At 39.8% G+C, this 65,159-nt stretch overlaps 1 protein-coding gene across 1 annotated transcript; it reads left to right on the plus strand.

Annotated features, from left to right (window-relative positions):
- Nucleotides 1-19,546: 19,546 nt before the first annotated feature.
- On the plus strand, nucleotides 19,547-47,424 carry LOC112448581 (potassium channel subfamily K member 16-like). Its single transcript, XM_059890880.1, has 6 exons — nucleotides 19,547-20,583; nucleotides 22,336-22,532; nucleotides 32,652-32,766; nucleotides 34,464-34,630; nucleotides 40,629-40,797; nucleotides 46,880-47,424. The coding sequence occupies exons 1-6, from the start codon at nucleotides 20,526-20,528 to the stop codon at nucleotides 47,074-47,076; spliced, it is 903 nt and encodes a 300-aa protein (XP_059746863.1). The 5' UTR covers nucleotides 19,547-20,525; the 3' UTR covers nucleotides 47,077-47,424.
- The last annotated feature ends 17,735 nt before the right edge of the window (nucleotides 47,425-65,159 follow it).

Below are 65,159 nucleotides of genomic sequence, written 5' to 3' on the forward strand. Positions count from 1 at the left end.
GTATATGCCCAGTACTGGGATTGCTGGGTCATAAGTGTTTTTATTCCTAGTTTTTTAAGGAATCTCCATACTGTTCTCCATAGTGTTCTCCCACCAAAGTGAAAGAGGGTTCCTTTTTTCCACACCCTCTCCAGCATTTTTTGTTTGTAGATTTTTTGATGACTGCCATTCTACCTGGTGTGAGGTGACACCTCATTATAGTTTTGATTTGCATTTCTCTATTAATGAGCATCTTTTCCTGTGTTTGTTGGTCATCTGTGTGTCTTCTTTGGAGAAATGTCTGTTTAGGTCTTCCTCCCTAGCAAAGGCAAAAGTAAGATGGATATAGGTTGCTGAGCTGTGACTGAGGAGTATTTTGTTAAAGAAGAGTGTTTGAACAGTATAATGACTGTAACTATAGAAATTTCTTGAAGCTGATTTTTTAAAAATCTTGTTTTGTATTCATATTGAACTTCTAGACTTCTGAGCAGAGTAAAGAGGAATTCTTCTAGTTCTTGAGATAAAGGAGAGGTCTCTGCCTCCACTGTTTGGACAGCTGGAGTCTTCTCTCCTTAATCTCCCGGAAGAGAAGGGATGACAACCCCTAGTCCCTAGAAATCTTGTGTCTCCTCCCACTCCAAGATTGAGAAACATGTGAGGAGAGGCTTCTATTTGAGTTTTTTTAGAAGTTAGAATGACCACAAGGAGCAAAGATGCTGAATTTGGAGACTACACAAATGAAGTAACCTGGGATTTTTTTTAAAAATCAGCTGTGTTTCTGAATTGAGAAGAAATTCTTCAGGTGTCTGTTTAATCAGTAGAATAGGCTGTGTTTCAAGGCTTACACTCATTTACTCATTCATTCACTTGCTAAATAGTTATTAAAAGCAAACTATATGCTTAGTACCAAGCTTGATGCTCAAACCAGAAAGATGAACAAAAGAAGCAAGGTTCTTGAGAGATGGAAACTGCACCCCAGTGTCTGAATCCTCTTTCTTCCTACTAGCCCTTACTTATCCAAAGTGGAGTACTATGCTCCTATAGTCCCCAAGCTTACCATGTAATACCAATGCTACTTAAATCTTCTTTTGGCTTCTGTTTTCTCTCAGTGAAGAATGAGCTTCAGAGTGGATCACATAGAACAAATAGAGCTTTCACTGAGTCTCCAGATAGATGAAGTGATCCTGAAATTTTATTCCAAAACTCATTACTTTTTTCATTGTATCACTAAATGAATGGACCATGGGAATGTCAAAAATGTTTAAAAGACACCAAAAATGTCAATGGATTGGGGGCAGGAGGAGAAGGGGACGACACAGGATGAGATGGCTAGATGGCATCACCAACTCGATGGATGTGAGTTTGAGTGAACTCCGGGAGTTGGTGATGGACAGGGAGGCCTGGTGTGCTGCCTGGCATGCTGCAATTCATGGGGTCGCAAAGAGTCGGACACAACTGAGCGACTGAACTGAACAGAACTGAAAAATGTTAAAAAGGCACCAAAGTCAGTCACTTGATGTACTGACTTCATCAAGGTATTTGACAAATTTTGTCATGACATCCATGTAAATAAGCCCCAAAAGTTGGATAATTAAGTGGCAAAAATGCATCTCAAGAATACTGATAAATTAATCAATGCTAATCTGGACCAGTATTTCTCAGACTTGAGTAACACATAGATCCCTTTTAAGGGAAATATATGCTCATAGACCTCCACAATATGGATTTAAAATTTTATTATGATATTTTTCAAACATATAAGCCTGAATCTAGAAATAAGTTGTTCACACTTGCAGGCCTTATTCAATCATAAATATTTAAAAATCAAGACGAATATACAAATCAAATAAAGACACTGTGTAAGTTAACAGTATTCATTTAACATGACAGATAATGTCATTTGCCAACAGTAAAATCACTGATGTTGAATTTAAATTAACACAATGAGGCTTCATGTCAGCCTCCATAACTTTCAGCATTTTGGCTTCACTGTTTCCAATGCAGAAGAGATTTACTTGCATAAATATTCTGTACAAGATGAAATTTAAAATTTAAATTTTAAATGAAAATTAAAATTCCAAGGATTTGTTTGATAGTTCAGGTTAGTCAGACCTCATAATTTATCAAAATTTTTACAGTAAGAAATTCTTACATGCCAGTCTTAATTAATTGCTAAAGATTAGCACTAAGGTTAATATTTTTAGGGAATTAAAATCTTCAATAAATGGGAATTTGATCCATTTATTTCTGGAAGTGGAAACAATTTCTTTATACTTATATAACATCTCTTGCAAAATTAGTATTCTGGAAGAAAAGTTAAATATTATTTTCAAAACTAAGTATTTAGTCAACAACAAGCATTTATTGAGCAGATTTCTCAAACTACTATGAGCCCTATGAACACAGATCTGTCATTTCATTTCTCTATTTGAACTGCCAGAAACTTCTCTCACTGTGGCATGCCACAGAATTATTTGGCTTTCACAAAGGCAGGCATTAATGCAAGCTTGAACACTAAAATGAAGTGGCAGTACTCAGTGTTAGGACAATCACCAGATGATGAAGAATATGTTCATATTATTTTTTTTAAATCATCATTCAGAGTAAATTCACATTTAAAATTCTGGTTTGAAATTCATGCTTCAAAGTGAATGTGTTTTTCTTTTTTTTTGGCAAATTTTAGCTTAATGCTTAGAACTGGTGAACAAATAATAAGCATTTTACTATTGGTGTTGCTGATTATTTGTTTAAAACATTGGTTGGCAACATGGCCCAAAGAAAAGGGACTGACACCAGAACAATGATTCTGAGTCTTTTTCATTCCCACACTGACTAGCCAACTCATCATGGATATCTCTGTATTTGAAGTTTCCTATCCATTAATGAAGTTGAAACTTTCTAGAATTGTTGGGAAGATCACATGAGTTTAAAATTTAATTCAACTGATATATATTATGCAAAAGCCCCAAAGTAAGTCATATGGCATCATATGCCAGTGCTCTGAAAATCAAACAGTGCTGAATGCATCTTAGATATTCTTTTAATAGAAATGAGCCAATTTGCAGAAAATAAATTTCTCAACAGAAAAAGAAAAAATACTAAAGAAGAGAGCAGCGAATCATTGCCCCGGACTACTTTTTGGCTCTTCTTGTTCAGGGGCCAAGTCGTGTTCGACTTTTTGCGATCCAAAAGACTATAGAAAGCCAGGCATCCCTGTCCTTCACTATCTCCCACAGTTTGCTCAAACTCACGTTCACTGAGACAGTGATGCCATCCAACAGTCTCATCCTCTGTAGCCTCCTTCTCCTCTTGCCCTCTTTCCCAGCATCAGGGTCTTTTCCAATGAGTTAGTTCTTTGCATCAGGTGGCCAAATTATTGGAGCTTCAGCCTCAGCATCAGTCCTTCCAATGATGATTCAGGACTGATTTCCTTTAGGATGGACTAGTTTGATCTCCATCCTGTCCAGGGACTCTCAGGAGTCCAGTACCAGTACCATATTTTGAAAGCATCAATTCTTCAGTGCTCAGCCTTCTTTATGGTCCAACTCTCACATTCATACATGACTACTGGAAAAACCATAGCCTTGACCATACAGACCTTTGTCAGCAAAGTGATGTCTCTGCTTTTAAATACACTATGTTTGTCATAGCTTTTCTTCCAAAGAGCAGTCTTTTAATTTCATGCCTGTGGTCACCATCTGCAGTGATTTTGGAGTCCATGAAAATAAGGTCTCTAACTCTTTCCATTGTTTTCCCATCTATTTGCCTTGAAGAGATGGAACTGGATGCTATCTTAGTTTTTTGAATGTTGAGTTTTAAGCCAGCTTTTTCACTCTTCTCTTTCACCTTCATCAAGAGACTCTTTAGTTCCTCTTTGCTTTCTGCCATTAGAGTGGTATCATATGCATACCTGAGGTTGTTGCTATTTCTGTCACCATCCTTGATTTCAAATATCCACCCTGGCATTTTGCATGGTTCACTCTGCATGTAAGTTAAATAAACAGGGTGAGAATATACAGCCTGACGTACTCCTCTCCCAATTCTGAGCCAGTCCGTTGTTCCGTGTCCGGTTCTAACTGTTGCGTCTTGTCCTGCAAACAGGTTTCTCATGAGACAGGTAGGTGGTCTGGTATTCCCATCTCTTTAAGAATTTTCCACAGTTTCTTGTGATCCACACAGTCAAAGGCTTTATAGCATAGTCAGTGAAGCAAAAGTAGATGTTTTTCTGGAATTCTCTTGCTTTCTCTATGATCCAACGGGTGTTGGCAATTTGATCTCTGGTTCTTCTGCCTTTTCTAACTCCAGCTTGTATATCAATGGTCGTGAGTTTGAGCAAACTTCAGGAGATAGTGAATGATAGGGAAGGCTGGCATGATGCAGTCCATGGAGTCACAAAGAGTTGGACACAACTGAGCGACTAAACAACAACAACAACATCTGGAAGTTCTCGGTTCACATACTGTTGAAGACTAGCTTGAAGGATTTTGAGCATTACCTTGCTAGCATGTGAAATGAGTGCAATTGTACAGTAGTTTGAACGTTCTTTGGCATTGTCTTTCTTTGGGATTGGGATGAAAATGGACCTTTTCCAGTCCTATGGCCATTGCTGAGTTTCCCAAATTTGCTGGTGTATGGAGTGCAGCACTTTCACAGCATCATTTTTTTTTTTTTTTTAAGGATTTGAAATAGTTCAAATTCATCAAATTCCACCACCTCCACTAGCTTTGTTCATAGTGATGCTTCCAAAGGCCCACTTGACTTCACATTCTAAGATGTCTGGCTCTAGGTGAGTGACCACACCATCATGGTTATCCAGGTCATTAAAAACTTTTTTGTATAGTTCTTTTGTGTATTCTTTCCCCCTCTTCCTTGCCTCTTCTGCTTCTTTTAAGTCCTTGCCATTTCTGTCCCTTTGTTGTGCCCATCTTTGTATGATATGTTCCCTTGGTATCTCCAATTTTCTTGAATAGATCTCTAGTCTTTCCCATTTTATTATTTTCCTCTATTTCTTTGCATTGATCACTTAAGAAGGCTTTCTCAATTTCAGGGAATAACATTTGATTTCTCCTAAGGGATTCTTGCCCACAGTAGTAGATATAATGGTCATCTGAATTAAATTTGCCCGTTCTCATCCATTTTAGTTCATTGATTTCTAAAATCTCAATGTTAATTCTTGGCATCTCCTGCTTGACCACATCCAATTTACCTTGATTCTTGGGCCTAACATTCCAGGCTCCTGTGCAGTAAGGTTCTTTACAGCACTGGACTTTATGTTCACCACCAGACACATCCACAGTTAAACATCACTTCTACTTTGGCCCAGCTATTTCTCCACTCTTCCCCAGAAGCATGTTAGACACCTACCGACCTGGGGGGCTCATCTTCTGGTGTCACATCTTTTTGCCTTTTCATACTGTTCATGGGGTTCTTGAGGCAAGAATACTGGAGTGATTTGCCATTCCCTTCTCCATTGGACCATGTTTTGACAGAACTCTCCAGCATGACTTGTCTGTCTTGGGTGGGCCTGCAGGCCATGGCTCATAGCTTCATTGTGTTACACAAGGCTGTGATCCATGTGATCATTTTGGTTAGCTTTCTGTGATTGTGGTTTTCGTTCTGGAGGCTGAGGGATTCTAGTTCTTGCTTCTTCTGTCTGCTTTCTGATGAATGAGGATAAGAGTCTTATGCAAGCTTCCTGATGGGAAGGACTGGTGGTGAGGAAAACTGAGTCTTGCTTTAGTGGGCAGAGCCCTGCTCAGTAAATCTTTAATCCAGTTGTCTGCTGATGAGTAGGGCTGTGCTCTCCCCTCCCTCCCCTAACCACCCCCCACCCTTCACCCACCATTTGTTGTTTGGCCTGAGGCAACCCAGTTTTAGAGTCTGCAGGCTCTATGGTAGGGCTACTGGCAACCTCCAAGAGGACTTATGCCAACCCATACTTATGCCAACCCAACTCTGCAGGAGATCTTCAAACACTCACAGGCAGGTCTGGCTCAGTCTCTTGTGGGTCACTGCTCCTTTCCCCTGGGTTCTGGTGCACACATTTTGTTTTTGCCCTCCAATAGTCTCTGTTTCCCCCAGGCCTGTGGAAGTTCTGTAATCAAATCCTGCTGTCCTACAAAGTCAGTTTCCCTGGGGATTCCAAGTCCCTTTGCCAGATCCCCGGGTCAGGAAGACTGATGGGGCCCTAGAGCCTTCGCAAGAGTATGAGAACTTCTTTGGTATTACTGTTCTCCAGTTTGTGGGTCACCCACCTGCTGGGAGTGGGATTGAATTCTAAGTGTGATTTTTGCACCCTTCCTACTATCTAGTTACAGCGTCCCCTTTGTCCTTGGACATGGGATATCTTCTTTTGCTGGATTCCAGTGTCCTCCTGTCAGTGGTCATTCAGCAGCCAGTTGTGACTTTGGTGTTCTCACAGAAAAAGATGAGCGCACATCCTTCTACTCTGCCATCTTGACCTTGCCCCCTTGGTTACTCTAAGACCACACTGTTGGGATTATTTTCACATCTTTCTGAAGCTGAGAAATATTCAGCGAATGGATTGTTTACCTGAAATTCATGGATAGGCTTCAGGGAAAGTAAGTTTCTGGAATGTATCCAATTTGGGGTGTGTGTGTGTGTGTGTGTGTGTGTGTGTGTGTGCACGCATGTGCGAGTTCCTGTATATATGTGCATGTGTGTCCATGTGCTTATATCTGAAGGAGAAGGTTTATATCTCAGCAGATTTACAAATGTCTCTAAGAACATAAATGTACAAGAACCACTGTTTTGGAATAAGATCTTTCATAACCCTTAGTATCACTTGAGAATTAACATTTCAATTTGACCTGAAACTAGGATGTTTTTATGGAATAATTTTTTCTAGGAATAATACTACAGTATTAGTCCTAGCCATAATTGTGATACAAAGTCTTAATCAATTTAATAAGGATAGTTACATCATTTTTATCTTGATCAAAAATAAATTAGGACTACAGATTCAACAGCAGCACATATTGCAACCATTGAGCTGATGCCACTGGGCTGTGTTATTTGATTTGGAATTACAGTATTAACTGGCCCAAAGTAGACGGTGCTCTGTAAACATGAGCCTGATGTTTACATATGAAACCCATTGAAATTGTAGGGCATCTTTTTAGTTAAGTGAATGTGAATCAATATTTATCTGGGAATTAATCTATTTATCAGATTCAACCTGGTCTAGCCTTCAGGTATTTTATGGAGGCATGTATGGTTAGATCACAGATCCTAAGGGTACAGTCTGGTTGTGACACATGCTTACACCTGTAAAGCTCACACCTTTGTCAAGTTGCAGAGCATCATTATTACTCTGAAAATTTCCCTGTTCCCCTTCTCAGGCATTCTCCTCTCTAGCGACTGATTCAGTTTCTCCTAGTTTTTAACTTAGAAAGTCAATTGTCAGATTGGCATAGGCCATTGTTTTTATACTCTATTTTCTACAGCCTTAAAGATCCATGAAGGTGGCCTGGGAGCCACTATCCGAAGACTGGAGGGTGGGCTAAAGGAGCTCTCAAAGAGATCTGGACATTTCCCCAACTCCTATTTCAGCTGGAACAGCTTCTCTTTGAATTTTTTCACAAATTGCAATTCCATGTGAGGACTAGTTTTAAAGGGGGTTCTGCTTTTTCACAAAAAATGATCTGGCGTAGGCTACTGTGCCAAAAATAACTGTAGTGTTTAAATCAAACCATTATGGAATCTAACTCTTAACATGACAATTAAGACTTTGTAAGACCCAAGAGAGAAAGCAAAAGTCAGAAGTTGTGCAGAATGAAGGCTGACGAAACACGCTGGCCCCAGGGTGAAGCTAGTCCACAGGGCTGGGGAGAGCAGCGCCTCAGTGGGTAGCCTTCCTGAGCACTCTTTCCAGGTTATGTGGAAGAGTTCCTTGATTTCAGAATGAGGCTCTTCCATTTTAGGCCATGTTCTCTCTAGTAAGGTGACTGTTTTGACTGCTTAAGGTCAGTCTTGTGCCTTAAAATCAACTGGACTCAGAGACTGGCCAGAGTCACTTGTGATGGTATCTAAAAAGACATTGTCCTGTTTTCTCCCTAAAAGTCCAAAATCATTGCTTTATGAATTTCAACCTAATGTCTTTTTGTGTTTGGAGGTTTGTTTTAATTTAATGGAATAAACCATCCATTGTATACAGTACAAATGTTCTCATATTTATGATACATAACTAGGGGAATGGAGAAGGCAATGGCACCCCACTCCAGTACTCTTGCCTGGAAAATCCCACAGATGGAGGAGCCTGGTGGGCTGCAGTCCATGGGGTTGCTAAGAGTTGGACATGACTGAGCGACTTCACTTTCACTTTTCACTTTCATTCACTGGAGAAGGAAATGGCAACCCACTCCAGTATTCTTGCCTGGAGAATCCCAGGGATGGCAGAGCCTGGTGGGCTGCCGTCTCTGGGGTCGCACAGAGTCGGACACGACTGAAGTGACTTAGCAAATAGGGGAAGCTATCTTTAGAATAAAATTTATTTTTATGACTTATCAGTTCCCAGATGCTTATGTGTGCTTAATACTTATAAAGGACCTATTTGAAAGCATCTTTGTTGGTTGGCTGTGTTAATGTTGTTTTCCTTTTAATTTTATTTTAAAAGAAGATAGAATACAAATAATAGTGCTTTATATTTGTATCTTGATTTAAATGTGTAAAAATAACACATTGGTTTGTTATAACAATCCAGAAAAGTATGTATTATTACCTCCATTTTAAAGATGAATAAACTGAGGCAGTGATGAGTCAAGTGACCTGCTCACAGAGATAGAGAATACTCATTTTAATCACTAGATCACTGTACAGTGTCATTTATCCAGTAGCTTGCATTGTTTTTAGTACTAGCTGAGAGACAGTGAATTAAATAACTGTTCTTAATGCAGTATCTTGATGTCACTCCATTTATTAGCTCACTTTTAATGTTGGTTTTATCTTTTAATGAAATTTAGCATTTTCAATTGTAAATAGTTTTAAATTTTACTTTTTTATATTGAAGGGTAATTGCTTTACAGAATTTTGTGGGTTTCTGTTATATATCAACAAGAATCAGCCATAGGCACACCCATGTCCCCTCCCTCCTGGACCTCCCTCCCATCTTCTTCCCCACCCGACCCTTCAGCCTGTCACAGTGCCCCTGTTTGAGTTCCCTGAGTCGTACAGAAAATTCCCATTGGCTGTCTGTTTTACATATGCTACTGTAAATTGCTGTGTTACTCTCTCCATACGTTTCCTCGTCTCCTCCCTCCATGTCCATAGGTCTGTTCTCTATGTTTGTTTCTCCATCGCTGCCCTGAAAATAAATTCATCTGTGCTCTTTATATTCCATATATGTGTGTCAGTACACAATATTTATATTTTTCTTTCTGACTTACTTCACTCTGTATATAAGCTCTAGTTTTGTCCACCACATTAGAATGGATCCAAATTCATCCCTTTTTATGGCTGAATAGTATTCCATTGTGTATATGTGTATCACAACGTGTTTATCCATTCATCTTTTGATGGACATCTAGGTTGCTTCCATGTTCTAGCTATTGTAAATAGTGCTGTGATGAACACTAGGGTACATTTGTCTTTTTCAATTTTGGTTTCCACAGGGTATATGCCTAGAAGTGGGATTGCTGGCTCATATGGTGGTTTTGGTCCTAGCTTTTCAAAGAATCTCCATGCTGTCTTCCATAAAGGCTGCATCAGTTTACATTGCCACCAACAGTGCAATGTTGGTGGTTGGTTCTCTACACCCTCTCAGCATTTATTGTTTGTAGGCTTTTTGATGATGGCTATTCTAACTGGTGTGGGGTGGTATCTCATTGTAGTTTTGATTTGCATTTCTCTAATAATGAGTGATGTTGAACATCTTTTCATGTGCTTGTTAGCCATCTATATGTCTTCTTTGGAGAAATGTCTCTTCAGGTTCCTTTCCCACTTTTTAATTTGGTTGTTTGCTTTTCTGGTATTGAGTTGTATGAGCTGCTTGAATATTTTGGAAATTAATTCTTTGTCATTTGTTTCCTTTGCCACTATTTTCTCCCATTCTGAAGGTAAATTTTACTTTTTAAAGTTCTGTTTCCATTGGGAGAAGAGAGGAAATCTTTTCCAAAAACTTGAGAAAGTGCCAGGAAAAGCTAAATGATTAATTTCCCATAAAGTGCATCAGGCATTTCATTTTGGCAAATGATTCTGAATTAGAAATCTACCTTGCACTGGAGATAAAATCTTTGTGAGGCTCTCTGAACCACGAAAAGGATAGTGAGGAGAGACAAAAACATAGGAAAAGGGGTTCCCTAGAATGAGTATACCTAGAAATGCTTATAAAATGCTCAGTGAACAAGCCAAGCTTTGCTAACAGAAATGCCCAGCCTGCTCATCTGGCTGATGAAGGGCCATAGTATAGGCAAGAATTAAGAATATAATTTTTAAACAAAGGACCACTTAACTGAATGCACCATTACTGAGAATGTACCCTCCCAGTCCAAGAGGAAGGGAGTGTTCAGCCACACATGGGAGAACCAATGCCGAAAGGGAGACAGAGTCTAGCAGAGGATAACATGGTGATCTGGGGTCAAAACGGAGCCATGAATCTGGATGAGTCATTGAGGGGCTCAGTTCTTTCGATATTGAAGATGAGAACAAGGATGCTAAAGTGCAGAGAATCAAGATTGCCGGGAGAAATATCAATAACCTCATATATGCAGATGAAACCACCCTTATGGTAGAAAGAAGCAAAGAGGAACTTAAGAGCCTCTTGATGAAAAGTGAAAGAAGAAAGTGAAAAAGCTGGCTTAAAGCTCAACATTCAAAAACTAAGATCATGGCATCTTGTCTCATCATTTCATGGCAAATAGATGGGGAAACAGTGGAAACAGTGACAGACTTTATTTTCTTCAGCTCCAAAATCACTGCAGTTGGTGACTACAGCCATGAAATTAAAAGACGCTTGCTCTTTGGAAGAAAAGCTATGACCAACCTATACATTAGGTTGGTCTAACGGTCAAAAAGCAGAGACATTACTTTGCTGACAAAGGTCCATCTAGTCAAAGTTATGGTTTTTCCAGTAGTCATGTATGGATATGAGAGTTGGACCATAAAGAAAGTTGAGTGCTGAAGAACTGATGCTTGTGAACTGTGGCGTTGGAGAAGACTCTTGAGAGTCCCTTGGACTGCAAGGAGATCAAACCAGTCAATCCTAAAGGAAATCAACCCTGAATATCGATTGGAAGGACTGGTGCTGAAGCTGAAGCTCCGGTCCTTTGGCCACCGGATTCGAAGAACTGGCTCATTGGAAAAGACCTGATACTGGAAAAGACTGAAGACAGCAGGAGAAGAGGACAACAGAGGATGAGATGATTGGATGGCATCACCAACTCGATGGACATGAGTTTGAGCAAGCTCTGGGAGTTTGTGATGGACAGGGGAGCCAGACAGGGGAGCCTGACAGGGAGTGCTGCAGTCCATGGGTTCGCAAAGAGTCGGACACGACTCAGCCACTGAAATGAACTGAGCTGAAAAAGCAGAGAAAGCAGAAGACAGAGGGTGAGATCAGGCTGCTGGACAAAAGGCAGTACAAGTTGTTAGGATCCAAGACAGCCACTGGAGGGCAGCAAAGGCATCGTGTAATCCTGTAGCATCCCTTAATGAACAACAAATGGTTTTTTCGGTTTGTTGAATTTCTTTTTTTCCCCCATGGTTTTATTTTTACTTTTTATTGGAATATAATTTCTTTGCAATTTTGTGATAGTTTCTGCTGTACCACAAAGTGAATCACCTACATGTATACATGCATCCCCTCCTCTTGAGCGTCCCTCCGGCTCCCAGCCCATCCCGCCCCTCTGGGGCATCACAGGGCCGAGCTGAGCTCCTTGTGCCGTCCAGCAGCCTCCCACTGTCCGCTTTACACAGGATAGTGTACGTACGTCAGTGCCACTCTCTCAGTGCATCCCACTCTCTGCTTCCCCGTCTATGTCCACAAGGCTTGTTCTCCACCTCTGTGTCTCTATTCCTGACCCGCAAACATGCTGGGAAAGGATTCTTATCTGTTTAAAGGTAAGAATCTTCCACAGAATTCGGACTTCAAACTGCGGTGAGCCAGTGAACTCTTTCTTAATAACTCGTATATAATTTAATCCAAAAGAACTTTTACATTCAATTTAAAGATCCAAAGAATAAGTAGGACAAGTAAGTCCGGTGAAAGGATTTTCTGAGTGGGATTAAAAACAGAAGATGCCTTCTTCCTTTCATTACGTTCTCTTCGTCTGCCGTGATGCATAGAGAATTCTAAGCCTAGTAACTAAGAGTTCAGGACAGATGCTGTGGCCTTTCTTTGAAATGGTGGCAAGCAGAACATAGGATGAGTGAAAATGTATCTGAGGAAATTGATAACTGGTTGATGAAACTACATAATTAGGCAATTAAGTAGTTAATTATACTACTTAATTAAAATTATACTTGGAGTCTACAATGAGGCTTCTTTCAGAAAGGACTCTTTGTACTTTACTCATTCTTTGTACTCCCATGAGTTGTCAGAAATTATATGTTGGAAAAAAACCTAGATTTTTGTTTAAATCACATTTCTTTTCAAAAAGGAAAATGAGAATTCATAACTTTAAAAGATGATGCCATCCTCTAGGTCATCTGAGTAGTCTGCAGAATAGATCTGTTGTTATTTTAGTGCCCTGCGAATGGACTGGATTGCTTCAATTTAAGGACAAAAGGCTCAACTTTGGAGAAAATGGGTTCATCTACCCTGTGATGTTAGGAGGGTTACTGGAAAACTAACTAAAATGGAAAATACTTATTGAGTTCAGCAAATGTATATATTCTTCTCACTGTTGTCTCTGGAGGTCTGAATTCCCTGCTTTCTTATTTTTATAAAACTCTGATAAAGTATCAAAACCAAATAGGCATTAACCAGAATTCCCTTCCTAGGAAATAATTCTCCCAAATAATCAAGATGCAAAAAGTAGTTTATGGCCATTGATGGTCATGAGTTCTTTATGTATATTTGGGAAAAATTAAAAATAACCCAATATTTTAATCATAATAATAAGCCTTTATTGAGTATTAACTTTGTGTCAGATCCTGTTTTAAGCTTTTATACTTTCTCACAATAAGCTTAGGAGATTGCTATTATTGTTATACCTATTTTATATATAAGGAAACCAAGGCTACAAGAAGTTAATCAATTTGTTCAATAAAAAGTAGAATTGAGATTTTTTTACCTAAAATCCATACCTTTAACATTATGTTTTGTAGTTTCTTTCTCTATAATGGAATGATTAAATACATTTTGGTACTTCCCCATGATAGGATATTTTCAAACCTTTAAACATCCTGCTTTTGAAGAATAGTAATCCAAGATTAGAAACAGTATATTAAGTGAGTAAGCCAGGTTACCAAATTACACATGCAGTATGACCTCAATTGTATAAGATTCAAAAGAAATACACCAAAACACTAACATATTTCTGGCTAGTAGATTGAAATTTTCTTTAAAAACTTTTTTCTGTCATTTTCCAGTTCTTTGCATGAACATAATTTGTTTCTATGAAGAAAGTTATTATATAGCAGGTATATAGTGAAGACTTTACAATATTATTCTGTAAGAAAAATCTGATATAATGAACTTGACAGTTGCTTAGGAATTTGTAGAGGAATTTGTAGGCAAATTTGCATAAGGAGCCCAAACATTTGGTGGGAGGTGAAGAAGAATCTGACTCCTTCTACCAGTGATTCAGGAAACTGTTGGGGAGGACTGTGGTGGCTTCAATTAAGTAACAGTGAAATGCAATTGATGTCTGAAAAAGACAGTCACTGTGAGAGTAGCAAAGAGATGAGATCAGCATGGTGACTCCTGCACCTGTGGACCCTCACAGAAGGCCAGTATGTCTCTTAGGATGCTTTGGGCTATAAGTGGCCCAATACTTGACTAAAATGGACTTAAGTAATAAGGATACTTATCATCTTCCATAAGAAGTCTAGAGGCAAAGTGGTTCCAGCTTTGGTTCATTAATCCAATGCAGTGATGAATTCTGGTATTTTCCTATCTTCCCTTCACAAATATTCTCAGTTTGTTGACAATATCTCCCCTCATTGTCTCGTGAGGGCTGCAGGAGTTCCAGGAGTCACATGTAGACTTAATAACATTCACCATATATGAAAAGTTGTTCCGCCATAGGCACTTCTTACTCTGGATATAGTTCCAGAGTAACTATATACTGGTCAGGTCTGTATAACAGCAAGAGAGTGGGGAAAGGGGAATGGCCTTTGTTAGGCAGTGAATACTGTCTGCCCAAGTGCTTCTGGATGATGTAGTGAATAGTAGAAGTTGACCTGTTCATTCGGGTGGCACAAGTATGTATTCAAAGAGCTGTAACGTTGTAAACTGGGAATCCTAGCCAGATTGGCAGGGAGTACCCAGGGTGAATACAGCAATGAGTCAGGGTGAGGGTGGGGAATTGACCTCCTGGATGAGATAAAGTGTTCCTGTCACTTTGGGTATCACCGGAGAGAAGGCCTAAGTGAGATACAAGTAATTTAATGAAAACTTTTAAGAGAAATGTGACCATGCAGCATGCTGATAAAATGGGATGTGGTGATTACTTTTTACAAAGTAGAAGAATAAAATTATCCAAGGGGATGTGTTAAGATGATATGATAGGGTAAAATATTTTTTTAAAAAAGATCATATAGAGAGTAAGTATAATAGGTAAATAAGGCAATAAAAGCTAAAAGATAATGGGAAAAATAAACACTACCAGCATGTACATGAGTAAGGAATAAAAGGAAGTAACAGAAGAAAAAAATCAAATATAGTGATATAATAAATTCAATAAAATGCACATACTTAAAACAAGATGAAAACAAAAGTAGAAGAAACAGCTTCAAAAAGCTTGGGGTTTCTCTGACTTTAATTTATAGCTCTTTAGGTTGTGGTAGATATAGAAGGCCAGTAAGTATCTTAAATTTCTTACACAATTCTAAAATGTTAGAAAGGGTGTCTCTATAGCCTTATGCTGAAGATGCTGCTGCTAAGTCACTTCAGTCGTGTCCAACTCTGTGTGACCCCATAGATGGCAGCCCACCAGGCTCCCCTATTCCTGGGATTCTCCAGGCAAGAACACTGGAGTGGTTTGCCATTTCCTTCTCCAGTGCATGCAAGTGAAAAGTGAAAGTGAAGTCGCTCAGTTGTGTCCAACTCTTCGCGACCCCATGGACTGCAGCCTACCAGGCTCCTCCATCTGTGGGATTTTCCAGGCAAGAGTACTGGGGTGGGGCCTTCTCCATAAGCATCTCCAAACTTTTCCTTTTAACTTTCAATCAAAGAAAGAAACTGCCAACTAGCTTTGGCCCAACTCCAACTGTTCTTCCTTCCTGGCCCCAGTGGAAATGCAAAACTTCTGTCTTAGTCCTGCTCAGGCAGAGCTACAAGTCCATATTTGTTCTTACTTTTAATGAAGGCACTATTTTCAAGAGAAAATGCGTAATTGACTGAATCACATGCAAATCACAACACACACTCCTGAGGAATCTGAACTGTGTAGTCCACAAGGGCAGCTACCCAAATCTCAAGAGGAGCAACCCAAAAATAAATCATGAGTTGGTACAAGTCAAATTCCCTAATGATTAGGGATCATTATCTTCTAGGATACAGCAGCTCCCCTCTCCAAACTCTTTAGACTTTAGCTCTGTTCACATTGATTTTTTCAGTCTCTCCTTATCAGCCTCCTGCAAGAACTACCATTTCCACCCAGTAAAAACTGATTGTCTGACTACCTGCACTTCAACCCTGAGTCCTCAGCTAGGTAATGATTAGTTATACTCATTCCTGAAAACAGATATTTTCTGAACTCTTAGCCTTGAAATGTTCTGAAACTTTTAATACTTTAAATAAGCATTAAGTGAAACTATTATTTTTGTTAAAACCTAGGAAATACAGATAAGTATCAAGAAAAATAAAAACCATTTAAATGGTATGCCTAAATATAAATTCTATTAACATATTGTAATCGGTCCTTTGGGTTTTGACCAACCTAGATAGCATATTCAAAAGCAGAGACATTACTTTGCCAACAAAGGTTCATCTAGTCAAGGCTATGGTTTTTCCTGTGGTCATGTATGGATGTGAGAGTTGGACTGTGAAGAAGGCCGAGCGCCAAAGAATTGATGCTTTTGAACTGTGGTATTGGAGAAGACTCTTGAGAGTCCCTTGGACTGGAAGGAGATCCAACCAGTCCATTCTGAAGGAGATCAGCCCTGGGATTTCTTTGGAAGGAATGATGCTAAAGCTGAAACTCCAGTACTTTGGCCACCTGATGCGAAGAGTTGACTCACTGGAAAAGACTCTGATGCTGGGAGGGATTGGGGGCAAGAGGAGAAGGAGACGACAGAGGATGAGATGGCTGGATGGCATCATTGACTCAATGGATGTGAGTCTGAGTGAACTCTGGGAGTTGGTGATGGACAGGGAGGCCTGGCGTGCTGCGATTCACGGGGTCGCAAAGAGTCGGACACAACTGAGCGACTGATCTGATCTGATCTATTACACTTTTATTCATTGTTTTAATATTCAACAGACATCAACGGTGTGTGGGCCATGCCCTAGGAACCAGGTGTTTTTCAGGAAATAAAGCACTGAAAACAATAAATCCCTCCTTTCATGAAATTACTTTCTAGTATCTTTTATCGAAAAAAAAAAAAATGAGGTCATTCCACATCTGCAATTTAAAGTTTAAAAGCTTGCTTTCTAAAATTAATTTTAAATATACATAGCATGTATTTTCATACTAAATATAGAAATATGTAATAATTTTAAATGACTAATAGTTTAGCATTTGAATGCACCATAATTTTTTTCAGTTCCATAATTGTAAACAGATAGTTTCCATTTTTTTTTTTTGCTATTACTGTATAAACAATTATTTAGAGGAACTTTGTACAGCAACATATAAATAAATGAGCACATGTATTCAATTATGTCCATAAGGTACATTTCATATTCCAGTGCTTTGAGTCCTAAATCTTAGACCTCTTTCTAAGTCAGTATGTAGATCTACTCTATAGGTATCTCTATATATCCTTATATAGATAGCCCAGTATTTAAAAGCAGCTCCCTATTGGTTGTTTAGGAACAGAAAAGCTATAAACATTCTTATGCATGTATTAATACTTAAGCACATTTATAGAATATTAATTCATTTAATTAGATTTTAAAATTGAATAGCATGTTTGGTTTAAAAATAAGTAGAGAAGTGTATTAAATGAAAAGTATAAATTCTACCCTATCCTTTTTTCATACCCCCAGTTCACTCTTTGGAGGTAAATAGCACACATTCTCTGTGCGTTTATTTCTGTTATGAATTTCTTCTGCAGATCCTGTATGCTCCACGTGATGTTTTTGATCCACAGCGTCCATGCTGTCTCTGCTATAGTGGGACCCTGATTTTTAGGCGTCTCACTCTTCCACCAGTAAAACTGCTCCAACTACTCTAACTCCCTTGTTCCTCACACAGGTTAAAGTGAATTAAAAGTATTCCAGCCACAGGGCCTTTGCATTTGCCATTGCCTCTGCCTGGAAAACTTACCCCTGGATTCCCATAGCTCCCTCCCTTAATCCTTTATGTCTTGGCCCAACTTTTATCTTGTCAGTGAAGTATTCCCTAATTGCTCCATTTAAAATTGCAGCCCCATCTCCCGTCTTGGTTCTACTCTCTTCCAGAGCATTCACCATCACCTAACATTCTTTATCTTACTCATTTGTTTATTATTTGAATTCCCCACTAGAAAGTAAGCTCTATAAGAGCAAGAATTTTTGTATATTTTGTCTGCTGTTATGTTTATAGTGATATATCAGTTTTTAACATAGAATAAATAAGTGCCAAATTAATATTTTTTTAAAAATTAATGAATAGCAGGGAAAAGCATGAATAAGTTTGGGGCTGATTAGACACTGGTTTGAATCTCAATAAAGGTCACAATAGTTCTGTGATCTTGGACAATTTTTAAAATTTTTCTAGGCCTGAGTTCTTCATCTGCAGAAGAGAAGAATTAAAAATAATTGCTTTGTAGGATGAACTCAGAGTGGTTCTCTCATGATTAAGTGTTTAGGACAGTAGCTGGTACATAGGAGGCACCTAACAAAGCTTCCTTTTCGTCTCCCCTTCTTCCATTTCTTCCTCTTCTTGCTACTATTTTGAAGTGAAAAGCATAACCTTGTTATTTTCCTTTCCTAGTGTTCCAACTTGCTGCTTAGCATACAAAGCATCTGGGAGCCTCCATGTGCAACAAACTGACTCATCTTAGCTCAGGTAGCCTGGTACTGCAATGCAGGTTACACCCCAGCTCAACAAACACTGAATTGCTCTGCTCCACCAGGGTCGGGCATGTGGCACTAGGGCATTTGTGTGAATATAGGGACACTGTGGCCTCCTTCTACAATGTGGGACAGCCCTACGGGTGGTCCAAGTGTAGTCACTCACATTTACAAAAACTTGGGACAGCGCCAATGTTTCCTTCACTTTTGGGGGGCCACATTCTTGGTTCATATGCTCAAAATAGCTTTCTCATTCCTAGTTCATGGTGGCCAAGAAAGAATCCCATTTGGTTCCTTGGGATTGAGGAGAAGAGGAAATGACCCATTCATGCTTCTCACAGCCTAATTCCCAGGAATTTGTTCTTGCCAAGTTTCCGCTTGTTCATTGCCACATTTTCCATTCATTCAACAAACATTTTTTTAAAAAGGAACACTAGAGAGAAGTCACCATAAAATATGCCATGAAGATTCGTTCAGCCTAAATACAATGATTACAACTAGTTGTAAAAGTTATACTGTTTATTGAGAATTCATCTAGTGTCAGTCTACACAGGAGCTCAAATCCAAAATGATAACAATGCAAAGGAGATGATGAAATCTACATTACAAATAAGAAATAAGGTTAGCTATCCAAGGTCACAAATTAGATAGTGTCTGATCCAGGACTCAAACCCAGTGCCACAGAACTCTGAAACCTATGATTTTTGTAGGAGATTTTATTATCTCTGGACATTATAATCTGCTGCTACTGCTGCTGCTAAGTTGCTTCAGTCGTGTCCGACTCTGTGCGGCCCCAGAGACGGCAGCCCACCAGGCTCCCCCGTCCCTGGGATTCTCCAGGCAAGAACACTGGAGTGGGTTGCCATTTCCTTCTCCAACATTATAATCTAGAGGGGAAAATATAGTTTGTCAACAATACAAGTTATGTGGAAATTATTCAGTTGCATCCAAGAAGCATTTATTGAGAAGGTAAAACCCTGTTAGGTGTTTAAAGGAGGTATAACAACTCCAATAACATAGACTCTGTTTATATCTCCCTATTTTGGGGGGCTCCAAAATCACTGCAGATGATGATTGCAGCCATGACATTAAAAGACGCTTACTCCTTGGAAGGAAAGTTATGACCAACCTAGATAGCATATTCAAAAGCAGAGACGTTACTTTGCCAACAAAGCTCCATCTAGTCAAGGCTATGGTTTTTCCAGTGGTCATATATGGATGTGAGAGTTGGACTGTGAAGAAAGCTGAGTGCTGAAGAATTGATGCTTTTGAACTGTGATGTTGGAAGAGACTCTTGAGAGTCCCTTGGACTGCAAGGAGATCCAACCAGTCCATTCTAAAGGAGATCAGCCCTGGGTGTTCATTGGAAGGACTGATGCTGAAGCTGAAACTCCAATACTTTGGCCACCTCATGCAAAGAGCTGACTCATTGGAAAAGACTCTGATGCTGGGAGGGATTGGGAGCAGGAGGAAAAGGGGACGACAGAGGATGAGATGGCTGGATGGCATCACTAACTCGATGGGTTTGAGTGAACTCCAGGAGTTGGTGATAGACAGGGAGGCCTGGCGTGCTGTGATTCACGGGGTCGCAAAGAGTCAGACATGACTGAGAGACTGAACTGAACTGAACTGAGGGGATTGTGCTTGAATATAGTACAAATAAATACTGTAACTGAATTAACAACAGAGATCTTCTATTTAAGATGTGGCTAGAAATGTTCTTTGATGTCAGTCATGTTTCTGATTAGAGAGAACCAGAGAGGGACTCACAGTTGATGTCAGGTATCAAGTCTGGAAGGCAAAGAAGCATTTTGGCAAGTGGAGAAGCGTGGGAAGAACATAGATAAGTCATAGAGGCCTCATGTAGTATTGAGCATGAGTCAGAAGGGACAAGAGCTGAAGGGGCAAGTAAACTGAAGGAGCAGATGAACTGAAACAGTAAACAAAGAAGTCCACTGACCACAGGCTGGGAGTCACGTCATTGCCAGGAAAGGGATCAGCAGGAGACTGATAGAACAGGAAGGTGAAACTGAAGGATATCACAGCAGAAAGGTAGCAGGTTGGAGGGGTTTGGGTGCAGAATGACTGAGTCATACACACTGAGAGATGTGGTAATAATGTGGAGATAACTGGGTATAGAACTAGCCACCCCCAAGGTTCCAGATGGAACTTGGGGTGGTGATGAGATCATTTAGACAGGGTCGAAATGTCCCTTTCCAGGCAACTCTCCTACAGTCTTGATTTCCAAAGCCTTTGTTTAAGAGGTAGGATTGCTTCAGAATGGCTTCCTTGAGTGGGGTCTGGTCTTTGGTGACAGCGATGGTGAAGGGCAGTCTTGGCTTGGTGGTATTACTGCAAAATGAACCCCCAAATGTTGACGTGTTTGTGAGAAATTTAAAATCTTCCAAGTGTAAGGTCTTATCCCAACATATCAAAGAAGACCTTTTTGTAAAATGTGACAGATCAGATGTATTTTTAATGCCCAACTAACAAATGGTTGCTGAAAGTATTTTTAATTAAGATATAATCGACATAGAACATTGTATTGTTTTTAGGCATACAATATAATGGTTTGATTGCTCCCTATTCAGTGTTTTATTGAAGCCAGGGAAACCTAAGAAAAACTCTATGGAGGTTTAGCTCAGGTATCTTTTTTTTTAAGTTATGATATTTATTGCTAGTTTAAACATGGGAATCAGATCAGATCTAGAAGATAATAAAAGCATATTATTATCCTGCTACAAATTCAAAGTAAAATGGTTCCTTAGGTGGGACTGTTCTGTTTTATTGTTATTCTGAATTATTTACATGTAGTATGATTAAATTTATAATTTAACACTGGAAATGTACATTATCAACTGTGACTATGACATATTTGATTGTATAGTATTTCATTAAGGTGGATTTTAGATACTTTAACCCTGTTGACTTCAAAATGTACTTGTTCTTGTAACTGTTTCTTATAGTTCAGAATGTTACATACAAAACCTATAACCATGTGCTTTCATTTTTTTATTTCCCATTGGGAAATTCACCCAAGCAATGAGGGTCTGTGCTACAGAGATTTGCCTTGTGCCCTTAAGTAGAAGAGGCTGTGAGAAGGCAGGTTCAAGTGCAGAGTGCTGGCACCTTAGTTAGATGCCTTCTTCAAGCATTGTCCCAGAGTCCTGTGAAACACACAGAACTTCACCTTTCTTAGAATCTGACATCATCCAGCTAAGAGTCTCTCGCATCATGCCAGCTGCCATGCTCTTTGTTTCTGCCCCATGCTTATTGGACAAAGGCAGAGAGGAACAGGGAGAGAGAAGAGCTGTTCATCCTCCACTGTGTACTGCTACTGTGATTACTACTGCTGCTGCAAACTGACTGCTTCTTTGACTAGTGACTAGGATTTTTGGGCGTTTCCTGTTTGCTAGGCCTCATTCTAAGTATTTAAATATATAACTCATTTAATCTGTGTAACAACCTTATCAAGTAGCTCTTATTATCTTCATTTTATAAAAGGTAGATGAAGAATCTGAAACACAGCTAGACACCTGACTGGCCTAAATTCATACCGCTAGTAACTGGAGGGTGTAAATGGTCTAATTAACTCGTTTTTATCAGCTTGTTAAAGTGTTAACATTGTACTCTTAAAAATATTCACTTAAGGTACTCCAAAGTGTAATTCAGCAATGAAATTTGCGCTAAGAAAATTGAGTGAATGACTAAATTGTTTGGCTGACTTTGCCCTTGCAACATTTCCCTATCTCCCCAAATAGCACAATTCTCTTTTAAAATAATAGTAATAATAATAAGTAAGTTTAGAGTTAGGAGAGAAGTGGAATTATTTTTCTACTTCTCTGACTATTTAGGAAATTGTATAGTTTGTTCTTTAAAGGTGGGTTAAGAAAAAATAGTTCATATTCTGTATCTGGGAATTTGGGGTTGCTGTGCTGTTTTGGGTTTTTTTTTTTTTAAAGACATTATAGTCTACATTACAGTCTTCTGATTTCTCTTTGGTTCCATATATAAAGATGAGACAGGCACCAAAGTCCGGAAGGGCGTCATCCTGCTTGTCTATATATCATACATCATGTTTGGGGCATTAGTATTTGGAGCCTTGGAGAGAGACTTTGAGGTACAGCAGCGACATTTGGCGGTTAAGGCAAAAGCTGATTTTCTAAAAAATCGTTCCAATATGACTAAGGAAGATGTCAGAAGATTTGTGCAGGTAAGAAATGAAGAAGTGTGTATTTTCAGAATCATACTACTGCTACCTATGCAGAGAAGCCTTCAGTGTGAAAATTCTATGAAATACTTTCCTTCATTGGGACTAAATTCGTTTACCAAGCAGGATATTTCAGGTTAGCTATGGAACAGGCAGGAGGAACATAAGGAAGTCATGCAGACTTGGAAGAAAAAGGAAGGCAGCAGATGATAATGAGGTAGAAGAAGGTAAAAGTGACAGGAGGGACAAATTACAGCCCAACTGGTAGGTGAGGATAAAAGCTGAAACCGTTCTGATTGAAGTGATCTTTTTCATTATTCCACATGAAGTTCAGAAATATGTTCTGCAAAGGAGATAAGAATCTGGCAGGAAAATTGGCTTATTTCCCTTCCACTTTTTCCAAATATTGCCATGCTCTAAGCTCTGGACATATTGTCCTTAAATATTCCCTTGTAATATCTTTTGTAGTTGAGAAAAGTTAATTTTAATGTAGTCATTGTTATTATTCTTTTCCTTTAGGGTTTATACAACTTCTGCCAGTCATTCCCATCTTTGAGGTCATAGAGATATTTTCTTAAACTTTCTTCTAGACATTTTTCAAATTTGCTTTTTTACCAAAAAATATCATTTCATCTTGGATTGCATGTGTGTGTATGTGTGTGTGTGTGTACACACACACATGTGTGCACCTTATGTGTCCCTGTAAAGTAAATTCTAATTTTATATATGTTTTTCCATATAGACAGCCCATTGTTCCAGAACAGTTTATTTATTGATTTTTGTTTTCCTATTAATTTTTAGTGTTATCTCTATCATATTGCAGGTTCTCTTATGTCCATAAATTTGTTTCTGGGTTTTTGATTCTGTTCCATTTTGTCTGAGTGACAATACCATTGCAATAAATCCTGAAATGAACTTTCCTATCCTTTTGTATGAATTTCAAGATCAGATTGTCATGTTTCATAATATACTCTGCTGAGGTTTTGATTGAATTTTCTTTGAATTTGGGGAGAATTATTATGAGATAATATTGAACATTCTCAAACACAGAATCAGTACTTGGAATCATATAATATGTAGTCTTTTGTGAGTGGCGTCTTCCACTTAGCATGATGTTTTTGACATTCAGCTCTGTTGTTTCAGTTATCACTAGGTAAATTCTTTTCATTGCTGAATAGTACTCTATGGTATATCTATACCAAAATTGGCTTATCTGTTCACATTGATGAGCTTTGAGTTGTTTTCAGGTTTATATCTATCGTAAGTGAAATTGCTACAAATATGTGCTTTGTGGGGAAACATGTTTTTACTTTGTTTTGGTAAATGCCTAGAAGTGGAATTGCTATGAGAACTAGTAAATCTGTATAACTCTATAAGAAACTACCCAACAGAGTTCTCCAGAGTGGTTATATCATTTTACAAACCTATCAACTACATTAGAGTTCTAGCTGCTGTACATCCCCGCCAGAATTGGATGTTGTAAGGTGTCTTTATTTTAGCCAGTCTACTTGTGTTCTTCTGATGACTAATCATGTTGAGCATTTTTATGAGTTTATTGGCTATCTTTGTATTATCTGCTGTGAATTATCTGTTCAAATAGTTGCATATTTTTTCATTTATCTACTTAATGTGGTTATACTTATTTTTCATGTATTCTGGGGAAAAGTACTTTGTCACTCATATGTGTTGCCAGTACTTTCTCCTTAATGGTGGATTGATTCTCATTTTATTCAGTTTCTCTTGAAGACAATTTTGTTTCCTATAAATTCTAGTCTATAAATTTTGGGGGGTTTTACTTTTTGTGTCCTAAGACATCTTCTGCTAAACCAAAGTCACAAAGATCTCTAGACATTTTCTAGTTTTGCTTTTATATTTATTTGACACATTTCAAGTAAATTTTGATGAAATAAGAAGTAAGCATCAAGATTTGTTGTTATTTTTAATACAGATCTTCAGTTATCTCAGAATCATTTGTTGAAAAGAGTGTCTTTTTTTTTTTTTTTGTCATGGAATTACCATGGCAACTTTGTCCAAAGCCAACTGACCAGATATGGATAAGGTGGGGTAAACACACTCCACTTTTTCTCTCCCACTGAATGTAACTACAAAGCTGGAAAGAATATGTGGATCAGGTATATGAGAAACCTGAAAAGTAAATACTGGCAGCAATGTAAGGAAGAACTTCATGGTTTGAAGTACTGAAGAGGTGGCCAGTTAAGCACTGTTATACTCTTCTGGTTGGAGAAGGAAATGGCAACCCACACCAGTACTCTTGCCTGGAGAATCCCTGGGACAGAGGAGCCTGGTGGGCTACAGTCCATGGAGTCTCAGAGTCAGACACAACTGAGTGACTCACACACACACACACACACACACACACACACACACACTTCTCTGGTATCCCCCAGCCTGGCCTTAATGTAGCTGGAAACTTAGGCATAACAGTTAGAAGACCCTGGGAGACATCCGCTAGTTCTGGCTCCAGATCAGGAAAGGGACCTCATCTTGCTCAGAGAGAGTGCGGAAGCCCTCCCTTTTGTTCCTTTTCTTTGTCCTCTTTTACCCCAGTTCACCAGCAATCCTGTGGGGGTGGCAGCACAGAAGACAGCAGCTGTGGAAGCATAGGAACCCACACAACTCTGAGGGAGGGGAAACTCAGCTCTGTTCCCTGAAGCTGTAGTTTCAAAGTTAGGGCCAAACCCTTTCTTTTTTTCCCCATCTTTCTTCTCCTACCACTTGGCCCCAGATGCAGCACAATCAAGGAAGTAGTGGTTGTTTTCCATCTAGAAGACTGAAAAGGGGAGCCCCCAAGAAAATGAGACCACAGACAGGGAGCAGTTTGGGGAAGTGACCCTATAAAATTGCTTACAATCTCCTGAGCTCACCCCTGACCTACTGATGCGTGGATCTGACCCTAACTTTCATACCAAAGACTTTGAGAACTGAGCTAGTGGGTAGACCTGAATCTAAGTCCCAGACCGCCTTCTGAGTGATGGACTGTGGGACAGGTCCCAGATGGTACTGCAGAAGCTAGGAGAGCTGAACAGACACTGGAACCACATTTCACAGAATGTGAATTAGAATTTGCGGTCTGAATCTAAACAGAGAAAGTGAAAGTATAAGTCGCTCAGTCATGTCTGACTCTGCAACCCCATGGGCTATAGCCTACCAGACTCTTCTGTCCATGGGATTTTCCAGGCAAGAATACTAGAGTGGGTTGCCATTTCCTTCTGCAGAGGATCTTCCCAACCCTGGGATCGAACCTGTGTCTCCTGTGACTCCTGCATTGCAGGCAGATTCTTTACCTGCTGGGTGATCAGGGAAGCCTAAACAGAGAAATTGCCTCTAAACTGAAAATAAGTCTCTGTAGGATTTAAATAAGACTCAGAGTCTCGTAGATTAGTTAGTGTTCAAAATGTAGAGGATACAATCCAGAAGTGCTCAGCTTAGGAAGAACCACAAAAATCTAGTGATGAATCCTCTCAGATTTTGTCTGAAAGATTTTGTTTTTCCTTTCTCTCGCTCTCTTTTTTTTCTTCTTGTTTTGCCTTTCTAAAAGGACATTCTCATTGGATATATAAATCTAGTCTGGCACTTTAAAAACTTTCCGTGGGCTCTGGTTTGCATTGCTTATGATGGGAACTGCTGTTATTCTTAGATTTGTTGCTGTTTACATACTGTGTCTTTTTCTCCCCTCTGGTTACATTTTAGATCACTAGTTTCTAGTAATGTGATTAGGATGCTTATGTTTCTTGTGTATATGTGTTTATCCTGCTTATGGTTCATTGAGTTTCTTGTAACTCTGTGTGTCCCATTTTCATCCTTTGAAATTTTTCAGGCATTATTCTGCCCTTTCTCTGGCTCCTTTTTCCCAATACACACACTTGATATCTGATTTTTTTTTTCATTTTTTCCCCTCTATGTGGTTCAGTCTGGATATTATCTACTGCTGTATCATTAAGTTTATTAATATTTTCTTCTGTTGATAATCTCATCTATTCCTTTTTGGATATTGTATTTTTCATTTCTAGCATTTCTACTTTCTTATGTCTTATACGTTCCATTTCTCTCTTCATTATGTTAATGCTTCCTTACATCTTTGAACATATTTTTAATAGCCCTTTTAAGATCATATTCTGCTAACTTCATCCTTTTGATGGAATTGTTATTTATGAGTTTGTTTCTCTTGACTGATTTGTCTCCTGGAAATGGGTTACGTTTTCTTGATTCTTTATATGTCTGTTAATTTTTAAAATTGATTAATAGATATTATGAATTATTTGATGGTGTTTTGTTTAATTGTGTTCCTTTAAATTCCTTGGATGTTCTCTGACAGGCAATTAAGTAAGTTACTTAAACATTACTTTAATCATCCTAAGATCCATTTTAAACTCCTTCCAGGCTTAAACTAGCCCTTTTGCTAGAGCTGATTCTGCTGTGCTTCTCAGTTATGACCTTCTGGGTTCTCCTCTGGATGTCATGAACATATAATGGGGCCTCTGCTCTCTCAAATAGTTTCTAGCTTGATGTGAGCTGCAGGAATTGTTCAGCTTACAGGCCACAGTTATTATTTTTCTCCCAATATATTAGTTAGTTGTTGCTCCATAACAGCATTCCACAAACGTAGTAGCTTAAAACATTTATTTTCTCAGTTTCTATAGGCTGGGAGTCTGAGCACAGCTTAGCTGGGTCCTTTGCAAGATTGCAATCAAGGTGTCACAGGAGTCTGGTCTCATCTGAGACTCAACTGAGGGAAAATCGGCTTGCAAACTCATTTGGCTTTCTAGCAGCATTCAGTTCCTTCGGGGTGTCGGACCAAGGACTTCAGTTTCACACTGGCTGTTGGCCAGAGACTACATTCATGTTTCTGGCACCTGGCCATTTTCATAGGATATAGCATGGCCACCTCCTTCTTCAGAGCCAGCAAGGGAGAAAGAGACTCTAGCAAGATCAGCACTGAGTCTTACATAACCTAATCACATACATTGGAGGCATGTACATCCTGTCACCTTTGATATATTCACAGCCACCTATGTGGCTGGAGATAAGTCACAGGCCCCACCCACACTCAGAGAGAAGGCGTCACACGAGTGCATGAACTCCAGACCATGGGGGCCACTTGGAGTGACTCTGCCACACTCAGGTAATTTTTTTTCACCAGCCTCATAAACTTTTACTGTTTCCATGTGCGGAACGTCATTGAGCCAAAGACTCAAAGATACCTCTATGCAGATTTCTATCATTCTTTCCCTGGGTAGCTTTGTCCTCTGTGGAACACTGCCCACAAATTGTAGCCACCTCAGCTTTATTGATTATTTTATTATAGGCACCAAAATCAGAGTGATTATATTCTTTGCAGCCAAAGATGGAGAGGCTCTACACAGTCAGCAAAAACAAGACTGAAGCTGACTATGGCTCAGATCATGAACTCCTTATTGCCAAATTCAGACTAAAATTGAAGAAAGTGGAGAAAACCACTAGACCATTCAGGTATAACCTAAATCAAATCCCTTATGATTATACAGTGGAAGTGAGAAATAGATATAAGGGACTAGATCTGGTAGACAGAGTGCCTGATAAACTATGAGCGGAGGTTCATGACATTATACAGAAGACAGGGATCAAGACAATCCCCGAGAAAAAGAAATGCCAAAAAGCAAAATGGCTGTCTGAGGAGGCCTTACAAATAGCTGTGAAAAGAAGAGAAGTGAAAAGCAAAGGAGAAAAGGAAAGATAAACCCATTTGAATGCAGAGTTCAAATGCAGAGTTCCAAAGAATAGCAAGGAGAGATAAGAAAGCCTTCCTTAGTGATCAGTACAAAGAAACAGAGGAAAATAATAGACTGGGAAAGACTAGAGATCTCTTCAAAATAATTAGAGATACCAAAGGAACATTTCATGCAAAGATGGGCACAATAAAGGACAGAAATGGTATGGACCTAATGGAAGCAGAAGATATTAAGAAGAGGTGGCAAGAATACACAGAAGAACTGTACAAAAAAGATCACGACCCAGATAATCACGATGGTGTGATCACTCAACTAGAGCTAGACATCCTGGAATGTGAAGTCAAGTGGGCCTTAGAAAGCATCACTATGAACAAAGCTAGTGGAGGTGATGGAATCCCAGTTGAGCTATTTCAAATCCTAAAAGATGATGCTGTTAAAGTGTAGCACTCAATATGCCAGCAAATTTAGAAAACTCAGCAGTGGCCACAGGACTGCAAAAGGTCAGTTTTCATTCCAATCCCAAAGAAAGGCAATGCCAAAGAATGCTCAAACTACTGCACAATTGCACTCATCTCACACTCTAGTGAAGTAATGCTCAAAATTCTCCAAACCAGGCTTCAGCAATACGTGAACCATGAACTTCCAGAAGTTCAAGCTGGATTTAGAAAAGGCAGAGGAACCAGAGATCAAATTGCCCACATCTGCTGGATCATCGAAAAAGCAAGAGATTCCAGAAGCACATCTATTTCTGCTTTATTGACTATGCCAAAGCCTTTGACTGTATGGATCACAATACACTGTGGAAAATTCTGAAAGAGATGGGAATACCAGACCACCTGATCTGCCTCTTGAGAAACCTGTATGCAGGTCAGGAAGCAACAGTTAGAACTGGACATGGAACAACAGAACTGGTTCCAAATAGGAAAAGGAGTACGTCAAGGCTGTATATTGTCACCCTGCTTATTTAACTTATATGCAGGGTACATCATGAGAAATGCTGGGCTGGAAGAAGCACAAGCTGGAATCAAGATTGCCGGGAGAAATATCAATAACCTCAGATATGCCGATGACACCACCCTTATGGCAGAAAATGAAGAAGAACTAAAGAGCCCCTTGATGAAAGTGAAAGAGTTGAGTGAAAAAGTTGGCTTAAAGCTCAACATTCAGAAAGCTAAGATCATGGCATCTGGTCCCATCACTTCATGGGAAATAGATGGGGAAACAGTGAAAACAGTGTCAGACTTTATTTTTGGGGGGCTCCAAAATCACTGCAGATGGTGACTGCAACCATGAAATTAAAAGACGCTTACTCCTTGGAAAGAAAGTTATGATCAACCTAGACAGCATATTCAAAAGCAGAGACATTACTTTGTCAACAAAGGTCCACCTAGTCAAGGCTATGGTTTTTCCAGTAGTCATGTATGGATGTGAGAGTTGGACTATAAAGAAAGCTGAGTGCCGAAGAATTGATGCTTTTGGACTGTGGTGTTGGAGAAAACTCTTGAGAGTCCCTTGGACTGCAAGGAGATCCAAGCAGTCCATCCTAAAGGAGATCAGTCCTGGGTGTTCATTGGAAGGACTGATGTTGATGCTGAAACTCCAATACTTTGGCTAACTGATGTGAAGAACTGACTCATTAGAAAAGAACCTGATGCTGGGAGAGATTGAAGGCAGGGGAAAAGGGGACAAGAGAGGATGAGATGGTTGGATGGCATCACCAACTCAATGGACGTGGGTTTGGGTAAACTCCGGGAGTTGGCAATGGACAGGGAGTCCTGGCATACTGTATTTCATGTGGTCCCAAAGAGTCAGACACAACTGAGCGACTGAACTGAACTGAACAGCTTTATTGACTTCCAATCTCTGTTTCCTCAGCTCAGCAAAATCCCTGTGCTCTCTTTGGGGGTCCTTCGTCCTATACAGCAGTCTAGAAACTTCCAGAAATTGCCAGTCTGGGCAATGACAGTACTCACCTCATTTGTTTTCCTTCTCTCAGTAATTACAGTTCTGCATTTTCTCTTATCCAGTGTCTAGAAACAGTTTTTTTGGTTTTTTTTTTCATATTTTTTCCAGTTTTCTAGTTGTTTACTGCGAGAGGATAGTTTTGGACTGTGTTACTCCACCATGATGGAAACAGCAATCTGTGTCTTGAAGTATTTTACCTTTAATTACACCACCTTGTCCTCATTTAACATGTCATCCAAGAGTGTTTCTATTCAATCTCATTTTTAAAACTCTTCTATATAGTATTATATTATTGTGTGTTTAGCCTTTGCTTTTATTTGCCCACGTTTTATTTATGTCTTTATTCTTTCTTTGTGTCATCTCAAATTATCTCTTGGAGATAATTTTCTTTCTTGCAAAATATATCTGCAATAAATTTATCTCATGACAGTCTGCTTCTGAAAACACTCTTCTTCTTTTGCTAGACTTTAGAACATATTCCAAAAATATGTTCATCTTCTTTCTTGAAAGATATGTTATTCACTATTGGATTGACAATTATTTTCTTTTAGAATATGGGAAAAAAATAATAAAAAATTATTCCACTATATTGTGGCTTCTTTCCAGTACCTCTAAGAAGTCTTCTATCAATCTAATTGCCTCCCCTTTGTACATAATTTACCTTTTCTCTCTGGTATCCAAGGCCTTCTGTGATTTTATGATCTTCTCTTCTCATTTATTTTACTCTTTTAATTCAGCAATCTAGATATGACTCTTTTTTCATTTATTTTTTTAATTGAAGGATAATTGCTTCACAGAATTTTGTTGTTTTCTGTCTAACCTCAACATGAATCAGCCGTAGGCAGATGTGACTTTTTATTTTCTTTGGGGTTTGCTTTCTGAATCTTTGTATTTATTTCTCATATCAATTCTAAGAAATACTGGCTATTAATTCCTTTAAAATGAGAAATATGGTTGATCTCTTATTATTTATATCTTCTGTATCTCTTAACCATTCCTTTTGCTATTCTCCACTATTTTAACCTTTTTGGTGTATTTTGATTAATTCATTAAGATATATCTTTCATTTACTTATTTTCTCTTTGACTCCACTTTACCTGACTTTTTAATTTTAATGGTTTTATTTTTTGTTTCTAAAAGTTTTCTTTATCCTTTTAAGTTGTATATGGTTTATGAACATTTTAAACAAAATTTTATATTATGTGTCCGGTGACTCAATATTTGAAGTCTTTAGGATTTTCATTCTGTTGCAAGATTTTTCTGTGACTATTGTAGTAGCATTCCTATCTTGCTTTTGACTTTAATTAGAATGCCTCAGCTGTTTCACTATTAAACTTGAAGCTTCTGGTGTTTATTATGGTTTTTCTATATAAAATTAAAATATTTTGTTCATATTTATAACTTATAAAATATTTCCCTAAAATTATTTCATTTTATCTGTTTTCGTACTTATTGAAGTGATCAATATATGAGTTTACATCTTTATTATTTTTGTTATATTTCCTACAAACATTGTATTACTTTAGTCATAATATATTATTTTATAACTGCTGAATTTGATAAATGTTTTATTTAGAATTGGGGATTCTATATTTTATAGGAACTCTATATAGTAGTTTCCTCCCTTCCTTCCCCTTCCTTTCTTATCCCTGTGCTTTCATGTATGGTTTTGATGTATTTGTGTCAGATTAATTCCAGAATTCTGTAAAGAATCAAGAAACATAGAAGAATATCTTTTAATTTATTCTGCCCATTATACCACTTTCCATTCCCATATTCTTTTCCTCCTGACTGTATTTGAAGTTTCTTGGGGCAAGGAGGGGGGAATGTTCAGGGAATAAAGACATCAGTATCTTGAGCAGATTATTACTATTTGTAGATTGTGAAGTTTTTAGCTGAGGTTCTTTCATCAAAAGAATTCTATGTATTTTAGACTTTGCAGAAATTGAAGGCCCTCTCATTAACTGCTTTCTTATTTTCTCATGATATGATGCAATTACTGTATTCTTACATCGTTTTCCTCATATATCTCATGGTTTCCATTTGCCTAAATGAGAAGTCTCCCTGCAACTATCTTCAACTTGTATTTGCTAATTGTTTGAAAATAATTAGTCACTATGCTAAATCTGTACACAATGTCACAAATTTCCTTAAAAAATACTGTTTTAGTCATATATCTACCCCATATACAACTTCTAAAGGGGTTGACACCGCTGAAACAAATAAGGTTCTCCCTTATAAGTTATTATCATAAGCATTTCTATTTCACTTGATCTTAAAGAATAATTTCAGTTTGATCCAATTAGAGGGGTTTTGGTTTTAATCCAACTAAATGGAACTAATTTTATTTCATGTTCTACTTGAAGAAATATAATTTACATAACCCAAACTTTGATTTTGTTTTATCTCATTTTGTTTTAATTTGTAGATGATGACGTCTTTAATATTGTCAGGAATACCTCCCACAGGAAATAGGACTACTGTTTTCTTTTGGACTTTTACAAACTCTTTTATAACTTGTATAATCACCCTATCCACAATAGGTAGGTCTGTGCTTTTTTTTTTTTTTTCCAGTTAGAATGCTGAATATTTTACAAATGTTTTGCATGAGGTACTATCTACACATTTATATGATGTCTTAAATTTAGTGAAATAAAGTGATTTGTTTAAGGGGCATTAGCCCATTCAGAACAAGATCTGCTAAGACAAAAGAAGCTGGCAATATTCTTGGCTCTCTGTGAAAAGGACAGTTTTTCTTCTCTACACTTTGGATCCATTAAAATCTTGGCTTTAGACTATTTTCTTTAAACCAGGAAGTATGGAGCATAAGAAAAGCTGTCCCCTTACTCCATTTCATTTCCCCTTCATTTCATTTCATTTCCCCTTACGAAAAGTATTTCAAATATAGAAAATTGTTCCCAAATAAGTCAAAAGAGACTTATTCTCTTCTGCTATTTCCCAAAAAGCTGCATTACCAACTCTTGGGCAAAATAGGAATGAGTGAAGAAAAAAATTTCTTAAAATAAGAAGTCTTGTAGTTGCAGAGCAGAGTGTAAATGTTATCACATAAATGATATAAAAAAGAAAAAATATAGAATGATGAAGAGGAGGAAAGAGGAGGAAAATAATAAAGGATATAATACTCTTATAGTATCAGGAATCAAGAATTTATAAACATTTAAACACAGATTTAAGAATATTGTTTAAAATACAAAGGCAAATATAGGAGAACAGTGGGGCAATATAAATGTCAGACCTGGAAAAGATGAAGAAGAAAGTGGTTATAGGAGCTGAAATTCCTCTCTCTCATATAAAAAATATAAAATTGATAAATCAACACACAGTTATATAACTGTATGTGCTGTGTGTGCAAAGTTTCTTCAGTTGTGTCCAACTCTTTGCAACCCAATGGACCGCAGCATGCCAGGCTTCCCTGAACTTCACTATCTCCCTGAGTTTGCTCAAACTCATGTCCATCAAGTCAGTGATGCCATCCAACCATCTCGTCCTCTGTCATCCCCTTCTCCTCCTGCCTTCAATCTTTCCCAGCATCAGGGTCTTTTCCAGTCAGTCAGCTCTTCACATCAGGTGGCCAGCGTATTGGAGCTTCACCTTCAGCATCAGTCCTTCCAATGAATATTTAGGGTTGATTTCCTCTAGGAACTATAGCATGCATTCTTAAAATTAGTCGATTCAAAGTACATGCTCTTGTGTAATTGCAGGAGTAGAATGTAGAAAATCTGAAAAATTTGGTTTTTAAACAATTAACATCTCACTGCTCTGCCCACAATAATTGTTTAAGTTTTAGTCATAGAAAGTTCTTGATATATATGTCAGTATATAGTTTTAGACTGCTTTGTCAGACCAATATGTCATTAGCATTTTCTATGTCATATATATTTCAATGTAATTCTTAATGATATTGCAGTATTTTATTATATACCATATCATGCATGACCAGTCTCTTTAATTGTTTGTTTATGCTGTTTACAGTTTTTCAAAATTTGAAATAGTGATTCTGTAAAAGAACTTTTTAACTCACATTTTTTGATCATTTTCTTAGGATAAGATCAGCTGACTCATTGTATTTTTATTTTTTATTTTTGGCAAGAACTGTATGCAGTAGGGCTCTTAGAATACCAACGATTGAAAATTTGCTCTCAAAGACCAATGTCAAATGTCAGATTGTACCAAGTTGCTGTATTGAGGGGTGTTGCATTTTTTTCCCCCCTCCTAACAGGTTATGGAACAATTTTTCCTAAAACTTCTGGTGGACAGATGTTCTGTATTGTCTTTGCTACAATTGGAATCCCTCTAACTATCATGTTATTTAAATATATTTTTATATTAGTTTATCTGCCATTTGAAAAATTTGGAATATACCTTCAACATAAGGGATTAAAAGAGGTAAATTTTCTTTCTCCTTCCACACAATCACACACATACATTTGGTAGAAAAGTTCTGTTTGTTTGTTTTTTTAATTATGTGGATTCACAACTTTAGGTTGACTAGACATATAACACTTTATACTTACTGAATTCACATTAAATTATATGAACAGAAAAAGCAAGTCATCTGTGTTCTAAAACAGACGTGAGAAAAGCCATTGTTCAAGGGACTATCTATTTCCTTTTAGATATTTTGCCTCTAATCATTTAATTTAGAAGTTGAGCAGTGGTGAATTGTGTATAAACAAGTCTCATAGGTATTTGTTCTCCTAAGTCAGTTGGCCAACTCATTTATTTTGTAGAACAGGAGAACATTTCTTAAAGGCTGTGTGACTTGCCCAAGAACCCAGAGAATTAGTAGCAGGGCTTACACTAGCCCCTAGAGGCATTTGGACCAAGGTTTTCTCCACATATCATGTTGGGTCATGGGTAGTGACTCAATTGAGTAATTAGCACAGGTTTTACCCTTCTTTAAAAGTTAGAAATGTAGTTCTTTATTAAAATTATAGAGAATTTATTACAAAAGTGAGTTGTAGACATTCTTCAAGAATCTATTTTTCTTTTATTTTCTGTGAGGGAACATAAAGAAGGGGTTCCTTCAAGGAGCCCATGGGAGAAAGTGGGCCAGGTGAGAGAGAATCCTATGAGTGGTTCATGTGATCAACTAGTATTTACTCTGGGGCAGAGCCCTTCACAGTAGGGTGCCACATTCTTGTGATTTCTTGGTATTCTCTTTGGAGGTCTCTGGTTACAGTAGGATCTGTTCTTCTGTTCTAATTAGAGTTCAGTCCTGTGGTTCTCAACCGCAGTTGCACATTAGAATCACTTGGATCCTGGTGCCCAGACCCCACTCCAGACCAATTTGATCTGAATCTTTGAGGATGGGGCTCTCAATGGTTTTTAAAACTCCCTAAGTGATTTCAATGTGCAACTAGGTTGAGAACAATGGATTTAGACCAATGTTTCTCAACTGGAGTGATTTTGCCTTCAAAAAGGACATTTGGCAATGTCTAGATGCGTATTGGACAAGGGGTATCTCCTGCTGGAGCAGTCGTGAAGAGATACCCCACGCCCAAGGTAAGAGAAACCCAAGTAAGACAGTAGGTGTTGCAAGAGGGCATCAGAGGGCAAACACACTGAAACCATACTCACAGAAAACTAGTCAATCTAATCACACTAGGACCACAGCCTTGTCTAACTCAATGAAACTAAGCCATGCCCGTGGGGCAACCCAAGATGGGCGGGTCATGGTGGAGAGATCTGACAGAATGTGGTCCACTGGAGAAGGGAATGGCAAACCACTTCAGCATTCTTCCCTTGAGAACCCCATGAACAGTATGAAAAGGCAAAATGATAGGATACTGAAAGAGAAACTCTCCAGGTCAGTAGGTGCCCAATATGCTGCTGGAGATCAGTGGAGAAATAACTCCAGAAAGAATGAAGGGATGGAGCCAAAGCAAAAAGAATAACCAGCTGTGGATGTGACTGGTGATAGAAGCAAGGTCCGATGCTGTAAAGAGCAATACTGCATAGGAACCTGGAATGTCAGGTCCATGAATCAAGGCAAATTGGATGTGGTCAAACAAGAGATGGCAAGAGTGAATGTCGACATTCTAGGAATCAGTGAACTGAAATGGACTGGAGTGGGTGAATTTAACTCAGATGACCATTATATCTACTACTGTGGGCAAGAATCCCTTAGAAGAAATGGAGTAGCCATCATGGTCAACAAAAGAGTCTGAAATGCAGTACTTGGATGCAATCTCAAAAACGACAGAATGATCTCTGTTCGTTTCCAAGGCAAACCATTCAATATCACAGTAATCCAAGTCTATGCTCCAACCAGTAACGCTGAAGAAGCTGAAGTTGAACAGTTCTATGAAGACCTACAAGACCTTTTAGAACTAACACCCAAAAAAGATGTTCTTTTCATTATAGGGGACTGGAATGCAAAAGTAGGAAGTCAAGAAACACCTGGAGTAACAGGCAAGTTTGGCCTTGGAATACGGAATGAAGCAGGGCAAAGACTAATAGTTTTGCCAAGAAAATGCACTGGTCATAACAAACACCGTCTTCCAACAACACAAGAGAAAACTCTGTACATGGACATCACCAGATGGTCAACACCTAAATCAGATTGATTATATTCTTTGCAGCCAAAGATGGAGAAGCTCTATACAGTCAGCAAAAACAAGACCAGGAGCTGACTGTGGCTCAGACCATGAACTCCTTATTGCCAAATTCAGACTTAAATTGAAGAAAGTACGGAAAACCACTAGACCATTCAGGTATGACCTAAATCAAATCCCTTATGATTATACAGTGGAAGTGAGAAATAGATTTAAGGGCCTAGATCTGATAGATAGAGTGCCTGATGAACTATGGAATGAGGTTCGTGACATTGTACTGGAGACAGGGATCAAGACCATCCCCATGGAAAATAAATGCAAAAAAGCAAAATGGCTATCTGAGGGGGCCTTACAAATAGCTATGAAAAGAAGAGAAGTGAAAAGCAAAGGAGAAAAGGAAAGATACGAACATCTGAATGCAGAGTTCCAAAGAATAGCAAGAAGAGATAAGAAAGCCTTCTTCAGCGATCAATGCAAAGAAATAGAGGAAAACAACAGAATGGGAAAAACTAGAGATCTCTTCAAGAAAATCAGAGATATCAAAGGAACATTTCTTGCAAAGATGGGCTCGATAAAGGATAGAAATTGTATGGACCTAACAGAAGCAGAAGACATTAAGAAGAGGTGGGAAGAATACACAGAAGAACTGTACAAAAAAGATCTTCATGACCCAGATAATCACGATGGTGTGATCACTGACCTAGAGCCAGACATCCTGGAATGTGAAGTCAAGTGGGCCTTAGCATCACTACAAACAAAGCTAGTGGAGGTAATAGAATTCCAGTTGAGCTATTCCAAATCCTGAAAGATGATGCTGTGAAAGTGCTGCACTCATATGCCAGCAAATTTGGAAAACTCAGCAGTGGCCACAGGACTGGAAAAGGGCAGTTTTCATTCCAATCCCAAAGAAAGGCAATGCCAAAGAATGCTCAAACTACTGCACAATTGCACTCATCTCACATGCTAGTAAAGTAATGCTCAAAATTCTCCAAGCCAGGCTTCAGCAATATGTGAACCATGAACTTCCTGATGTTCAAGCTGGTTTTAGAAAAGGCAGAGGAACCAGAGATCAAATTGCCAACATCCGCTGGATCATGGAAAAAGCAAGAGAGTTCCAGAAGCACATCTATTTCTGCTTTATTGACTATGCCAAAGCCTTTGACTGTGTGGATCACAATAAACTGTGGGAAATTCTGAAAGAGATGGGAATACCAGACCACCTGATCTGCCTCTTGAAAAATTTGTATGCAGGTCAGGAAGCAACAGTTAGAACTGGACATGGAACAACAGACTGGTTCCAAATAGGAAAAGGAGTATGTCAAGGCTGTATATTGGTACCCTGCTTATTTAACTTATATGCGGAGTACATCATGAGAAATGCTGGACTGGAAGAAACACAAGCTGGAATCAAGATTGCTGGGAGAAATCTCAATAACCTCAGATATGCAGATGACACCACCCTTATGGCAGAAAGTGAAGAGGAACTAAAAAGCCTCTTGATGAAAGTGAAAGTGGAGAGTGAAAAAGTTGGCTTAAAGCTCAACATTCAGAAAATGAATCATGGCATCTGGTCCCATCACTTCATGGGAACTAGATGGGGAAACAGTGGAAACAGTGTCAGACTTTATTTTTCTGGGCTCCAAAATGGGCAGATGGTGACTGCAGCCATGAAATTAAAAGACGCTTACTCCTTGGAAGGAAAGTTATGACCAACCTAGATAGCATATTCAAAAGCAGAGACATTACTTTGCCAACAAAGGCTTGTCTAGTCAAGGCTATGGTTTCTCCTGTGGTCATGTATGGATGTGAGAGTTGGACTGTGAAGAAGGCCGAGCACCAAAGAATTGATGCTTTTGAACTGTGGTGTTGGAGAAGACTCTTGAGAGTCCCTTGGACTGCAAGGAGATCCAGCCAGTCCATTCTGAAGATCAGCCCTGGGATTTCTTTGGAAGGAATGATGCTAAAGCTGAAACTCCAGTACTTTGGCCACCTGATGCGAAGAGTTGACTCATTGGAAAAGACTCTGATGCTGGGAGGGATTGGGGGCAAGAGGAAAAGGGGACGACAGAGGATGAGATGGCTGGATGGCATCACTGACTCGATGGACCTGAGTCTGACTGAACTCCGGGGGTTGGTGATGGACAGGGAGGCCTGGAGTGCTGCGATTCATGGGGTCGCTAAGAGTCGGACACGACTGAGCGACTGATCTGATCTGAGATGCATATTGGGTTGTACAAACCTCAGGAAGAGAGTGCTACTGGCATCCAGTGTGTAGAGGCCAGTAATGCTCCTAAACATCCTATAATGCATAAGACAGGCATTCACAACAAAGAATTATTGGGTATAAAATGTCAGTATCAAAGTTGATAAATTGATCTAGACCATCAGTTCTGAAAGTATGGTTCAAGGAATAACAGCATCAATGTTACCTGGGAATCATTAAGAATACAAATTCTCAGCCCCCATCCCTGAGTACTGAATCAGGAACTCTGTGGATGGGGGCTCATTAGTCTATTTTAACAAGCTCTGCAAGAGATTAAGATGAATGCTAAAGTTGGAGAAACACTGACCTAAAGCCTAACTAATACTTCATCAAGATTTAAATATTTATAAGTTCTACTCTTGAGTCAGTTAAGAGAGTGTAATGATGAGCTACAGACTGGGAGAAAATATATGCTAATTATATATCCTATAAAAAGACTTGTATCCAGAATATTTATAACTCTTAAAACTCAAAAATAAGATAACTCAATATTTTTAATGGGCAAAAGGTTTAAGCATACCCTTTATCAGTAAAGATATATGCTGCTGCTGCTGCTGCTGCTAAGTCGCTTCAGTCGTATCTGATTCTGTGCGACCCCAGAGACGGCAGCCCACCAGGCTCCCCCATCCCTGGGATTCTCCCGGCAAGAACACTGGAGTGGGTTGCCATTTCCTTCTCCAAAAAGAAGATTAAAATATACTAAGTATTACTTATTAGGAGATTGCAAGGTAATACCACAATGAGAAACCAATATATGTCTAATATAATGACTCAAAATAAAAAGAATGATCACACCAAGTGCTGGTAAGAATATGGAGGAGCTGGAACTCTCATACACTGTCAGTAGGACTCTTAAATGGTACAATCATCTTGAAAACCAATTTTTAGCAGTGTCCTAAAAAACTAAACATACATCAAATTTATGATTGTTATTTCACTGTTAGTGAAATAGTAAATAGTTTGGTATTTACTCAAACAAAAGCATATGTTTACAAAGACTTGTACATGGGGGACTTTCCTGATGGTCAGGTGATTAAGAATCTGCCTTCCAGTGTAGAGGCTGTGGGTTTGATCCCTGGTGGGGGAATTAGGATCCAACATGCTGTGGGCCACAACTATCTCATTTACCTTATTTTGCAAGCAGGTCAGAAGGCATGGAGCTGTGTCCAGATGGGGAATCTGAGCTAAACTGGAGCTATGTGGGCAGAGCCCAGAGCAAGAAGGAACTGTAGCCTGGTATCTAGGCAAGAGTAATCTTAGAAGGCTTTGGAGGTAAAGTGTCACAAGGAAATTAATCTTAAATCATGGTCTAGATGTAGATAATAGGAAAGTGAGAAAGCAAGATGGCAGGACAATTGATGACAGGAGGTAGAGCAGTAGAGCCTGGACATACTCCCAGGGACAGGATTATTCATAAGAATGATCTTTTTATTGGGTTCCAAATCTTTGAGAAATGAAGGAATAGATAAAAAACTGAACTACTGGAGCACACAATCATTTTTTAAATGTTGCTTGTTTATGATATAACTGCTAACATTGTATCTTTTTCTCTAATATATTTTAGAAAAATGTTTATCTCTGGAAGAACTTATTTTTTGCTGCAACCGGATTATTTTTTTTCCTTGTATTACCACCATTTCTTTTCATGTCATTAGAGAATTGGAGTTATATTGAAGGAATTTATTATTCATTCAACAGCATAAGTGCTATTGGTTTTGGAGACTATACAGTAGGTGAGTCTTAATAATCCTGAAATAAGATTTGCTATCAGAGCAACAGATTGAAGCAGGATGTAAAATAAAGAATCAAACGGAAGTATTAGAAGATTTCTTTGAGAGATAAGATAAAGGTCAAGCCCTTCTAAATGCAAACTACTCCCTTCACCTCCCTGTCTCCTCACCCCCACAGTTATCACTGACTGTAGGAATAAGATATAGAGCAATTCCTCTTAAACTAAATATCTCTGCTTGATCACATGTGGAAAACAAAAGGCATATGCTTTTTGTGTTTCTAAACACTAGACTTAGTTTCTTAGTCTAGTGTTTCTAAACACTAGACTTAAATGATAAAATATCCTACACTTTGTAGGTAACTTTTCCAAATGTATTTTAAATTTCTCCCTAAAATAAAGGTGAAAAATGAAGAGGGATAGAATCGTATAGACACTAGGTATTTTTTTAATACCTGTGAATCAAGAATAAAATAACTCCTATGTTATGGAGGGTACAGAATTCTAAATTGGTAGTTGTTTTCTTACAGTACTTTAAAGATGCTATTCCATTGTCTCTGGCCTCCATCATTTTTAATGATAAGTCAGCTGTAAGTTTTATTGTTGGTCTTTTGAGGTAAGGAACCTTCCCCCTGCACTCCCCCCGAACCCTGCTCCACTTGTTTTTAAACTTTTTCAACAATTTAACTATTATCTACTTCAGTATAGTTTGCTTTGTATTGATTTTGCTTGGGGATCACAGAAATTATTGAAGTGAATTGAAATCCTTCAAGTGTCTTGAAAAAAATCTCAGCTACTATCTGTTCAAATATGAATTATTCCTTATTTTCTCTTCTACTTCTGGGACTCCAATTACATGGATGTAAGACCTCCTTACTTGGTTTCAAATGTTCTAATGATTTTCTGTATTTTCTTTTTTTTTGAACTTCACTGAGTATATTTCTTATGAACCCATCTTCTAGTTTACTAATTGTAATTTCTGCTGTATGTAGTATGTTTTCTAATCCATTTAATGAGTTTTTAACTTTAATATTCTTTACCAGTTGAGCCACAAGGGAAGCCCTTGAGTGGGTAGCCTTTCCCTTCTCCAGTGGATCTTCCCGACCCAGAGATCAAACTGGGGTCTCCTGCATTGCAGATGGATTCTTTACCAACTGAGCTATCATAGAATCCCCTATCAGGAAATTGCCTGCAATGTGGGAAACCTGGGTTCTATTCTTAGGTTGGGAAGATCTCCTGGAGAAGGGAAAGGCTACCCACTCCAGTATTCTGGCCTGGAGAATTCCATAGACTGTATAGTCCATAGGGTCACAGAGACAGACACGACTGAGTGACTTTCACTTTCACTAACTTTAATATTATATTTTAAGCTCTAAAATGTCCATTTAATCAACCCTTTTTGGTAGACTCCAATTGTCTGCTGAAATCCTTCATATTTTCACTTATTTTTCCATATCATATTTTGAAAAGCATAATATTCTTAGTTATTTTAAAGTTCTTATTCACTTATTTCCATATTGGGAACATCTGTGGGTTTCTTTTATAGTTCTTCCCTTTGATTTTTAGTCATGTGGTTCTGTTTCTTGGCATGCTTGATAATTTGGGATTGCATGCTGGATGTTGTGTATTTTAAAAGTTATAGATACTCCAGGCAATGTCATCTTCCTCCAGAGATGTTTTACTCTTTCCTCTACTAGGCTTATAGAGATATAGGAGTGTGGAGAGAGTAACTGAATATGTAATCTGGTCAGGGAATGGTATGCTTTGAGACTAGACTACAGATTTGGTAAAGCCTTAATTTCCCTTTGGTTTCTTCTTGTTCCTAAATTATAGTTCTTTACAAACTTCAAATGATGAAAGCCTGGTATATTCACAAGACCACACTCTTAGTTTGCTCTTGAAGTCATTTCTTTGTTTTCTTGCACTTGAATCTATTGGAAACTCTCCTTTTTAAAAAGTTTTCAGCTTTCCTTTTTTAGTCTTCAACTTCATGTGCCTTCAGAATTTGGCAGTTTATTGAAGGGGGGAACAAGCTATAGGTTTTAAATCCTTCAGGTCTCTAATTGTGTCAATCCAACCCAGAAGGGCCACCAGAAGCCCTGTCATTTTCTCTGCTCCTCAGAGTGCCCTTCTTCTTAGCCCAGATGCACAGCCTTTTGTCTATGCCCAGACTCTGTGAAAAGAGCCACAACAACAAACTCAAGGGAGAAAGCAGCTAAAGACTTTATGTCTGTCTCTCCCACCTGGAATCTTAGTCCTTCCACTCTTGATTGGTTTAGCAGATCTCTTGTGCCTTTAAACATGATTCTGTTCTGTTTTTCTTTCAATTTATCTGATTTTTCTGGTTGTTCTTGGCTGGAAGATTCTTCAGTCACAAGCCACTCCATCCTACCCAGAAATAACAGTGTCCTTATTATATTTATTTTTCATCTAAATAGGACTAAAATTAAATAATTAATATTCAATATTTAGATGGATAATTTCATATTAATAAATATATTTTGAAAATACATACCTAAAAGTCTAAGAACCATATTTAAATATCACTCCAAAGAGTCTCTGTTACATTTTTCTGGATTCCCAAAGTAGAGATACTACTTCCTTGGCATTCTTATAGAAATTTGCTTCCACTTTTATGGTAGAAAATTTCTTCTTTTATTATGAAACTTACTACTCATCTTTTTAAAAATCACATTCTGTTATTAGTAAAAGGAATGATAATTAAAATTGAAAATATTTTTAACGAAAGAAGCTTCCATTGCTCATTGAAGACATTTTCGAAAGCATGACATTTCAAGTTATGAAGAGCATCTCATGACTTAGGGAAAGCTTGATAATATTAAACCACATAAAATGATACAAAATTATGTATACCAATGATGTCAAGTAAGCAAAAAAAATTTTTTTTGGCTGCGCTAAGTGGCATGCAGGATCTTAGTTCCCTGACCAGGGATTGAACTCATGCCCCCTGCATTGGTAGTGTAATCTTAATCACTGGACTACCAGGGAAGTCCATGAAGTTTTTTAAAAAGCATAGAATTCAGATAACATGATATCAGAAACTGCTAAGATTATAGTACAATTTTTTCCTGTTTATTTACACCTAACCATGCCTTCTAAAAATTTTTTGCATGTCTGGTGAGACTATTTCTGAGTTAAATATTCTCCAAAGTTATAGCCTATTGGAATCCCAGCTTAATATGAGGAATGTTTCATACTGGAGATTGTTTTACGTTACTTTCACCACACCACAGAAGGCTATCAAAACCAATGTCATAGTGTTTTAGAACAGGAAGATACCTTTAAGGAAAAAAGGGGCTTAGATACTCTTGGTCTAGTAGTTTTCCAAATGTTTATGTTTTCTGATGACTTTAACATAATTTTAAAGCACTTAATCAAATGTATTTATTTGTTTTCTGCAAGGAAAGTTTGTCCAAATATCCTTGACTGCCAATACCATAAATGGGATTTATAAATAAGTGCTCTTTTGAAACTGAGATTTACTTGATTCATAGTGTAATACATGGATCATAAGTATTCACTTTGATGAGATTTGATTAATGTTTGTCTCAGTGCAAGCACTCAAAAGCAGAATATGTCCATGTTGTGACCAACCTACAGAGGCAGGATAGACTGCAAGCAAAATTGGCTTGGACGTTGATATGGTCTCTCTCTCTCTCTCACTCACACATAGACACACACACACCAAGAGTGCGTGTGTATAGTAGTGGTGGAGAATGATATGTAGTGCAGGGTGGCATTCAAGCAGGCCTGAAAATTTCTTAAGAGAGCCAGAGGAGTGACTGGCTTTGACTTCCATTGTGATTAGGCTATGGGAAAGGTGTGACAGCTCCCATTATTGAACCAGAACTTGTATGGTTGAATTTCCCACAGTCACCGAGGGAGGGAGTGTGTGAGCTTCCTTGTAGGTTTTCTGGAATGAGACGGGGAAAGGAGGGATGAGGCTTGGTTGGAAACAGTCAGCAGTCAAATACCAAAAATAAAGTTAGACTTGATTACATGCCACCACTTCAAAAGTACGCTTATGATCCCTTACAATCAATTTCCTGTAGTGAATTCAGGAGATCTCAGAGCTGATTAAGGAAAAGGATATGACCATAAGGTTGCAGAAGAATGAATGAGTTTTATTTGAGTCACACTTTGACATGTTTGCATGTGGGATAATTACCTCACAGCATGAGACCATACAGAGGTTACAGCATGGGGGACACTCCCCAGGAAGAGAGGAGGGTTAGAGAACTTTTGGAGGAAGAGGAGAATCAGAGGGGCTTTGGGATCTAGGGGGTATCTGTCAGCAACCTGATAAGGAGTCTCTGGGTCAGAGAGCTCTGAAGAGCAGCAATGGCTTGGAGTCTTTGACAGCTCTAGGGTTTATCTTATCCATGGTTCCAAGATGTTAGGCACAATTTCATAGGATGTGCAAAGCAGGCAGGCTCTAAATGGTTAAAAATCTGCTCATATGAGCTATTTTTGAAACAACTGGATATAAAATAATTTGAGTTTTCCAAGTTACTAGTATAGGCTGGCAGTGTGGGGATAGGGTGAAGCTATTGACTCTGGGTCTGGGCTTTGTTGCTGGTTTAGTTAGATTGAACCCATCACTGACTTGGAATATTTTGAGGACTAAGTGAAGTTATACCCTTCAGCAAGGCTTAGGAGCTGAGTACCACCAGTGAAACTGTAGATAATCATGGGAGATCTCCCACTAGTCTACAGCCTGGTTACGGCTATTTGGGTTCCTGGGTGTTCTATCAGTCCCTAGCTTTTCCCATTTGCCAGCTGCTGCCTTCGCTCAGTGAAGGCCCAGTGTGCTGTAGGCAGGGTCACTCAGTTCCCCTGCCCACTTCAGCGGACAACCTGTCTTACACTTGGGACACCCATGGTAATCATCACTCTACAGGTAGTAAGCCATAAATATGGCTTCCTCTCTCCTAGGAAGAACTTGTCACTTTGAAAACTTTAGTTTGTTAGGAGTCTTTTTCATGTCCTCAGCTCTTTCTCTCTTTTTGTAATAAAACTATGATTTTGTAGTGCATCTAGTTTTTTTTTTTTTCTGTGTTAGTATGGATATGAGCATCTCTTGTGTTTTTCTACATGCTAATACAGAAGTTCCATACATACTTTGATTTTTATAGTAAAATACACACTCAATTTATGTCAGTAGACTAGAATCTCATCTTAGATATTTTTCTTTTATTGGGGTGTGTGTGTGCATATACTCATGTATTTTGGGAGGCAGTTTTGGAAGAAGCTGCATCAAACAGTTAACCAAATGTCATCTTAAACCCTAAGTGAGTATAGCCCTCCAATTACACTTATTCAGTTTATTCTCTGATTGTTATGCTTCAAAAATGTTTGCTGGTTAATTTATATTTAGATAAACATCAAATCATTAGATAAATAACAAATCATTTAGTATCTGATAATGTTAAATATTTTTTGTTATTTCATGCTCTAATAAGCACAGTTGAATTGCATTCTTGTGATAAATCACAATGTGTTTATTATGTTATTTGTCTTCGCTTACTTCTTTTTGATTGCAATGTTTGTGCTCTTTCAGCTGTACCTCTTCATACAAGTAGATTGCAATCATGAAAAATAAATGACAAGACATGAAAGGAGTGTAAAAGTTATAGTATTATAGTATTAGGATGATTCTAATCATTAGTGATTTTCTTTTCCTTCTTAAAAGAGTTATCTCAAGATTTCTAATGACAAAGGCAATTAATTCATAGAATTTTAAACTCAGAAATACAGATACCTGGTACAAGGAAACACACTGTATCTTTGTTAACAAAATCTGAATCCTATTTTAAATTATTTTGTGTAATATATTTATCTTTTCCTTCTCTCATTTTAAAAGTTTCCTACATGTAGCAATGATAAATTACCTCACTGTAAAATATTACACTTACTATGGTATTTAAAAAGGATAATGTTCAAAGGGAAAGAGAATTTTTCAGCCTCCAGCTGTGTTCTAAAAATGAATAGAATCTCAATATTTGTAATTTAAATTATACTCTTTATATCTGATTATTTGCATGTCATTTTCTTCCTGTCTTTAGTTTCAAATCCTACAAAAGACAATCAGGACATCACTTATTCAATCTTGTTATTAATTTGGAATCTTTATGGTCTTGCCTGGATTGCTCTTCTATTTAATTTGATAGCCAGCTTTTTTCAAAAAATGGGATCAAGGCTTAATAAAGACACATCTGAAACAGAAGTTGAAGAAGAAAAGGAGTCATCAAGCTCTGGATAGCAATTTTCTTGGTATACTTCTTTCCTCCAACTGAACTGCAGAGAATTTCCACAGAGCCTTTTCAAAAGTATCAGAATAGGAAGGAGGAAAAGAAAAACAATCAGGTGTTTCTGCATAAATCTCTTGTGTGAGTTCCATTTCCACACTGAAATGTATTGATTTTAATTTTGTATTGTCATTAAAAAATGATTTTAAAATGTAATACACATCTCAACTAAATCCTTCCCTATACTAGTCTCATGCCATGTTTGGATTCAAGTTGGCATTTGTATACAGTAGAGGCTTATTCTAAAAGTTGTGTTTCCTTTCTTTTTCTACCATGTATTTTAATAAAAGAAGTGGGCATGTACAAAATGTGTATGCATATAAGCTATTTTCATTGGGTTCTGATTCTTGTATACATTATTTCTAATTATCAACCCAGAGTTTCTTAATATTTTATGCATCTTTTAGCCCCATCAAACAAAAAGTACATTAACCCAAAAGAATGGCTTGAGAGATTTATTTTGTTCAAAGGTAAGATCTATATATTATAGCGATATCTTTTTATGGAAAACAAAAGAAATTTAGACTGACATCATAAAATATTGCTTATTATGACCTTTTGTAAAAAATCAAAGTATGAATCATCTCTATATAGACATAGATATGAATATAGATATATCAGTGTAGACATAGATAGCAGGTACTGAGTGAAAAGGGAAAAATGCGTGAATTGGCTGAGAATTAGTTTCAGATGTGCATGCATGCATGCATGCATGCTAAGTCACCTCAGTCGTGTCCAGCTCTTTGTGACCCCTATGGACTGTAGACCTGTGTCCTTGGGATTCTCCAAGCAAGAATACTGGAGTAGGTTGCCATTCCCTTCTCCAGGGATCTTCCTTACCCAGGGATCGAACTTACATCTCCTATGTTCCCTGCACTGCAAGCGGATTCTTTACTGCTGAGCCACTGGGAAAGCCCAAGTTTTAGGTGTACAATATAATAATTCACAATTGTAAAACTTATATTCCATTTATAGCTGTTATAAAATATTGGCCATATTCCTTGCGTTGTACAATATATCCTTGTAGCCTACTTATTTTATACATAATAGTTTGTACTTCCTAATCCCTTAGCCATATCTGGCCCCTTCCACCTTCCCTCTCCCCATTAGTAACCACTAGTCCTAATCCCTTAGCCATATCTGGCCCCTTCCACCTTCCCTCTCCCCATTAGTAACCACTAGTCTGTTCCCTATACTGGTAACCACTAGTCACCATTACTTTGTTCTCTATATCTGTGAATTCCTTTTTTTGTTATTAATACATTCACTAGTTTGTTGTCATTTTTAGATTCCATTATATGTGTCTATCTGACTTAATCTCATTTAGCATAATACTCTCCAAGTCCATACATATTGTAAATGGAAAAATTTCATTCATTTTTATGACTGGGTAGTAAAATATATATATATATATATATATACACACACACATATATATATACATATATATATATATACATAAAGACAGAGATGGAGAAGGCCATGGCACCCCACTCCAATACTCTTGCCTGGAAAATCCCATGGACAGAGGAGCCTGTTGGTCTGCAGTCCATGGGGTCGCTGAGAGTCGGACACGACTGAGTGACTTCACTTTCACTTTTCACTTTCATGCACTGGAGAAGGAAATGGCAACCCACTCCGGTGTTCTTGCCTGGAGAATCCCAGGGACAGGGGAGCCTGGTGGGCTGCCGTCTATGGGGTCGCACAGAGTCGGACATGACTGAAGTGACTTAGCAGCAAAGAGAGAGAGAAAGAGCACATCTTTACCCATTAGTCTTGTTATGGACACTTAGGTTCTTCCATACTTGGCAACTGTAAACAATGCTGCTGGGGTGCGTGTATCTTTTTGAATCAGTGTTTTTGGCTTTTGGGAGATATATGCTCAGGAGAATTGCTTGGTCATAGGATAATTCTATTTTCAGTTTTATGATAAGCCTTCATACTGTTTTCAATAGTGGCTGCTCCAATTTATATTCTCACTGTCATTTTACGAGGGTTTCCTCTTCTCCAACATTTGTTATTTGTGGGTTTTTTTTTTTTTTTTTTATGATAGCCATTCTGACAGGAGTGAGGTGATAGCTTGTGGTTTTAGTTTGCATTTCTCTGGTGCTTAATGACATTGAGCATCTTTTTATGTGCCTATTATGTCTTCTTTGGAAAAAGGTCTAGGTCTTATGCTCATTGTTAATTGGATTGTTTTTTAATGAGCATTAGGTTTTGAGTTCAGAACACACATTGCATTGACAGGACAACTTTGGAAAATACCTGTTTCCAGCTAGAATCTTCAGGTCCATGCACGGTCACACATTCAGCAGATCAGCTGCTCTTGACAAGGATATGTGAGATATAAGCTCATCCCATAGAAGTGAGTCCATTGATTTATTTCTTTAACTGGGAGGTTGGTTCCTTTGGCAGAGGTGGCGATGTGTGACACTTTTATGGAGTATAAAGTACTAAGTGATGACAGTGGCATAACAGAGAAAGGACAGCAAATCAGGTCAAAGTTCAGGGTGTTTATGTCTGTGCAAGTAAGTTGCTCCTTACTCTGTAATGGAATGTATGAACCTACCACTAGGTAGCTGACATGGTCCCTCCAGGTAAGGTATAAATTATTTAAAACTGCTACCCTACCAGTTGGCACCCTAGGAGAGAAGTTGGCCTTATACAAATTTCCATGGAATGCTCTAATTGCTCAGATACCCCCTGAGAATTTGGGGAGGGAGGAATCTCATACAGATAACAAAAGTGGTCTTTTAGGGAAAGGGAATTTTGCTCCCTTAGCGTTGACCCTGACACTGCTACAAAAGAACTAGATTCTCTATTTATATAATGAAGGGTGACATCCGTGAAGCTGAATGGAAGGCAGTGGTTGGGGTGATGCAGTTAATATTAGGTTCCTCATTGTACAGTACGTTGTTATAGAGGCTAATCAAAAAGATGCAGACCTGCCCGACACACTGTTGAACTTGATGCGTGGGAGCAAAGACGACTTCTTTAAGACTCTGAATCAAAAGTAAAATAAAATAAGCATAGTGAGAGTGTAGCTGTTCACAGACAGCTTCCTCTGCAGGGAACACAGAAGCTCTTGGGAAAATTAGTTTCTGGCTATGGATCATATTTTCCAGGGCATCCATCCCTGACTTTGTCGGTCAAAGACATAAAAAATCTAATGTAAAGATGAGTGTTAGACCTATAAAAATTCTTAGAAGAGCCAGAGCAAGTTTAAGGAGAGAAGACATTTGGAAATCATCCACAGAGGAAGAGAAAGCCACTCAAAAGACATTGGACAGAGGTCCTGGGAAGAAGGAAATTCAACCATATTTAGAGATTAGAGCTATTCATCTTAGTCCTATGGCCCAGAGCCTATAAGTCCTCTGAGTCCAAAACAGAATGACTGAAAACTGCATTTCAGAATTGCTTGAGGAAACTCCTCAAGCCTCCTGTGCTTCCTGCAAGGCTGGTTCTCACATAGGTCTCAGAAGCCCCTCTACTGGAATCTGGGTTCCTTTTGCCCAGAAGAGAACTTAGATTGGAGTCCATCCACCTCTGCCACCCCAAAGGAATGGCTGATGATGAAAGAGGCAGTGTTGTGTTTAGTTGCTCTGCTGCTAAGTCACTTCAGTCGTGTCTGACTCTGCGAGACCCCATAGATGGCAGCCCACTAGGCTCCTCTGTCCCTGGGATTCTCCAGGCAAGAATACTGGAGTGGGTTGCCATTTCCTTCTCCAATGCATGAAAGTGAAAAATGAAAGTGAAGTCGCTTAGTCGTGTCTGACTCTTCACGACCCCATGGACTACAGCCTACCAGGCTCCTCCGTCCATGGGATTTTCCAGGCAAGAGTACTGGAGTGGGTTGCCATTGCCTTCTCCGTTAGTTGCTCAGTCTTGTCCAACTCTTTGTGACCCTGTAGAATGCAGCCCACAAAGCACCTCTGTCCATGGGATTATCCAGGCAAGAATACTGGAGTGGGTTGCCATGCCCTCCTCCAGTGGATCTTTCCAACCCAGGGATCAAACCCAGGTCTCTCACATTGCAGGCAGAGTCTTTACCATCTGAGCCCCAAGGAAGCCCAAGATAACTGGAGTGGGTATCCTATCCCTTCTGCAGGGGAACTTCCCAACCCAAGAATTGAACCAGGGTCTCCTACTGCAGGCGGATTCTTTACCAGCTGAGCTACCAGTGGGTATCCCAAATGCTCCAGAGTTCAGTAGGATTTTATTTGGGTTTCTTGGCCCACATTGTGCCTAATGTCCTATTTAGGGCTTGGTGAAGAATCACAGCCATGGTCGTTGGCCTTGCTTAAAAACCATGACCTTTGTAATCATGATACTGTGGTCTGAATATTTGTGCCCTCCCCCAAATTCATATGTTGAAGTTCCTATCTTCCAAAGGTGAGGGTGTTAGTAAGGGAGGCCTTGAGGAGGTGATTACTTTGGGATTAGTGCTCTTATAAAAGAGAACCTCAGCCCCTTCTGGGATTCTGGGAACCCACTGGGAACCCTGGGGAAAATAAAATGGAATGTAGGGGATAAGCTCTAACCTCTTCTTTTGTGCTTAGTCTAGTTTCATGTCCCTACAGGGTGCTGCGTGCAGAGGCCTTGCACCTAGCACTGCAGACCAGAGTTCCTAGCGCAAAACGGCTCCACCAGCACCTTAACTCCACGGGCTGTGTGCAGACAGATGTGCTGCTCTGGGCACTTCAAGCCTGAGCAGCACCGCTGTGCAGACCCCAGGAGAACTCCACCCCTCCACCTCCCCACTGCCAGATCCCTATCAAGCAGCCCTGCCCACGGCCAGTCCAGGTGGGCCTGTGTACTAGAGCTGAGCCGCTGAGCCTGTGCTCTGAAAGTGGGCTTCCCTTTCCACAATCTGGCACCTCTCCATTCTTTGATCCAAGAAGCTTTCCTTTACTTCTGAAACCAAATCTGGTCTTATTCTATTGGCTTGAGTAACGCCAGCCAGGAGAAGCCTTGTTGGGGATCAGTTCAAAAGGGTCAGGAATACTTCGGCCTTATGAGGACACAGCAAGAAGGTGCCGGCTACGAATCAGGAAGAAGGCCCTCACCTGACCATGCTGCCACCCTGGCTCAGCCTTCCAGCCTCCAGAATTGTGAGAAATAAATCTCTGGTGTTTTGTTTATAAACCCGCCTCCCCACATCCTTGGTATTTTGTTATAGCAGCCAAGTGGACTGAGGCACATGCGTCAGATCTGACCAGATGCCCACGGGAGGCCTCATTGCTCAAGCAGATTCCCAGGATCGGGGGCTGAAAGGACAGAGAGGAGCCCTGCAGCCCTCTCCTTTTTGTTTTGGAAGGTTTTTACAGATAAGGTATAGAGGGGGACAGGACAACAAACTTCTGTCTTCTGGTTTCAGAAACGTTTATAAAGGCCTATTGTTCTCCTGCCTACTTGGTCATAACAAGAATGCGATTATGGTACAACAAGCAAATTTGTCTGGTAGTGAGCCAGGGAACGGATGCCCAGGTAGCATGGATACTAAGATGAGAGGGAATAAAGGATTTCCTCTTCCACCAGAGCTTCCCTCTCCTGTCCCTCCCCCGCATCTTTGGGAGGGGCTGCAACTTTCCACAGCATCCCCCAGGGGCTGGGCTGCTATGTTTTCCAGACAGCTCCTTAATGGCTACCAGAATGCCTGGCACCTAAACACGCTTGTTTGTTTCTACTCAAAAAATCAATCTCTTGCCTAACCAATAAGAATTGTGGAAATAAATAAAGACCACTCAGAACAAACAGGGATGCTTCCCTAGTGGCTCAGACGGTAAAGAATCTGTCTGCAATGTGGGAGACCCAGGTTCGATCCCTGGGTTGGGAAGATGCCCTGGTGAAGGGAACAGCAATCCACTCCAGTATTCTTGCCTGAAGAATTCCATGGACAGAGGAGCCTGGTGGGCTACAGTCCATGGGATCACAAAGACTGAGCAAATAACACAACGACAGAACGAGCAAGAGTGGTTTATCTAGAGTTTATTAGAGCAAGGGACTCATCCAACATTACTTGTGTTTGGCAGAGTCTCAAAGGCAGGCAAGTGAAATGGAGAAGCTTTAGACTGAAAAAAAGAGGTGAAGACTTCAGGTGTGCTCTGATTGAAGACTGTAGGCATGAGAGGTGGAGGCAGCCTAATTAGAAGCAAGGCATCTCCTGTGATTGCTTTGGGGAGAACATGTTTGGTTTACTCTGATTGATCCTGAGTTGAAAGTAGGGTGGAACATTAGGGTAGTTAGCAGTCATTGGTCAAAGCCTGACCACTCTGGGCTGGTTGCTGCAGAGGTTGTGGGTCAGAGTTCTATTGCCTTAAGTGATTTGGTCACTGTCTGTATATTTAGCTTCTCAGAATGGAGAGCAGTGGTGGTAGGTGTCCCCAGACCTATCTATTCATGGATCTGTGACTGACGAGTAATGCCCAGCCAGCCTAGCATTTCTCCTTGGGGAGTTCGGTTCAGAAGCAAAAGAAAGTTTTATTCCCTAGAGCATGTGCTCGCCCTGGTGGTGGGAGGGGCGGCTTCCGAGGGCTCTCATCAGCAGGAGAAGGGGGCGGAGTTCCCACAGGTGAGCACGGCTGTGCTGTCCAGGCTCCAGCTCACAGTGTGGTGCACAGAGCTTTAATTCTTGCCCGAGAGCAGAGCCAGTTCACAGCAAGAGCTCTGGTCTGAAGGGCCAGGTACGAGGCCTGTGCACACACAGCACCCCATGAGCAAGTGAAACTAGAGGTAACACCAAGGAAAAAGGAAAAAAAGGTTAGATTTCATTTTATTTTCCAGATTCTCTACTTTCTGAGAAATTGTTAATGGGCTTTGCCGGTGAGAAGTCCCTCCTCTGCCTCTTGTCCTGCTCCTCATTCTTGAGGGTGCTGTGGGGCGCAGGTCTGACTTCCTGCTGCATTTGGGCGACGTCAGAACCCCAACCGGAGGAGGAGAGCTTCTCCCCAGCTGCCTTTAGATGTGTGTGATGGTCACCAGGCCTCAGCCCAAGCTGTTTTATCCCTGAGTGACCATCATTGGTTAACTTTTTGAAGACAAAGGACACCAGACAAGTTTAGATGCTTGGCTCATGTATTAGCAAGAAAATAATGGTCACGTTGTCAAATTCCTCCTAAAAATGAAGGCATCTTTTGCCTGAAGGCACCAGTGTGCCCTGCTGTCGAGGATCACTGCCCTGGCCTCAGTGGCCCTGGTCACATTTTTTGTTATTTTCAGAAGAGAAGTTTCAGGTCAGAGAGAAATTCACACCAGTAGTCGGTGGGGGTGGGGTGGGAGGGGTTGCCCCAGGTTGTCTTTCTGAGGGTTGGGGTTCGGGGGTCTCTTCACTCAAGTATGTTGTACCCACGGAGTGACCCCTGCAACTCCAGGGTAGAACAGGTGGTTGGGGTCACCAAGTAGGGTTCATCCTCTTAGGAGTGAGCTGATCTCGTGGGCTGCTGGTTTTCCAGGTTTTCAGGTTCACCCAGTCTTGTGGCTGGAATGGGTGCATGGCCAGGTCAGAGGGTGTGGGCCATACCTGGTTACCATATTCCATGAGGGCTTTCGTGGTTGCTAATTGAAGGGCATATTTGAGTTGTTCTGTTTCAAGGGGATTAAAGTGTTCTTTTTCTCAGGCTTAGGGAATGGGTCTACCATAAGGAGTTCAAGTGCACTTCACTTATCCCTTGGGGCTAACCACATGCAGAACAGGGCAATGGGAAGCAACTGAATTCAATTTTATTGAGTGTCCTGACATTGCTTGGTGATGGCCCATTTCAAGGTCTGACTGGATCTGTGACTGGGGTCTCCAGGCTGAGCACCAAGTCCATTTTATGCTCAGGGCACTCATTATCCCCTTTTGACTTGAGACACCAATGCTGGACCACTCCTGCTTGTAGGGATCCTGGGAACCCCAGACTGGGAAATACGTCTTAGTAAAACCGTAGCCACTTCAGCTGCCACTCCAGTTCTAGCAGGGAATGCTTCCGTCCACTCAAATTTGTCTACTAGTACCAAGAGATAACTGAAATTGCCTGGTATCTTTGGCATGTGAAATCAATCCACCAGTCTTCCCCAGTGTATGTCCCTCTGGTCTGAATGACAATTCTCTGAGGGCCTACGGTGAGTCTGGTGTTGGGGTTGTTCATTGTGTAGATGGGGCAAGTCTCAACTATCTGACTGTACTTTTCATGCCAGGGGTTACCATGACCTCAACTAACCAGTTACACAGGGCTTCCCTCCTATGGTGAGCTCCTTGATGAGCCTCCCTGATAGCTTGACAAACTGCAGTTTGGGGAGATCAGTATTGCCCACGTTCATTAACTAGTCACATCTGGCCTTCTCGGTCTCTGCAGAAGCCCCCTTTTTGGGCTTTGTCTAATCCTTCCTTTATGTGGACTGGGGAATAATTGGATGGATCTGGCTTTCGAGGTGTGAGTAGTAGTGGCCAAGTTCCTAGTTCTAGGGCCACTGGCAGTTTTGTACACCTTGTTTCCCTTTCTGCATTTACAAGCGGGTTCTTTACTACTAGTGCCACCTGGGCGGAGAAGGCAATGGCACCCCATTCCAGTACTCTTGCTTGGAAAATCCCATGGACAGAGGAGCCTGGTAGGCTGCAGTCCATGGGGTCGAGAAGAGTCGTACACGACTTCGCGATTTCACTTCCACTTTTCACTTTCATGCATTGGAGACGGAAATGGCAACCCACTCCAGTGTTCTTGCCTGGAGAATCCCAGGGATGGGGGAGCCTGGTGGGCTGCCGTCTATGGGGTCGCACAGAGTCGGACACCACTGAATCGACTTAGCAGCAGCAGCAGCAGCAGGAGCGCCACCTGGGAACCGTGTTGTTTCCCTTTCTTACTTCCCCATCCCCCTTTTGGTGACCCCTGTAATGAATCACTGCCATTACAAAAACAGGTTTTTGGAGCTGTACTGCTTCTAAGAGCATCAGTATGCTTAAACCAGGTTTCATCTGTTTATTCTCTATAGTAAACTTATCTCTTTTCTTTCAAATAGCCCCATGTGTGTGTAGAATGGCATACGCCTGCTGGAAGTCTTGTGTAAACATTTAAGATCTTCCCTGTCCTGATTTTTAAGGCTCGGGTGAAGGCCATCAGCTTTGCCCTTTGGGCAAAAGTCCCTGGGGGGGAGACTTCTTGTTTCTATGACATATATCTGTGAGGTTACTGTGTATCCTGCCAGCCTCTCCCCTTCTCTGATAAAACTGCTCCAATCTGTGAACCATTTCTCTCTGGCATTTGGGAGAAGCTCACTTTCCAGATCAGGACTACTGGAGTAGATTGCATATATGATTTCTGTACAGTAACATGCCAGGGGCTCCATTTCTGTGGATAGCAGAGTGGAAGGATTTAGTGTGTGACAGGCTTTATAGTAACCACTGGGTTTTCTAAAAGCATAGCCTGAACTTGAATCAACCTTCGAGGAGATAGCCATTCTGTTTCCTTAGAACTTACTAAAGCCTGACCCTGGTGTGAAGTCCATTTAGTGACTGGCTGGCCTAACATTTATTTTTCAGCTTCCTTTAGGGTTGTAGTAGCTGCTACTTCCCATGGACAAAGAGCCCACCCCTTAGTACATGCATCTGTGCCAAGTCGCTTCAGTCGTGTCTGACTCTTTGCAACCCCAGGGACTATAGCCTGTCAGGCTCCTCTGTCCATGGGATTCTCCAGGCAAGAATACTGGATTCCTCCTCCAGGGAGTCTTCCCGACCCAGGGATCGAACCCAGGTCTGCATTGCAGGTGGATTCTTTACTGTCTGAGCCGTGTCCAACTTTCTTATAATAGTACTTTCAGATTCATGCACTTGATGCGTATTTTTAATTACTAGTTTTATGATGCAGTGTATTCTGAATTCAAAGAAGCTGATATGTCCATTCTACTTCTAAAATTGAAGAATGGTTATTGTATATTTGCAATATTATTTGTAACCATCCTCTTTGAGAGTAACTGCCTCAATCAGTTGAGTTCATACTGACATCTGGAGACCAAGTTTGGTACTACATGAGTAGTACCAAAATTACAGATTTCATCACTTAGTATCTCTGGTCCTCTTTAGAATAAGTTTAAATAAGTAATTTGAAGATGTATTTACAGTCACAAAATGATAATGGATACAAATATTAAAATTTTTTAAATAACTAAAACATCTGAAATATTTAAAATATCAAAAACTAATGAAAAAAAGTTTGTTTTGAATGTTTTTTGGTGTCTTCTATATGGAGCTCTGTTACTTGGAAAATGAATAATGGTAACTGTGGCTAACATTTCTTGAGTACTGGTTAGATGCTAGGGAATGTCCTTTACTTGCAACAAGTCATTATTTCATCTTCAGACCACCCTGTGAAATAGGACTACTACTATCCCCATTTTACAGTTGAGATACAGGTTCAGGGAGGTTGATAATTTCTCAAGGTCACTTAACGAGTTGTGGCAGAGATGAACTTGACCCCACAACTATGTGACTCCATAACCCAGGTGACCCTGTTGCAGAGGTTCTGTAGCTGGGATTCTGTTATGAATCAAAAGCAATTCCTGTGAAAAATAAAGTTCTCTGGGTCATTCCCACAAAGAGCTGAATTATACAACTTCCTCAGTTACAAACACTGAAAGTTCAGTTCAGTCACTCAGTTGTGTCAGACTCTTTGCCACTCCATGGACTGCAGCATGCCAGGGTTCCTGTCCATCACCAACTCCCAGAGCTTGCTCAAACTCATGTGCATCGACTAGGTAATGCCATCCAATCTTCTCATCCTCTGTCATCCCCTTCTCCTCCTGCCTTCAATCTTTCCTAGTATCAGGGTCTTTTCCAATGAGTCAGTTCTTTGCATCACGTGGCCAAAGTATTAGAGTTTCAGCTTCAGCATCAGCCCTTCCAACGAATATTCAGGACTGATTTCCTTTAGGATTGACTGGTTTGATAAACCTACAAGATGGCAGAGTAGAAGGACATGCACCCGTCTCCTGTGAGAACTCCAAATTTACAACTCGCTGCTGAACAACAATCAAAAGAGAATGTTGGATTCCATCAAAAAAAGATACCCCACGTCCAAGGGCAAAGGAGAAGCCCCAGCAAGATGGTAGGAGGGGCGCAATCACATTTAGAATCAAACCCCATACCTGCCAGAGATGCTCAAAGGGCTCAAACAAAACCTTGTGTGCACCAAGAGACCCCACAGAGACTGAGCCAGACCTGCCTTTGAGTGTCTGAGTGTTTCCTGCAGAGGTATGGGTCAGCAGTGGCCTGCACAGGGGCAGGGGCTCTGGATGCAGCAGACCTGGTTGTTGCATAAGCCCTCTTGGAGGAGGTCACCATTAACACCACCATCGAGTCTCCAAAACTTACATGGGACTGGGGAAACAGACTCTTGGAGGACACAAACAACCCTGTACACACCAGGACACAGGAGAAAGCAACAGTGACCCCACAAGAAACTGACCCAGACTTCCCTGTGAGTGTACAAGAGTCCCTGGTGGAAGCATGAGTCGGTGATGCTCTGCTGCAGGGTCGGGGGTACTGCATACGGCAGTGTGTGCATGGGACCTTTTGAAGGAGGTCGCCATTTTCTTCATTACCTCCACCATAGTTTGCTTTCAGGTCAAACAACAGGGAGAGAACACAGCCCCACCCATCAACAGAAAATTGGTTTAAAGATTTACCCAGCATGGGCCCACCCATCAGAAAAAGACCCAGTATCCCCAAAGTTAGTCTTTCCCATCAGGAAGCTTCCATAAGCCTCTTATCCTTATCCCTCAAAGGGCAGAAAGAACGAAAACCACAGTCACGGAAAACTAACCAAACTGATCACATGGACCACAGCCTTGTCTAACTCAAGGAAACTATGAGCCATGCCATGTAGGGCCACCCAAGAAGGATGGGTCATGGTGGAGAGTTCTGACAAAAATCTGTTCCACTGGAGAAAGGAATGGCAAACCATTTCAGCATTCTTACCTTGAGAACGCCATGACAGTATGAAAGGCAAAAAGGTATGAACTGAAAGATGAACTCCCCAGGTCAGTAGGTACCCAAATGCTACTGGAGAAGAGTGGAGAAATAACTCCAGAAAGAATGAAGACATGGAACCAAAGCGAAAGCAATGCCCAGTTGTGGATGTGACTGGTGATGGAAGTAAAGTCCAATGCTGTAAAAAGCAATATTGCATAGGAACCTGGAATGTTAGGGCCATGAATCAAGGTAAATTGGAAATGGTCAAATAGCAAGAATGAACATTTTAGGAATCAGTGAACTAAAATGGACTGCTGCTGCTAAGTCGCTTCAGTTGTGTCTGACTCTGTGTGACCCCATAGACAGAAGCCCACCAGGTTCCCCCATTTCCGGGATTCTCCAGGCAAGAACACTGGAGTGGGTTGCCATTTCCTTCTCCAGTGCATGAAAGTGAAAAGTGAAAGGGAAGTCACTCAGTCGTGTCCGACTCTTAGTGACCCCATGGACTACAGCCTACCAGGCTCCTCCATCCATGGGATTTTCCAGGCAAGAGTACTGGAGTGGGGTGCCATTGCCTTCTCCAAAAATGGACTGGAATGGGTGAATTTAACTCTGATGACCATTATATCTACTACTGTGGGCAAGAATCCCTTAGAAGAAATGGAGTAGCCCTCATAGTCAATAAGAGTCCAAAATGCAGTACTTGGGTGCAATCTAAAAAATTACAGAATTATCTCTGCTTGTTTCCAAGGCAAACCATTCAATATCACAGTAATCCAAGTCTATGCCCCAAACAGTAAAGCTGAAGAGGCTGAAGTTGAACTGTTCTGTGAAGACCTACAAGACCTTCTAGAACTAACACCCAAAAAAGATGTCATTTTCATGATAGGGGACTGGAATGCAAAAATAGGAAGTCAAGAGCTACCTGGAGTAACAGGTAAATTTGGCCTTGGAGTACAAAATGAAGCAGGTCAAAGATTAACAGAGTTTTGCCAAGAGAACACACTAGTCATAGAAAACACCCCCTTCCAACAACACAAGAGAAGACTACACATGGACATCACCAGATGGTCAATACTGAAAGTAGATTGATTATATTCTTTGCAGTCAAAGATGGAGAAGCTCTATACAGTCAGCAAAAGCAAGACCAGGAGCTGACCATGGCTCAGATGATGAACTCCTTACTGCCAAATTCAGACTTAAATTGAAGAAAGTAGGGAAAACCACTAGACCATTCAGGTATGACCTAAATCAAATCCCTTATGATTATACAGTGAAAGTGAAGTCACTCAGTCGTGTCTGACTCTTTGTGACCCCATGGACTGTAGCCTACCAGGGTCGGAGGAGCCTCTCAGTCCATGGGATTTTCCAGGCAAGAGTACTGGAGTGGGTTGCCATTTCCTTCTTCAGGGCATCAAACCAGGGATCAAACCTGGGTCTCCTGCACTGCAGGCAGACACTTTACCATCTGAGCCACCAGGGAATACAGTAGAAGTGACAAATAGATTCAAGGGATTATATCTGATAGACAGAGTCCCTGAAAAACTATGGATGGAGGCTCGTGACATTGTACAGGAGGCAGGGATCAAGACCATCCCCAAGAAAAGGAAATGCAAAAGGCAAAATGGTTGTCTGAGGAGGTGTTACAAATAGCTGAGAAAAGAAGAGAAGTGAAAGGCAAAGGAGAAAAGGAAAGATATACCCATTTGAATGCAGAGTTCCAAAGAACAGCAAGGAGGGATAAGAAAGACTTCCTCAGTGATCAATACAAAGAAATAGAGGAAAGCAATAGAATGGAAAAGACTTCTAGTTTTTTCAATCTCTTTAAGAAAATTAAAGATACCAAGGGAACATTTCATGCAAAGGTGGGCACAATAAAGGACAGAAATGGTATGGACCTAAGAGAGGCAGAAGATATTAAGAAGAGGTGGCAAGAATATATAAAAGGTTACTGCATGTATCTCTTGACTTCCTATACAAAAAAGATCTCAATGACCTGAATAACCATGATGGTGTGATCACTCACCTAGAGCCAGACACCATGGAATGTGAAGTCAAGTGGGCCTCACTACAAACAAAGCTGCTGGAGGTGATGGAATTCCAGTTGAGCTATTTCAAATCCTAAAAGATGATGCTGTGAAAGTGCTGCACTCAATATGCCAGAAAATTTGGAAAACTCAGCTGTGGCCACTGGACTGGAAAAGGTCAGTTTTCATTCCAATTCCAAAGAAAGGCAATGCCAAAGAATGTTTTTTTCTACTGCACAATTGCACTCATCTCACACACTAGCAAAATAATGCTCAAAATTCTCCAGGCCAGGCTTCAACGGTATGTGAACCGCAAACTTCCAGATGTTCAAGCTGGATTTAGAGAAGGCAGAGGAACCAGAGCTCAAATTGCCAACATCCGTTGGATCATTGAAAAAACAAGAGAGTTCCAGAAACACATCTATTTCTGCTTTATTGACTATGCCAAAGCCTTTGACTGTGTGTATCACAACAAACTGTGGAAAATTCTTAAAGAGATGAGATTACCAGACCACCTGACCTGCTTCCCAAGAAATCTGTATGCAGGTCAAGAAGCAACAGTTAGAACTAGACATGGAACAAGAGACTGGTTCCAAATTGGGAAAGGAGTACGTCAAAGCTGTATATTGTCACCCTGCTTATGTAACTTATATGCAGAGTACAGCATGAGAAACACTGGGCTGGATGAAGCACAAGCTGGAAATAAGATTGCTCAGGGAAATATCAATAACCTCAAATAAGCAGATGACACCACCCTTGTGGCAGAAAATGAAGAACTAAAAATCCTCTTGAAAGTGAAAGAGGAAAGTGAAAAAGTTGGCTTAACTCAACGTTCAGAAAGCTAAGATCATGGCATCTGGTCCCATCACTTCATGGCAAGTAGATGGGGAAACAATGGAAACAGTGACAGACTTTATTTTGGGGGGCTCCACAATCACTGCAGATGGTGAGTGCAGCCATGAAATTATAAGACGCTTGCTCCTTGGAAGAAAAGCTATGACCAATCTAGACAGCATATTAAAAAGCAGAGACATTACTTTGCTGACAAATGTCCATCTAGTCAAAGTTATGGTTTTTCCAGTAGTCATGTATGGATGTGAGAATTGCACTATATAAAGAAAGCTTATCACCAAAGAATTGATGCTCTTGAACTGTGGTGTTTGAGAAGACTCTTGAGAGTCCCTTGGACTGCAAGGATATCCAACCAGGAAATCAGTTCTCAATATTCATTGGAAGGACTAATGCTGAAGCTGGAACTCCAATACTTTGGCCATCTGATGCATAGAACTAACTTATTGGAAAAGATCCTGATGCTGGGAAAGATTGAAGGCAGGAGGAGAAGGGGATGACAGAGGATGAGATGGTTGGATGGCATCACCAACTAAATGGGCGTGAGTTTGAGCAAGCTCCAGGAGTTGGTGATGGACAGGGAAGCCTGGCATGCTGCGGTCCATGGGGTCACAAAGAGTCAGACATGACTGAGCGACTGAACTGACTGAACTGGTTTGATAAACACTGAAAATATGCTACTAAAAATGTTTCTCAGAAGGATAAATGATGAGAGGGGACAGCAATGTCTCACAAATAGTATCATCACTTGCCAACTTAGTCTGAGGTCTATTTGTGAAGTATTTTCTTGGGTCAAGTAAGTTGGCCCAGCTCTGTCCAATTGAGGATCTCGTACCATTTATTTGAGATCCACATTTGTGAAGGGCCTCAAATATTAGTCTCCAAATGGGGTTCACTGAACACATAGAAAGAGTGACTTTCATCCTACATTTTTATGCTGTGTCCCATAAATGAGAGTCCAACTCCATCATGAATTATGAATATATAACTTTGGGAAATGTAATTATCTTTTAAATAGCATAATTATGTTGCATTATATTTCTGTATTAAAAGTATTAAGTTATTAACTGTATTTACATTATTCTTCAAGTATTATAACTATTTTGGCATTTTTAATTTCTTTAATAAATTAAGAGCCTCCAAAAATAGAAGGGGCCCATGTCTCTAAAGCCCTTTAAAAATGCCCTAGATGCATAGCTCTATAGCTGAATTTAAAATATACTGGAACATTTAGCCAAGAAAGATCTAAATTTTAATTTAAGGATTCCCTTCCAAACTCAGCCTTCTTGTCTAGTATTTTCTCTAAGGTATTGGCAGGCCTTCACTGATAAGAAAAAATACCTCAAAAGCTAAAGGCATCATTGCAGATAACATTTAATAAGTAGAAGGAGGTGCTTTGCCTTCGTAAGCTGGTTGGTTAAGTAATGAACTTTATCCAGAGCCTCTTGGCCAGTGTGGGGTTCTTGTACTTAGCTAAAGGGCCTTAGCCAACTTTAATGTGTCTCAATGATTTCATGCTCCCAATAATGAGGATATGCTTTTTTAGAAAGAAAAAAAAAGTTTGTTTGATGTATTAACATAGTAACAATTAATGAGTATCTCAAAAGGAAGTCAATGAATTTTTCAATCAGAATTAATTATAGGACTGGCAAATGTCAGTAGGCACCGTGTTTCTTCTCCTGTTCCCAGCCATATGTACAGAGATAATAAAACAGGGAAGCACTTCTTTTGTTAAATTTTTATTTATTTTTGGCTACGCTGGGCCTTCGTTGCTGCCCCTGGGCTTTCTCTATTTTCAGCTAGTGGGGGCTACTCCCTAAGTGCAGCGCACAGGCTTCTCATTGCAGTGGCTTCTCATAAGATCAAGGGCTCCAGAGCACATGCTATGGTAGTTGCCCTGTGGCATGTGGAATCTTCCCAGACCAGGACTCAAACCCGTGCTTCCTACATTGGCAGGCAGATTCCTAACCACTGGACCAACAGGGAAGTCCCAGGGGAAGTACTTCTTAACGCTGATCCCTCCCATAGTTCCCTCTGTTACAAACTCAACTCAGTATGTTGATGATAGCATCCTGGCAAGACCCAGTTATTTGTCTACCACCTTGGGAGAGAAAGGAAAATTTGTTACGACCAAGACTGTCCACTTCTCAGTTGCACTGTGTGTGGTTTCTATGAACCAATAAAAGACACTCATTTCAAAACCCTTTATGTCTCCTATCCTGTGCAAATTCAATCTTTTCTTCAGTCTGAGCCTTGAGGCTCAGATGTGATCACATGGGTAGTTGGAGTAGAAGTTACCCCCAGCTCAAAAGCTGGAAACCTCAGTCATTCTTGACTCCTTGCATTCTTTATTCATACCACTCTAACCTCTCCCACCAAAGATAGATAAATAGATAAATGCCACCTAGTCTTTTGGTTTTCCTTCATAAAAGCACTAGAATAATTCTAAGATCTTCATCTACACTGCCACAGTCTTATAATTCTCTTCTGGCCTCTAATACACAGCCCTCAAATATGCCTTCCATACTCCAGTTAGGGGGGTTTGATTAAGGGTGATATCTCTTATGTTAAATAGATTAGAATTTGAACCACAATCCTATCATTTACTAACTGGGAAAGGTGTGTGTGTGTGTCACTTAATCATGTCTGATTCTGTTCTGACCCCATGGTCTGTAGTCCACTAGGCTCCTCTGTCCATGGAATTCTCCAGGACAGAATACTGGAGTGGGTAGCCATTCCCTTCTCCAGGGGATCTCCCCCACCCAGGGATCAAACCCTGGTATCCTGCATTACAGGCTGATTCTTTACCATCTGAGCTACCAGGGAAGCCCAACTGGGAAAGCTGCTGCTGCTGCTAAGTCGCTTCAGTCGTGTCCAACTCTGCGACCCCATGAACTGCAGCCTACCAGGCTCCTCTGCCCATGGGATTTTCCAGGCAAGAGTACTGGAGTAGGGTGCCATTGCCTTCTCTGACTGGGAAGCTACTTACCCTTAATTTCCATGTCAGTAAAATGAGGAAAATAACTATATTTACCTCATAAAGTACATGAATACATTCCTATAAATGACTAATAGAGGCTTCTATGCAACTTCACTGAAATGTTAAGGGTTTATAGAAATGAACCGCTTTTAATAGGTCATTTTCAGATGGAAACAGTGATGGGTAATATTGTATGTGTCAACTCGGCTGACATATGGGGTACCTATATGCCGGGGT

Source organism: Bos taurus, chromosome 10 (assembly GCF_002263795.3).
Source record: "Bos taurus isolate L1 Dominette 01449 registration number 42190680 breed Hereford chromosome 10, ARS-UCD2.0, whole genome shotgun sequence".
In the NCBI taxonomy this organism is placed as follows: domain Eukaryota; kingdom Metazoa; phylum Chordata; class Mammalia; order Artiodactyla; family Bovidae; genus Bos; species Bos taurus.

Excerpts from the sequence above, each read along its gene's own strand:
- LOC112448581 (XM_059890880.1), top strand. The coding sequence starts at position 20,526 with ATGTCCCTTTCCAGGCAACTCTCCTACAGTCTTGATTTCCAAAGCCTT. Across the intron at positions 32,767-34,463 it reads AATCACCCTATCCACAATAG|GTTATGGAACAATTTTTCCT; the intron begins GTAGGTCTGTGC and ends CCCTCCTAACAG. Across the intron at positions 34,631-40,628 it reads AACATAAGGGATTAAAAGAG|AAAAATGTTTATCTCTGGAA; the intron begins GTAAATTTTCTT and ends AATATATTTTAG.